The sequence below is a fragment of the Prosopis cineraria genome, unplaced genomic scaffold, assembly GCF_029017545.1.
Source record: "Prosopis cineraria cultivar Desert tree isolate PC_DT_omini unplaced genomic scaffold, ASM2901754v1 PC10, whole genome shotgun sequence".
Lineage (NCBI taxonomy): Eukaryota > Viridiplantae > Streptophyta > Magnoliopsida > Fabales > Fabaceae > Prosopis > Prosopis cineraria.
In genome coordinates this window covers 21448005-21520093 of record NW_026555341.1, presented here as the reverse complement: position 1 = coordinate 21520093, position 72089 = coordinate 21448005, and the positions used below count along the sequence as shown (strand labels likewise).

Sequence of the window (72089 nt, the reverse complement as noted above, 5' to 3'; positions counted from 1 at the left end):
TATATGTATATAACTTAAAGACTAGAGTAAAGAAACGGACAAACAATGAGGAATGACTTGACGAACCTTTCGCGTACTGTGTCCGTAAGCATATGTTCACTATATAAATGTATAAGGCACAGGAGGAGGAAACCGAAAGAGATGGGAGGAAAGACAAAGAAGGGTACCTGCAAGAGCTCCTAAGGAACATGCCGCCTCTAGAGAAGAGTGAATAAAACTCAATGAATATAGAGGTAAGGTTTTCACTAGATATATAGGTTTAAACTTATAATAATTTTTTTATCATTGTTATTATTTAAATACATATATCATTAAAGATAATTTTAAGATGATCTGATATATGATAAAACATAACAAAATTATTTAACTACTATTATTTAAATTACTTTTTTTTAAGTTAGTTTCAAACATTTGTTAAACTTAAATACTTTAATTATTGTCTATATTTATTTTATTATATATACACATATACTTTAACTATTTTAGACCCAAAACTTAATTCTATTCCTTCTAAAGTGCCTAATAACAATATAGGGTCAAATAAAATTCAAGATGTTGCAATTCTCCTATCTTTTAAAAAATATTTTGTCCTCAAAATTTAGCATTTGATACATCATATTATCAAATTTTAACCTCCATATATATACATTAATTTCCTTTAAATCTATAAGTTCCCAAACTCTCTCTCTCTCTCTCTAGTTGTTCTAGTTGTATTACTATAGGTTGTACTTACTCGATACTTATTTATATTGTTCTAAATATTATGGATATTAAATTCTAAATTATCCTGATTCCAAAAGTTCCAACATCCTTAGACAGCATCGTGGTCAATATTTTCTTATTTGAATAAATCTCCCTCTCAAATCCTCTAAATCATGAGAACTATCTACTACTTATCAAATTCAAACTTACCCCATGTACTATCCTGAAAAGGAAACATCAACTTTATAAACCTTTTATACTATTTTAACACCACTTGCTTAGTTGTTAACTTGTCCCTGTTTCTAGACCACATCATTGGTTTAGGAATTTAATATTTATAAATTCAATAATTTCTTTAGTGCCTAAAATTTTATACTTTTCCCAATTGGTTTTTTGCAAAATAATGCACTTCATAAAAATTAACATTCAAGTCACTATTCAATTTATTATAAGATAATCGATAAGTTAATGCAGTAAAATTCATTACCAAATACATACATTGTAAAGCCAGTGCCATTCAAATCCTCAATTTTTTTTTACCAATAACTCTCGCAATTTACTTGCAACGTTTCGCCGCGCTACTCTGATTAATCACGTCTATAAGGATTTCCTATTGCATATCTTGGTTTACACTATAATTTCATATATGGACTATGTATTTTCACTAGCTCAATTTTTCTATAACACTTCTAAATCTATATAATTCTTCCTCCCCCAACTTCTCACACTTATTTTTCTATGACATATTCACCCAACAATTTTGCATACTTTCACCCAACAATCTCAAAATTGTTTTTTTTTTATACACATGCTATCACCATTGAAATCTAAAACTGCTCTCCTTACATCTTATAATTTATAAGATTTGCACAAAACTCAGTTATCACCATATTGTAGTATAAATTTAGTTTATTGTGTCGTAATCTATTTTTATAACAATTTCACTCTACCTTAGAATTCATAAAGGTTATAATTAAGTTTATATTCTCATTCTTCAATTGATATCATAAAAAAATCTACGGCTAGGATTTAACTAATTTGTACCATTATAAAAATTAAAACATCTACTCCAAAAAACAAAACCTGCAGAATTTAAACATCAACTTATTCTTTACTCATAGACTTCGCATACAAATATCTCAGTTCAAAGGAACCATTACTCATAACTTAATCAAATACGCATTGCAATTTCTATGCTTAATAAACCACCGTACCTAAAAATAACTAACCAATATTAATTACCTGATACATTCATCTTCTCATTCATCCTTAAATAAACTAATATAAGTTGTAAATCTCATAACTTTTGAAAATTCCTTTGTGCACAAAAATTTTCATATATAGCTCAAAGTTCTTTACCAAAAGGTTTCTTCTTGTTTTTTATTTTTTTTTAACTTCACGGACAGAAATATTCCATCTTCGTCTTCTTCTTCTACCTCTTCTTCTTTTTTCAAACTTGACCAATCATGAAATAAATTTCTAATAACACCGCAAGTTCATAGAATGTGTGAGAAATTAAATGTACAAGAGAAAGTACTTACCTACATAATAAATTAATATAAATTTGAAAAAAAATCTTCACTTGAAAATGGAATAGATTTCAAATTTAACAGTAGAACCTCATAAAATCTTTATGTTCATATTTATTTTTGCAAAGAAAAAATAAAAACACAAGTTTTGTCTTCATACATTTTTTTTTATTCTAAATATGGTCATTCGCTAAGTTTCATCGTCTTAATTCCCTGAGACAAGCATATTTACTAGATCAATTAATAAATCTATACACTCTTCTAAATGTTGTCATTCCTTGTTAGCCACCAAACATGTTCCTGTATAAAAGTTTCCCCCCTCTTACACCAACCCCGAAAAAATAAAATAAAATAAAAAATTCATGTGCTGCGTCATTTAACTCTTTCTCTCTCCTTATCCATAATTTCATCTCAATCTATTTAGTCAATTTCTTATTCTCTTTTAAAAATTTCAGGTAAACTTCAGTGCATAATCACAACTCGCACTCTATGGTTTCTAACAACATTTCTATTCTATCATGATACCCAGACATTATTCTTAGACTTTGATATCGATACTTGTATGTCATTATCATTCTTATTGTGACAATGCACACTTTCACAAGACAATGATTTTTTTTTTTAAATAATATCATAGTAACTTTAAAAGTTTCCAAAAAGCCATAGATAGCAACCAACAAAAGTCTTTTCGCTTTTAGAAGAGTCAGATTATGCACCCTCTGTTCTCAACTATAAATGAGTCTTCCAACCTAGGAATTCTAAAGTAAATCCTTTTCTTAGAAGGAATTGAAATAGTAAAAAAATTACTATAAAATCCTTCCTCCTCGGTTCTTAGAATCCATTGGCAAAGAAGGTTTAGTTGGAAGTTGAGTTATGCCATCAGGTTTTCTGAACAATTTTCTTTCAATAACTGGAGGAAAGCATTTGAGATATTATTATTTTAAAGTTCGATAACAGTTCCAAATAAAAAGGTATATAATAATATTTTGGATTAAAAAAATTTCACAACCATTAATGAATTTCATATCGCCCACTTTATTATATTTTTAAGAAAAGATCATTGATCCATATAAATATATATATATTATTTACTTTGTTAAAACAAGTATCATTTGAAATAATTTTCTTATAACTCATGCTATAATGATCTATATATATATATAATTTACTAAAGTTTTAGGAAGAAAGAAAACATAATTCATTTTATACAATTCGTATATACTTATAAAGTTATACAAAAATAATTGTCTTATTCTTTTTCCTTTTTTTTTTTTTGGAATCTTCTACCTTGTTCACTACCCCATTAAAAGACTTCCAACCTCACTCTTACCACTATATTCATCATTTATATTCCTTAACTATTTTCTTAACCACACCCTTAAAAGACACAATTTGTTAGAACTTCTTGCCCTTATGAGGTCTCTCTAAGCTGTTCACATAAAAAATCTTATGGTGATCATATAACTTCCCCGTTTTTTTTTTTTTTAAGCAGTAGTTCTGTTTAAATTCTTAAATTGGCCCACATACTATTGAACTTCACATAATCACGATAATTGAAGTTAGATATCGATATGAACTAAAAAAATATAATAATCACAATCTAGAACTTTAATTTTTATATATTCACCATCTTTTCCCCTTCTAGTGATGAAAGTTATCCATTAATATTTAGTCTTATGAAAAAATATCTAAAGTCTACTCTCCAAACAATAAGGGGAACTAGCTTGTGAATGATGTATTGCTAGTATTCTAATGCATGATGCAACCCAACCGTAGTCAAGAAAAACCAGTCTCTGATATCAAATTGTAACACCCCAACTTTACTAACAAAAAACTTAATCAAATATCATGGTAATAAAAAGATTTAAACTAATAAAAATAATTATCATGGTATAAAAATTTAAAGTCAATTCTCATATTTATTTTGAAAAGATGATTACGATAGAAAAGAGTTAATCTATAATTTAAGAAACTACCATGGTTACACAAATTTCATCTACCAAATAGATATTTAAAATCTAGCCTTGGTAAAAATGATTAAACTGTTTAAAAAGGCTATGAAGACTATAAAAGTTTGCACTTACTATTTAAAATCGTAAATAACACTCTACCATAGTAGAAAAGAGTCTACCATGGTAGATCGAAAAGGAACTGAACAAATAAATATTCCATTCAACAAAAAAATATTCAACTGTTTACTTTAATAAATGTCTTGATATTTATAATTTTGTATTACAATATTTACTCTAAATAGATCCATTAAACAACTTCTATGGCCTTAGACCTCAACTAGCAATATCCTTTCTAGTCATCAATAAATAACACATAATTTTAAAACTCAACCCAAATGACAAATGAATCCTATACTGGCAAATGATTATTCTGCCAACTAAAATGGGACTTAAAGCTTACTCAAGCTAAACCCTAAGCTTCCAAACACTTTTCCTTTACTCTGCTAAGCTTACTTAAAGCGTTAAAAAGAGGGGTGAGTACTAACATCTCAGTAATTCAAAGTTTAAGCTTATATGTACAAACTACAACCACACAATTATATAACAAATATATGTGAGTGCAAAATAATTATTTAGTTATAACATAAAAATTTCATAGGATATAGCTCATAACATGTAAATATGCAATATTAATAATCTCCCTGGTTACTCTATCTATCCTTATTCCCTTGATTAGAACCATAGGCTTAAATGTGGTTTGGCCTACATGTTAGACTGGCCAAGCTTATCTAGTGTTCGAGATATACCCAACCAAAGATACAAAACTATAGCCCAAACTATGGCTCCCTTCCTTGAAAAACCCCAACTAGGAGATGTCATTGTCCCATATTGCCCCTTTACAAATCTGGCCAAGCAAGTATTGAGGAATGGCGTTTTGAAAAAGGCAAACCACTGTGCGCATAGTGGAGGCAAACTATATTGTCACTAAATCTTATATACATCAACATCATCATCGCCTTATCAACCTATCCCCCAATGTATATCACACATATACAACATTCACATTATATACAAGCATGCTTGAAAAGAAAGAGAAATATCTTATTAGATTAACTCAATTTACAAGCATGTTGAAAGAAATAAATTACTCTTAAATAATTAATATACAATTTCCTTCAAACAAACATTATTAATCTGCATTCACTAGCATTTTTGAAAAGAAACACCAACAATAATATATAGACAAGCTACAAGCAGGTTTGATAGGATTCAAGTAGTATATGAATTTCTCACAATTAAATTTTATAATTATATGCATTTGTTATCAAGCACAGAGGTTGCACACATATGAAGAGACTCCAAGTTACCTATTCTTCTTAAGCTAATAAGTAGTCCCAGTGTAAAAATCCAAGCAAAAAAGAGTTCTTAGTGAGATTCTACAGAAATCACATACATACATAATATTTAAAGTTACTAAATATTACCCTAAAACTATTATGAGGTGACTCTAAAATTACTCTATGACCTTAAAGCTATCCTAAAGGATTCCAAAATTTCTCCGTTTTTTAAGGCCCATGTCCCTTTATAATTTAATTAATTTGTTAGATTAGACTAAGTTCATGCTAAACTTTAGTTATAGAAGTTTTTCAAATTAGATATTTAAGTGTTAATCTAGATTTTATTATCTAAAGTAGATATAATATTATGAGATGTAGAGCTGTCAATTAGGGTTGAGCCTATAGGGCCAGTCCTTTTAAGCCCAAAAAAAATTGAGGGCCGATTTGCTACTTTGGTCTTCAAAAAGGTAAATCGAGGGCCCTTTTAAGCCTAAAAATAAAAGGCTATCCCTTTAGGGTCACAGCTAGCTCTTTTAAGCCCTAATATATTTTTTTTTGAAAAAAAACAACATAAAAAAGTAAATAAAAAAAGAAGACACCACATGCTTAGCTCAGCACTCGTCTAGACAATAGACACACACGACACGTATGACTAAATGAGTAAGCAAGAAACCCTACTCTCATTCATTTCAATTTCATTCCTTTAATCAACATCTTCGTGCTCGGCTCGATCAGTTTCTTTCATCTTCACCCTCACCTCAACTCAATTTGATCGTGCTTCATCTGCTTAGCTACTGAGTTTAATTCTGAGTTCTCTTTTATACTCAATTCGATCGTGCTTCATCAACTTTCTGCTCTTTACCTCAGTCTGATCATGCTTACTTTGAGCTTCAACATTTGCTCTTTGCCTCTTTAGCTCATCTACTATGCTCTGTTCATCTGCTTAAAAAATAGAGCCTCCTTGATATATTCCTCATCTGCTCAGAAAATAGAATACCTGACTGTCTGTTTATGTATAGGAAATGTGAACTTTTTTGCCAAAATGATAAGGAAACAAAAAATGTGAACTTTCTTTTTTTAAATATTCTGAAAACGTGGTATTATTATTTGTTGCCTTGCTCTATTAAAATGACTTATACCCATAAAATATATCTTTCTGCATAGCTGTTGAAATTAAGGAAGCTTTATGGATTTTACCAACTTGTTTTCTTTAATCTTTTTCAAACATAGACATATAGTATTCCATCGCCATGATTATTAAATTACAATCATTGAAGATATCACACCATATAATAGAATATGTTTAAATTAAATATTGAATTTGTAATAACTAGTCATTGACATATATATATATATATATATTTCTTAATCTGTTGACGCTAATCACTATCAATATGAACTAATTAATATAATATGGCTTTGTGGCAGATCCTCTTTGAACTTTGATATATATGGTTAAACATGAATGTACAAAAATATTTTTAGGGCATATATGCTTGCAGAATTAGTTTGGAATAGAATTTGTTTATGTAGTCCTTATAGTGCTCTATTCATGGATCTTCTTAGGGGAGTGTTCTTGTTGTTATGTGTAGGGATTTGATAGCTTTGTATCATGTTTAATTCTTTTTGCTTGTGTTCTTTCTATCAACACTTCTTTCTTTTTTCATTACACTGCAATATGTCTTTCTCACAAAAGAGTTAGGCGATTGATATTGGTTTTGAAAGTAATGCTAATGCTAGAGGTGGTGGGAGTAGATCAATAGCAACACAATCTAAGGATAAAGAATTATTGCCTCCTCCTAGTGCTGGAAAAAGAAAGGTATATGCTACTTAAAACACCAAGGAGTCCTAAGTTGAAGCTAAAAAGGGTAGAACTTGTACTTCTTATGTGTGGAGGTATTTTACTTGAGTTATTCTTAATGATAAGGTAAAGGCATAGTGTAATGTTTGTCAGGGATTATTTGCTTCAGGTAGGGCTAATAGAACTTCACATCTAAGTCATCATGTTAAGTCATGTAAAGTTTTAGAAAAATTTCATGATGTTCGGGTTATATGTAACATTCTCACTCCACTAAACATAATTAACCAATATAGCATCTGTAATCAAAGACTTAACTCAAAAAAATGATTACCAAGGTTTAATTTAAAAGCAAGTGATCCTAAGTTTTCTAAATAAAAATGAGTTTCAAAATCATGGGATATCTCAGAGGAGTGAAAAAATTTAAAAATGATTGAAAAATAAAACATGTGTTGTGATACAGGGCAATGCACAATGGCTTATGCATACTGCGCGGTGGTGTGTTGCTTTCTGTGCCACTTAGGCAATGATCAACCAACCTTATATCCTCTTCATTTCTTCAGACATAAACTGTAGGCTATAATACTAATTAGGGCTCCGTCCGTGTGACTGGACTACCTAAGCTCACCAATCGTAAGGTGTGACCTGGCCAAAGATCAATAACTCACTCTCAAACCACAGCTTTCCCTATTCTCAAATCCCTGGGGCATCTCATAACCTAGGCTATTCTCCTCATTGAACTGGTGGAGATAGCTAGGTTTTAGTCCCTCAACAAACTATGGGATAGTCCCTCAACAAATTGTGAGATAAGGCTATACCCCCATATATTGAAAGGCAGCCTAAATACCATATAGATTTTTTTCTCTAGTCCCAATCCCTAGGTGAACTCCAACCACTAATCATGCCATAATATACTTACTCATTTTCACATTTTTATTTTCATTTACTCATTAATACAATAATCATGTTGGACTTACAACCATACGCTACCAAGTATGTATTCTCATCATTTTCTCAACATTATTCTCACTTATTTCAAAATCCACTTTTTATTAACATATAATTATCTCTACACATTATCACATTCATTTCCACAAACATAAGCATGTTCATAGTTCAAAAACCCTCTTGACTTCACATTTTGCATTTTTAAACCAAAAATAGCATTACGAGTATACAAATTTTCATACATTTATTGAAACTAATATAGGGTTTTACATTAAAAAAATCAATCCCATGCATGTAACATTCACAATTCACATTTAACAATCAATTAATATATAACTACCTAAAGAAGGGTTTCCCCTGGTTACCTTAAACCTTTTAGAGATTAATGGTTTACCCCTCAATCTACTAGCTTTCAAGCTTGAATTTCCAATCCAATAGGTGATCAAGAGCCAAAACTATAATCAACAAAATTGAATTTTATCAACATTATCAACTCAAGCATTTAAACCCTCAATCTCCACTTTTAAATTGCCCAACATTCACTCTACAAGAATTTGAGCCTACCCTTTGAGTTTAATAATTACCTTTAATCCCCAATAACATTAATGAGCCATTAAATCCCCATTAATGGCATCATAATCTTCCAACCACTCATAATAAATGAGATTTTTGAATATTAATAGTGCCCAAAAACTCAAGACACCAAAACTCATTATACCTAGGTTTAGATACTCTAACTTACTCCCATTAACTCCATTTGAGACAATAAATTTAGACCCATAACTTATATAGACTGAAATTCCACTTTCACTATCAAACCCTAACCATAAACTCATAAATGTGGAAGAATTGGGGAGATTAATGAGTGTGATACTTACCTTGAGTTTTTATAACCTTCAAAATACTCCCAATGTCATCTACTAGCAAACCCTAATAGAGCTTGGCATGCCTCTTCCAATTTCTCTTTTCTTTCTCTCTATTTTTGTCTCATTTTCACATCTGACAAATTGTAGAAAATGGCCATGAGTCGTGGCAGATGCACAATGCACCACAGCATATGGCACAGAGAGGTCCTCCCTCACATTAAAAGTGTCTGTGCACCACAGCATGTGGTGCAGCAATATCACTCTTTATTTTTCTTTAACTTTTGATGCTCGGGTGGTCCGCTTTGATATCAAACCCACAATTATGGCTAAAATATAATCACATATGATTATTAAACTTTCTTGGCCACATGCCACTTCAACTTACTTAATTACCCTAATTAGGTTTAATTAATTAGGGGATTAAAACTGGGATGTTACATTATGTTTATGGATAAAGATGGAAACCTTAGGTCTCGAAAAGTTAATGCTTAGTGCATTTGAGAAATAATTACCATAACCATAATTGTACATGATTTTCCTTATTCATTTATTGAATATACATGGATTAAGGAATTGATTATGACTTTAAATCCTAATGTTAAGCTTATTATTAGAAACATAGCTGTGGCAGATGTTATGAAATTTTATCTTAATAAAAAGGATAATTTGAACAAAAGATTAAGAGAAGTATTGCCAGGATATACTTGACATGTGATTGTTGGACTTCTATGACTTATGAAGGCTTAATTGCTCAGGAGGGCTTAAAAGTCATAAGCTTAGCTTTATATAAGATTAGGGAAAGCATTAAATATGTGAAAGGATCACAAGCAAGTTTGATTTTTTAAAAAAAATTGTTGAACAAGTTAGTGGGATAGACACCTCAATACGCTTGTGGTTAGATATTCCCACTATATAGAACTCTACTTATGCTATGCTTGAGAGTGGAGTTAAATATCATAGTTCTTTTCTACAATTGTCTTTACATGATTTAAATTACAAGCATGGCTTGACAAATGATGAATGGCATAGAGCAAAGGCAATGTGCACACTTTTTAGGCCATTCGAAAAGATTGTAAGATTGATTTTAGGTTTATTATATCCCACTTCAAATATGCATTTTATACAAATATCAAAAATTCAAATGTTGCTTGATGTAAATAAGGTGAATGCTGATCCTGTCATTCAAGAGATGGCCATAAGAATGAAAGAGAAGTTTGATAAGTATTGGATTGATTATAGTATCATCTTTGCACTTGGTGTGATTTTTTATCCACAATGAATATTTAATATGATACGATATTTCTGCTTAAAGATTGACCCTATTACTTGCCATGAGAAGGTTGTTGACATCAAGAGCAAGTTAAATTTCATTTTTTATGAATATTCAAATATAGGGACATTATCCACCAATGTTGGAGGTGAATCAAGTTCTAAAACTTCAACTGTTATAATAACTCGTGCATCTCATACTACAAATGTTTCAACATCATCAGTGACTACTTTGATGATGCATTTGATGCAAGTTTTAAATACTTTGTCAATTAATATTGTTTTACTTTATTAGTATTTAAGTGATATTTTTTTAATTATTTAGAAATTATAATGCAAGATTATCAAGATATTTATACAAGTACAGATGATTTTTCTTTAGACAAGTCTGAATTAGAGAATTATATGGATGAACAAATACTTATAATTGGAAATATTTAAACGTATTAAATTGGTGGAGGAACAACCAACATCAATTTCCAATTCTTTCAAGAACAGTTGCTGATATTCTTAGTGTCCTAATCACTACTATGGCTAGTGAATCAGCTTTTAGTATTAGTTCACGTGTTTTGACAAAGTATTGGAGTTCTCTTCTTCCAGATAATGTTAAGGTTATCATTTGTACTTGTAATTGGTTGCATGGTTTTGAGTTGAAGGGTAACTTATTATTATTTACTTACTTTAAATACCTTAAAATTATGATTTTGATTAATTATTTATTGTAGATAATGAGGATTAAGAAGGAAAATATCAAAAGCTTAACATATTTTCCATTCATGAGGATCCACAAGGAGAAAGACTAAATCATATTGATGTTGATGATGATGAAAATCATCAAGATTTAGCTGATGATGCATGCAGCATGTAATTAATGTCATAGTTGATTTTGGGGTGTTATTTTTTTTATCAAACTTAAAACTTTTGTTATATGAATTGATTTTATTTTATTTTCCTACACTTAATGTGATGTGTAATAACTTTGTTAGCATTTTAAATATATTTTTTAAAATTTTTAAATTGAAAAATTAAAAAAAATAATGAGGGCTGAGGCCTTGAGGCTTAAGGCTAGGCTACTAAAAATAGAGCCTTAATATATAATTGGGCTTAAAAGGGCCAGCCTGTTTAGGCCCTGGCCCTTGAAGGGCCAACCTTAATTGATACATCTAATAAGATGCCTCTCGAATAGTATCACATGACTAGGAATGCCATAAAGGAAGCTAACATTATTATATTATATATGTATATAAGGTGAAAGCTACTCAAAAGAAAAGGACAAACGAGGAAGAAGGACTATTATTATATATGTATATAACTTAAAGGCTAGAGTAAAGAAAAGGACAAACAATGAGGAATGACTTGACAAACCTTTCATGTATTATGTGTGTAAGCATATATTCACTATGTATATGTATAAGGCACAGGAGGAGGAAACCAAAAGAGATGGCATGAAAGACAAAGAAGGGCACTTACAAGAGCTATTGAGGAACAGTAGATGACCGCCTCTGGAGAAGAGTGAATAAAACTAAATGAATATAGAGGAATGGTTTTAACGAGATATATAGGTTTAAACTTACAATAATTTTTTTTATCGTTGTTATTATTTAAATACATATATCTTTAAAGATAATTTTAAGATGATCTGATATATGATAAAACTTAACAAAAATATTTGACTACTATTATTTAAATTACTTTTTTTAAAGTTAGTTTCAAACATTTGTTAAATGTAAATACTTTAATTATTGTCTATATTTATTTTATTGTATATACACATATACTTTAACTATTTTAGGCCTAAAACTTAATTCTGTACCCTCTAAAGTACCTAATAACAATCTAGGGCCAAATAAAATTCAGGATGTTACATAAAGCACTGTTACATCACCTTGTTTTAGAGAATGCTCAAACAACTCAGAAGAAAGAATACAGTATTTCTAGCAACTATATTCATGAGTGTAATAGATCATTTATAAAATCTAACTATAAAGACAAGCATTTATGAAGATAGTGAAAGTTGTGAATGCGTATGAATGAACTCGAGCGATTTATATTTATTGTTTACCAACTTTATGAGTTTATATTCATTACGAGTAAGCTTCATTGGTTACATATCGACTCTAAGAGAGAGTATTTGATAGTAGTAGTTTATTCTTGAACTTATTTTATTTGTATTTGTTTTTCATTATTGGAAGAAAGTATCTTAAACTTAGGGAGTTTAAGTGGGATATATCATTACCTTCATACAGAGAAGTGATTCATACTTTAGTATAAGTTTGGGATTGTACTGAGGTTACCAAGAGCCTAGATTAATCTTGGTAGAGTTAGTAGAGAAAATCTCAAGTGGTGTTTGAAGGCTGGATATAGGCTCAAGTGGTTGGAGTTGAACTAGGATAAATATCTGTGCAAGTTTCTCTTCCTTTCTCTTTATTGTGTTTAGTGATATCATTCTAAACTCATCTCCTTAATTTTATTATTATTAGCTAAATTTTTATAAAGCCTAATTTACCCCCTCTTAAGTGGACTTTCAATTGGTATCAGAGTCTGGTTGCTCATTTTTTATTTAACAATCAAAGCACAAAGATCTTACTAATGGTTTAATTTGTAGACGACAACCTCAAAGAAGGATTGTCCACAATTAGACCACTTGCCTTCAAGGGTGAGGTTATCCCTTTTGAAAAAGCTAGATGATGATGTACTTAAAAGCTCTTAACAATAGAATGCTTGACATAGTCACTAAAGGCCTATGTTCCAATGACAATTGGAGATGATAGGTTAATGAGACAAATGAGAAAAGAAGAATGAAGTAATGATGATAAGCATCTCATCAATCTTAATGGTAAGGCCAAGCTTACTATAGCTTTACGCACTTAATCATGCTTAATATTATCGCATCACCCTTTGCATGATTGCCAAAGAAATGTGGGATACCTTAAAGCAAGCTCATGAAGGAATTATGTAATAAAGGAGAAAGAGCAATTTGATACATGATTATGAGACATTCAAAATAAAGGATGGTGAGACTATCAAGGATAAGCAACTCAGATTCACTCACATTATAAATGATCTCATGAATATGAAAAAGATGTACACTCAAGCAGAGCAGGTAAGGAAGATACTTAATAGTGATATGATGGAATGACAATTAAAGATCACTACCATCATATAAGCTCAAGGAATGTCTATGAGGTATGTTGCAGCTCTCTTTGGAAGCTTAGAAGAACATGAGTCTACACTTCAAGAATACAAGGAAGATATGAATAGGAAGAAAAAGAGAATTGCCTTGAAAGCTATTGAAGAAAAGGAATTAGCTATTGAATTTGCTCAAGATAGGGAGTTTGCCATGATGGTTAAAAGATTTAAAAAGTTCAACAAAGGTAAAAGGAACTTTTGAGGGATCATCTAGCAATAAAAAGGGTTAGAATGAACCTCTCACTTTTTATGAATGCAAAATGCCTATCCACATCAAATGAGACTATCCTTAATAGCAGAAGAAACAAGAAAAGGAAAAGGAGAAGGAGAAACCTCAAAAAAAGAAAGCATTTATAGCTTAGGGTGATAGCTCTTTAGAAGATGAAGATTAAGAAAAAGAAATAGCCAATCTGTGTCTTGTAGCACAAGAAGAGGAAGAAGACAATTTGGTTGAGCCACAATTAGATGAAGTAAACTCTGACTTACTTCATGTTAAATATAATGATTTTTTTCATTATTTTAAGAGAAATGTAGGCAACTTCTACTTGCTAAAATGACTATTTCAAAAGTAAAAGATAAACTATAGACTGATTTTGAAAAGGAGAACTTCATGATAGAGAAAAATGAAATATTTGCTAGTTGCATTGCATTTCAAAATCAGAATGACACCTTGAAAAGGAATTTAGCTATGTTTACTTAGGGTACTAAGATTCTAAATATTCGAATTGGCTCTCAATGTTGCATCTTTGATAGGTTAGGAATTAGGTATAATCCTACAAACTAATACTTCTTAAAAGAAGCCAAAGAAGGTTGCAAAATACTATCATAGTTATTTTAAGACTTCTATTCATTCATCTAGTCCTTCTATCACCTATGCATTCTATATCAAGAAAGGTCCTTGTGTCAAGTCTTGCCTCTATAGGAAAAATAGCATTAGTGACTCTATGAGATTGGTTCCTAAAGGTACTTATGTACCAGGGAGTATGACTAACAAGAAAGGGTGCAAAAAGAAATGGGTACCGAAAGAGAAATGATCTCATATTACAAGTGTGCCTCACTATCTTAAGAAAGAAAAATAAAAAGTAGTATTAAAAATGGGTGTTCGAGACACATGACTAGAGATATTGATAAGTTTATAGAACTTATAGAGCAAGAAGAAGGAAATGTTACCTTTGGCGAAAATAAAAAAGGTCACATAGCTGGCATTTGGAAAGTTAGTAGAGGACAGGAAGCAAGCATTGAAGATATTTTATACATTTAGTACTTTTTTCAAAGAGGTCTAAAATGAGAAAGGTGTATCTATTGTGTCTATCAAGTCCGATCATGGAGGAGAATTTGATAATGGTGATGTTATGGACTTTTGTGAAGAGCATGGAATCAGTCACAATTCGTGAGCATTAAGAACCCTTTAACAAAACGATGTTATAGAAAGGAAAACCAGAGTCCTCACCGAGATGCCAAGAGCTATGCTAAATGATAATGGAGTCTCTCAAGTCTTCTGGGTAGATGCTACGAGCACAGTGTATTACATTAAAGCCTATGTTAGACCAAAGCTCAACAAGACTTTATATTAACTTTATAAAGGAAAGAGGCTGAGCATCTCTCATCTTAATGTATTTAGAAGCATGGTATACATTTGGAACAACAATAAAGAGAACCTTAGAAAGTCTGATGTAAAATCATACTTGAGAATATGTTTAGGCTACTCAAGTAGAAGCAAGTCATTTCAAGTGTTCAATCTCAAAACAAAACTATAGAGGAGTCTATGCATGTTGTCTTCAATGAGAATCTAATAAAGAAGGATAATACTAATGAGGACAAGTAAATAAGATGATGAATAATCTCCAAATTCAAAAATATCTAAAATCTCTAAAAAACAATTGAAAAAGAATAAGCTCTACTTAAGGAAGAAGAAGAATCTCTATGGATAATGACTTAGATGCATAACAAGAATCATCCAATTGATCATGTCATTAGAGAAATAAGTGAACCAGTACGTATAAGGAGTCACTTATAAAATGTAGTTATTCACTTGACCTTCATATAAGAGATTGAGCCTAAGACAATTGAAGAAGCTTTATTCGACTCCTACTAGATTGATGCTATGCAAGAAGAGGCCAATCAATTAAAGTGAAGTTAAGTTTGGGATTTAGCACTAAGACCTAATGATCACCCTATTATTAAAACCAAATGGGCCTTTAATAATAAACTTGATGAAGGAGGAATCATTGTCAAAAATAAAGCAAGATTAGTAGCTAAAGGATACAATCAAGAAGAAGGCATTGACTATAAAGAGACATTTGCCTCTATTGCAAGATTAAAAGTAATTTGTCTTCTCCTTATATATACAGCTATGAAAGATATCAAGCTCTACCAAATAGATGTGAAAGGTGCATTCCTCAATGGCGAAGAAGTGTATATTGAACAATTGCTAGATTTTAAAGATCCTCAAAAGTCTATTATTGTCTTCAAGCTCAATAAAGCATTATACAGACTCAAACAAGCACCCAGAGTGTGGTATGATTGATTGAGCTCCTTTCTTTTAGTTTCTTTTAGAAAAAGGGTTCAATTGAGGTAAAGTAGATACTACCTTGTTCATTATGAACAAGAAAGAACATCTACTTATTGTTGAAATTTATGTAGATAATATAATATTTGATGCTATTGACCATTCCTCGTGTAAGAAATTTTCTGAGTTAATTTAGGGAGAATTTGAAATGTTAATAATAGGTGAGTTAAAATTTTTCTTGGGACTCCAAATTAAATAAATAAAGGATGGTATCTTTATCTATCAAACAAAATATTTGAAGGAGATGCTCAAAAAGTTTGAAATGGATCAAGCAAATGGAATAGAGATTCCCATGAGTTTCTTTATTAAAATGGATAAGGATGAAACTAGAATAGAATATGATTACAAATCATATAGAGGGATGATAAGATCACTTCTATGCCTTATTGTAAGTTATCCTAATAGATCCTTCAATGTATATCTCTATGCTAGATTTTAATATGCTCCAAAGGAATTTCGTGTGACTATCGTAAAGAGAATATTCAGCTATCTCAAGGATACTAACATATTGGCACTTTGATATCCTAAAGGAGGACATGAGTTTTTATTGGATACTCTAATGCGGACTTTGAAGGGCATAAAATAGAGTGGAATAGCACAAGTAGAATTTGTCACTTCTTTAGTAGCTCACTTGTATATTAGATAAGGAAGAAATAAAATACTATCTCTCTATCATCAACTAAATCAAAGTATATTGTTGTTGGGCTATGTTCACAAATATTTTGGATGAAGCAGCAACTTGAAGGCTTTAGGATTAAACTCAAAGAAATTTCAATCAAGTGTGACAACACGAGTAAAATATGCTTGACAAAGAATCCAATACATCATTCTAGAACCAAGCATATTAACATTAGGCATCACTTCATCAAAGATCACATGTAAAAGAAAAATGTGATAGTAGAGTCCATCCATATGGATTTTCAACTTGCAAACATTATATATATAAGGAAAGAATTAGGTTTGTTAAATCATAATGAGTTGTAAGTATTTCTATCCTAATTTATGATTATATCTTTCAAATGAATAATAATCTAACTTAAGCTTCAGAGTGTTTAAGATTTTTTTGCACGATTTTATTTTATAAACAAAATTATTTAGGTATAAAGATCAGTACAAGCTTTGCTATACTAAGATTAATAGTTTTATGAGTGTTTGTAGGATTAAAATGCATATTTCAAATTAACTTGTAAATTTGGGAATAGTGGTGACTATTTTGAAATAAGGAAGTTTATTAGAGAAAAGCTCATGAAGGAACTGGTTGTGAATAGCACAATCCAAGTGGAACAAAATGACCTATTCCAGAATAAGGGTACCTGTTATATAATAAGCTACTTGGGAAGAAGTCAGATCACTTTGGAATGAAGCTTAATTTGAGATACAGAGTCACTTATTCTAAAATAGCTAGCACTATTCCATAATAGTAAGGTATGTTTCAAACTCTGACTTTTTAAATTTCCTAATGGCTAGTTCCTAAATCAACACAGAGGTATTAATATGAAATAGGCTATTCTTGAGTGTGCTCAGTTCATCTTTCCTTCCACTCAAACATCTTCCAAAATAACTCTAACTCTACTCTCTCTCAACTTTCTCAAATCTCATCTGAATCTAAATTCCCTTTGTCTACTTGATCATTTCACCCTCTTGAACCTAAAGGCCACATCAAAATCAAGCTTCAATCCTCTCATTTTACATATTCAATCTTCATGGTTGATACTCTAAAGCATATGGCACAAACAAAGAATACTCTAGAATCTTTGGCTACTTATGGGCTCACTCCATAAAATTTCTTTGATACTAAAAATATTATGGTTAAGAAATAAAGAAGTCATAGTTGTAACATCCTAGTTTTCTAATCTTTAAACTAGTTGCTAATTAAGGATAAATTAGTAAGTAATGAGTTATTAGAATTTTGGATGGCAATTTGATGTTTTGACGCTTTGGGATGTTAAATGAACAGATATAGGTGGAAGAACCACATCTCGTGGAAAAGCATGTATGCACGGTGAGAATTTTCATCAATGTGCCACGTGCTGTGGCACAAGTATAAATACATTGCAGCACATGGCATAGAAAACGAAGTAATAAGTGGGTGTCTAGCTTGTGATTTTAGAAGGGAAGAGGAGAGAAATTGAGTAGAGAAGAGAGAAGAGAACAAGGCTCAGCTAGGGCAAAGGTTCATTCAAACTTGAAAGGCATTTTCAACCTGTAGCTTATCAAGTAAGCTTCGTACAACCCTTAACTTCTATTCTACTACAATATCTCTTGGTATGAGCTATAGAGAAATTGAATAGGGGAAATTTAAAGGGTTAGTTTCTTACCCTTTAGTAACGAAAAGGTTCTCGACCGTTAAACTAAGGCTTGTGACTGGTTTGAGATTGAACAATAAAGTTTTGAAGTTATAAGCTTAAATTAGCCCTAGATCAATGGTAAAAAAGGGGTGGAAATTGAGTAGAAGTGAAATGGGATAAGTAGAAGTAATAAAAAATGACAATTGAGTGGTGATTGACTTAAATTGGCTAAGTGAAAGTGAGTGAGTAGCTAAATGTAGCTTTAAGAGATAATTATGTATTTTTGGTCAATTTGATTAATTGACTAATAGTGCTAATTATATGTAGATTAGCATATTTCATATGTAGAATGAGAAAAGAAACCTATAGAGATGCATTATTAGTGGTTGTTGAAATTCACGGGTAACCTTTCTTATGACTGAAAGATTGAGATAACCGAATAACTTTTATTATTTGATTATTTACCATAACTGTTTAGGAGTATGAATATTATTGTATGAAAATGTTTTAAAGTGTGCATATTTGCTAAGTGAATGTTTAATGCGTGAAATTCTTTCTAAAGATTTGAGTTTATGAAATTGTATGGTTTTGTGATTTTATATGTGTATATTTATGATTTTATATGCAAACATGTGGTTTATACAGAAGCATGATCATTGGGAGTGGGAGTTTACCCACAGGGAGTAGTAGTAAAAGTTTATATGGCATATTCTTCTTAGTTCTTGATAAGGAGCGATATTAGTGAATCATATCTCCTTATTATCTTTTAAGGTTCAGTGTTAGAGATTATTTCCTTAGTGCCTATGTAGGGTGCCATGTTAGAGATTTGAGCTTTTTAGCATCTGGGTGTGATGCAGTGTTGGAGTAACGACACCCCAATCAATGTATGATAGGGTAAACTATAGTTCAGAAGTGGGACAGAATACCTTGGCAAGGACATTCTACCACTAAAGGTGTGCTCAAATTAATGAGTGTGCACTGGCCTATTATGAGCCTATAGTTTTAGTCGAGGTAATTTGGAGGTTTAGATGGCAGAGATCATACTAATATTAGTGGTGATTTGTTGTGAAATGATTTTAAAGTAAAATTTATATTATATGTTATGTTCAAATGTATATTATGTAAACCTGTGATAGTTAATAGTAGCAAGTTATGCTATTACTAAAATTATTATCTTACCCTATGATTATATCTTACAAGTCAAAGTAGTAAACTAGGGAAAAGGAAAGACTCTAAATCGACTTAGTGTTGATAAAGCTGTGCAAATTAGAGTTTATGTAATGGACAATGTCTTTTGTGATATTGTATAATGATTTGAGTGGCCATAAGACTCATATGCATGATAATAGATGTGAATTATAGTGATTGTAGGACTCTTAGCTCTGTAGTTGTGAATGTGTAATGTTTATGAGAAAAATGAGATGATGGGCTAAAAGTCAGTTATGAATATGTATATGCAGTAAATTTTTGTGGAACTTGTAATAGAATGGCCAAGAATACATTAATGAGTTTAATAGTGAAATATAGCCCTTTTGCTTATAAAATGGGCGATTGAATGACCAAACTTTGATTTTGTGTAAATGTATAATATGAATTGTGGTCAATCAGGTGTATAAGGTCCTTTTGGACTTAGTTCTAGGGACAAAACGGTCTAATGAGACAAAGTGTGCAATTTGAACACTTTAGTTCACCAAATGCTTAGAACAAATGACATTTTGCACCCAGGTGTTCAAATTTTGATCGGACCATTGGATTGTATCCAAAATTATTTCATTAGCTAGGTTATGAAATACTAGTGCAAAAAGTATATTTCACGATAGTTAAAAACCACCTTTCACGACTCAAGAAGCGATGTATTGGAAAGGGGTGTAGTTGTAAGTTTACACCTTTCACAACAATCACATGAAGCACTAAGGAGAAAAATATAAACTTTTTGTGATAGTTATAATAATAACTTTTGCTTAAAAAGATATCTGATGAAGGAAATCATCGATAACTTTTCGCAACAGTTATGTATAAAATTGTAGAGAAAAGTTAACTTTTTCGTGACAGTTATGTACACAACTGTCGCTAAAAGTGTTACTTTTCATGACAGTTTTGGTAACAACTGTCGCAAAAAGTTACATTTAACCATAGTTTCACACACAACTGTCATGGTATGTCTCCCTTTTTTTTTAAAAAAAAGGCACATTTTGTATGCTTTAAATCCGTTATTTATAAAAGCCTGCATTTATACATAAACAGTAGCCCCAGAGACAATTACAAACATATCTATTGAAATTTCTACATATCTAATACAAGCATCTATCTAATTGTCTACTTTAATTTATCAATTCTAAAAAGTAAGTAGACCACATATTCCGTATATGTTTTAGCTCTTGTTTGAAAATGGCTTTAAACTGTTAAAATGCTATATATCAATAAAAATATGTGCATGCATATTAATTCAAGTACAGGATAAAGTGTAAAATATGAATTACTTTTAACAAATTATTACTTTCTCAAATGAGTGGGTAATGCATTGAGTGATGATTTCATACATGAAAATCATCACATAATTACCATACTTTATACTTCCTGGTTGTCGAGCACACTATTGAAAAAAATTAAAATCAATTTAATTCATCAAATCAATATTATAATCTTTATTCTAATTTGTGAAAGAATTTAAAATACTTACTTGTATATGAACCCACTTGATTTCATTTTTTTTCTTGCCAACTATATCCCCCATCCTCCAATAATGATGTAAAGATCTATTTTACAACTATAAACACTTAGAATATATTAAAAAGATGATAATAATATTGCAAAATAATTATTTAAAAAACTTACAATTCAAACAATGACTTTATATTGTTGCTCACTTCCCATTGTAATGAATGGAACTTATATATAGTATTTTCACAGGGACAAATGATAGGAAGCATCCAATGATTGTTACAAAATATTAGTTTATATTAATATCACATAATTATGCAAATATTTTATAAATAAAGATATGAATATGATGTTTGATACCTTTTAACAATTGGTGCAAAAAAATACCTCTTCTTTAGCTTATTCATCACACCTCCAATATAAGATGCTTTTTGATTCGGTTTCCCAACCAATGTTAAGAGTGGGGATAAAAATCCATAATAACGACTGACATCAAGTTGGATACACATTTTGTGGAGGAACCTTTGATAATAACAAAAATATTGATAATAAATAAAAATAATAAATATTACATTAGAAATAAAAATAAATACTTACATGATAAAAACTTGTATTATTGATTCGTCCAACAACTTCATAATAATGAGAGAATTAATATCATTTTTAGCAACTTGAAAAGTAATATCCTTCCTAACAATGTCCTCACTTACTTGTATTTCATTAATAAATTCATTCATGTCAAAAATCATGGAAGCCAACTGTTTCAAATCATCTTGAATCAGTTGAAGATTTAAATTCAATGATTCTTTTGATTGTTGAAGTTCCTAATTAATATATAATCAAAATTAGAAATATCTACCATATTAATTAAGAAATATTCAAAATTATAAAGTTTTCATAACTTTTCAGTAACTTATTGAACAAGCCTTCTCAACCAAATAATAAAAGTCTGTTGAGTTTGTCCTGCTATTTACACCTCCTCAATAGGAAATAACACAGAAGCATTAGCATCCATAATCACTTCAACAATGATCTTTACTTGATTATCTTATAACTGTTAGTGGTGGACTATAGTTGAATAGTTATACAATTTTCCATATGCAACTATATGTTTTATAAGATCTTCCAAATAAATTATGCATGGCAATCCTTGATCTGAAAAGTTAGGGTCATACTTTAACTGTGAAACTCCACCATATTTTTGTACTTGTTGAGATTACATATACATGAAACTGATCATTGATTGCATTTCCATCATCAAGCTTGATTTGCATTTCACTATCATCTTTTTCACTTGGTATATCGGCATACTATTAGAGGGTGATGGTCTAAAATATTGTCTTATACCCATACCTTTTGGAACTGTCCTAACACAACCAAGATGCTCTTCACTCCCTAAGGCTATGGTCAATATATCCTTCCTGCCAATAGATGCAAAGGTCCCCTGAGAGGCTAATTTTGTAAGAGAATCTTAGAATATGCAAGCAACCAATGCAATTAATATATTTAAATCTTGTAATCTAGATGTTAACTATTAAAATACTTACAATCTTCACAGCCAATTCTCTAGCTTCAGTAGTAATAAACTCTCCTTTTTTATTCATTCACCCTCTCTTTCATGCTTTAGCACGACTAATAGGAGATGGAAGGGAAATATCTCGAATATCATCAACCCCTACTACTTATTTTTTATCTTCTTACTTCTCCTGAAGCATTATATCGTAAACATGTTTATATCCTCCTTGAGACATAGTATGATTGTATGAGTTTTTCTTGCGACACTCTTGACCTTTTTTACTTTTTTCCTATTAAAAACACAATAAGAAGTATTTATTAAAAATAAGAATTTAATAATAACAATTGAATATCTATTTCTCTTTCACTTACCAAAAATTTGGGATCATATCTACTTTCAACAAATTTTATCTATGTCTCATAATCAATGAAAAGATACTTATCCCATAGTTGTTGTTTATTGGTACTATTGTCACTACCATCTTCATTTTTACTGTTAACCTTGGGAAACATGTAATTTCTAGCAAGTTTGGATTTGAAATCCCTCCATTGGCTCGCAGCATATGAAAGTCACTTGTGCTTGAAAGTGTCAGGTATGTCAGGTATATCATAAGTAATCTGTAAAATAATAAATGCCAATAATGAATTTAGTAACAACTAATAATTCAATACAATACAAAATAGATATGATATGAAAATAATAAATTTAAACTGTAGAGATGAATTTACTAACAATTATAAATGTACCTGTATAGTATCCCAAACTTCATCTCTTTCACTTTCTTTTACATTATCCCATTCATCCTCTTGAATGCTAATCTTTTGATGTGCTACAAGTCCGATATAACTTTTAAAAAGATTTTTTTTTTCCTATCAGTTGGCTCGCCTGTCTCATCAAAATCAAAGTGAATCTTCCCATCAATTTAGGCCAACTTAGTAAGTCATGTAGTTCCTTTTCTACTTTTTTTTGGGCTTGTCTTTATTAGTGCAAGTGCTTGATACATTCTCCATATTAATCCTAAAACAAATAAGATAATAAGTTTAGTATAATATAATAAATTTAATTAAACTATTGTAAAAATAAAAGCATAAAAAAGAAAATATATTCTAATATTATAATATTAATTACCATTATAATTGTATTTTAATTCTCCCATAAACCTTCATCATGATTAGTTCCCACATCATATACATCATCTTCTTCATCTTCAACATCTAACACAAGCTAAACCGGCATAAAAGGTGGAATCTCATCAAAACTAAAACTTGATTCATCATTCTCACCGTGAGTAAGGAGATTTTTTCTCAATAAAACCACAAACAACCTTTAATCTGCTAGATCAATGATATAAAAAACTTGTCTTGCATGAGTAGCCATAGTAAAAAATTCCTCATTATGATCGGCCTTATTAAGCTCAACTAAAGTAAAGCTCAGCTTGTCTATTTGAACATATTTCCTATCAATCCACATACACTTAAAAATGGGCACCTTAAATTTGAAGTAGTCAACTTCCCATATTTCATTAGTGACTCCAAAGTATGACCTGGATGCTAATGTTGGATTTTTATTTTTTGAGCTAGAAAAATATGTTACTTCAGCTATTACTATCACCCCACTATTTTGCATGGTGCTATTGTCATCTTAATCTTTTGTATAGAATGAATACCTATTAATGTCATATCCACTCTAAGTTTTGACATTAAAACCATCTTAATGTATTAGAAACATTAGATTTTCTACGGTCCTCCTTTACCTTTTCCCTAAACCAGAGTGAGAAATATTTGTTGTGCTCACTTAGTAACCATTTCTCAATCTTTTTAGAATTTTGAACATTTAATTCCTCTTGATGTGCAATTAAGTAATCCTAAAATTCGTTGGTATTGTTCAAGATGTACAAATGTGCTTGTTGCACTTCCTCATATGTTATGGGCTTTACTTTCATCCCTTGTGTCCCTTGCTCTTTAATTCTCATACCCTCATGGTAAGTCTTATGAACTCCAATAGATTTTACTTCTGACAAATAATCAATGCAAAACTCAACAACCTCCTCGGCAACATATCTTTTAACAATAAAGGCCTCTGAATGATGGGAATTCTTCATATACCCATTAAGGATTTTCATGTACTGCTTAAACGGATACATCCAATGCAAATTGATGGGGTTGCACAACTTTATTTCTCTCACCAAATGTACAATTAAGTATACCATTATGTCCAAAAATGATGGAACGAAATACATTTCAAGTTGACATAAGGTAATAACAATATCATTTTGCAAGTCATCTAATTTCTTAGGATTAATGACTTTGCTACAAATTGCATTAAAGAAGACACATAACTTGATAATTGACTTTCTCACCTTTTCTCCAATATATCTTGAATTGTAACAATTGTTGCATTAGTATATGGCAATCGTGAGACTTCAACCCAAATAATTTCAAATCTTTCATAAAGACAAGGTTCTTGACATTTGAAGAATATCCTTGTGGCACTTTAATACCATGTAAACACTCACAAAAACTTTTTTTCTCTCTTTTAGACAAAGTGTATGGGGCTGGATTCATGTAAGTCCTCTTTTCTTCTACTCTTGGACCCAAGTTTGTTTGTATTCCTAGGTCAAGCAAGTCCATTCTTGCTTTGACTCCATCCTTGGTCTTTCCCTTTATGTCTAATAGTGTTCCAATTATCAAAAACATTTTTTTCACATGTATCATATCAAGATTGTACCTCAACTCAAGGTTACTCCAATAAGGGAGATCAAAGAATATAAACCTCTTCTTTCATGAATTATTTTGAGATTGTTTCTTCTAGCTCTTACCAAATACCACATTAATATCTTTCACTCATTGATACACCAAGCTTGCAGTTAATGGCTTTGAGGTTCATTATAGTCTTGATGGCCAATGAATTTCTTCTTCTATCTATGATAAGGGTGGTCTCGTCTCAGGAATCTTCAATGACCATAATAGACTGTCTTCTTCCCATGTTTTAGTTGTTGATGGGATGTGTTCTCTTCATAAATAGGGCATGCTTTATGCCCTTTAACACTGTATCCAAACAAATTTCTATATGTAGGGAAATCATTTATCGTGCAAAAAATCGTAGCTCATAGTTTGAAAGACTCATTCTTGTATGAATCTAACACATCCACACCTACCTCCCATATCTTCAAATCTTTAATCAATAGAGCTAAGTAAATATCTATGTCATTTCCTAGTTGTCTGGGGCCTGAAATCATCAAAGACAGCATAACATATTTGCGTTTCATGCACAACAAAGGAGGGAGATTATAAATCACTAGTAGAACAAGCCATGAGTTATATTGACTGCTAAGATTACCATAAGGATTCATCCGATCTGTACAAAGTCCAATCTTAAGATTTCTAGGCTCATTACCAAATTTATGAAATAATTGAGCAATTTTTTTCCATTATAGAGAACCTGTTAGATGCTGAAGCATGCTATCAATTTTCCTCTCATCAACATGCCATCTAAAGTTCTTTGCCTTGTTTTTATTAGAGAATAACCTTTTAAATCTTTGTATTATTAGAAGATACCATAACACCTTTGCTGAAGGCCTCTTAGTAATCAAATCATCACCACTACCATAAATCTCTTTCACTTTGTAGTGTGATGCCCTACAAACTAGACACACATCTAACCCTTCAAAATCATTTATGTACAATATGCAATCATTGGGGCAAGCATGTATCTTTTGATACCCCAAACCCATTAGACATAATTTTTTTTGCCTCATAGTAACTACTTGGAAGTTCATTACCCTCTGAAAGCATTTCTTTCAATAGTCTAAGCAACTTTGTGAAACTTTTAGTACTCAATCCATATTTTGCTTTGAAGTTGAACAACTTCAACACATCTGTAAATCATGTATATTTTGTGCACCCTAGATATAAAGGCTTTTCTGAGTCATTGCACAAGCTATCATATTTGTGTACTTTCTCAACACCTTCAACACCAATATCACTTAGCATATCCTCTATTCGATCAAACAAATCCATATCATAATCATCCTCATCCTGTGGCACTATACCTTCATTTTCTAGATTCTCCATGCAATACCCATTATGTATACACTTTGTAGAAACCAAAACAAATTAGGTGATCCTATATCTCTATAAGACTTCATCTCAATCCATTCAAGCATTTAACAGAAGGATAATAGAATAATATTTTATTATTAGGAACATTATTTTTTGAAAATTCCAAAAATTAGTCTACCCCCTCTCATATTCATCACTTGTCCGCAAAGTATCTATCCAACTACGGTTCATGATTACCTAATTAAAATATAAAAGTTATTTTATATTTTAAAATTTAAAAAAATCGGCAACATAATGACTTACAAATTGACATTGCCTAGGCACAAAATCCTCATTTGACCAATTTCAAGAAATGCCAATAGATAATCAACAATTATAGACTTTAATCCACAACAAATTCAAGCTTTCTCACACATTCAAGCTATCAAATAATTTTCAAATTAAAATATGAATAATTATTTTAAATGGATGACCAATAATCATATATAGAATTCACAACCAATTCAAGCTATCAAATAATTACCTAATTAAAGTATGAATTATGCTTAGAAATTTTATATCAAATTTATATTAAAAAAACTAATAAAACATATAAGAAAAGAGAGCTAAACATGCATAATGAATGCTAAAAATTATGCATGTAAATTTTACATCAAATTTGTATTAAAAATAAATAATTAGTTTGATAAAAAAAATATAGAGAAAAAGGCTGAACATACATAATGGGAGTAAAAAATTATTCCTAAAAATTTTAATATACTAAAAATAAATATTTAATCCCATAAAAAAAATATAAATAAAAAGAGACCAATTACATGCATATGGAGAAAAAATTGAAAAAAAATAAAAAGAATTACAGGGCTAAACATGGAAGAACTTACTTGGATTAATGCACTAAGCTAGAGGCCAAAGAAGGAGTAATGACAATCGTGGGCGAGCTGAAGGTGGATAGGGGAAGCTGAAGGGTAGAGAGGAGGAGCTAAGGGTGGAGAGAAAGTAGCTAAAAGAAGAGGAGGAGCTAAAGGCGAAAGGAGAGGAAGCAACTGGAGGGAGTGCAAGCTACGACAGAGTTGATGATAGAGGGAGAGGAAGGCAAGCTGAAGGCACGAGCTGAAGGAAAGGCGCGAGAGTAGCAAAGCGAGCTGAAGGCGCACAAGCTAAAAGTTTTATGAAAATAATGAGCTGAAGGTTTTATGTGGCGGAGGAATAAAACATTACATATAACAACATTTTTAATGAAAACTGTTGTTATATGTCATCACGGAGTCCAAAATAATATTGACTTCACCCACAGAACCTACCAAAACAATTACAAGCTAAGTGGTTTCAATTTGTATTTATTATTTACATAATATTATTTTGTTAAATACCAAAATAAATAATAATATAAAATAAATTATATACTATAATATTTATCTAAACTTATTATTATTATTAATATTATTTATACTAAAATTAACAAAAAATATTTATATTAAGTATAATTATTATTAATTATATTAACGACAGTTTTCAATATACCTGTTGTTAATATCTTCCATAAATTATATATATTAATATAATTTTAATTAATTATCATAATATATCTAATGATAATATTTATAATAATAATATATAACTATTAATATTATTTATATTAATATAAATAAAAATGTTTTTTATAAATATTTATATTAATATTAAATTTATATATATAAATATTAGTTATGTATGAAAAACAAAACAACTTAATGACAAGTCTTAATATACCTGTCATTAATATATATAATATTAATGTTAAATTTATATAAGTATAACTTATTAAATAAAAAATAAAATATATTAATGACACGCAGTAGATGACCTGTCGTTAAATGGACAACAACGACAGTTCATTAACGAACTGTTGTTAATATGTCCCAAATACCATTTAATAGGTGAATTAATAATTGAACATCATGATAGTTTAGTAGTAAACTGTCGTTAACATGTCCCCAATTATCATTTAATAATTCCAATTAATAATTTAGTTATATGATTTTAATTAATAATAAATACACATTAATAATATTATATACACTACATGTATAATCACAACAGTCAATAAATGACCTGTCATTAATTAACCACATAACAACAATAAAATTGCAAAAAAAGATAGCTATATGAATTACAATATATTAATTATTGTTCTTCCTTGAGCTAAAAGGAAAAGGAGACAAATTTAATAACACTAATGACAAATTGTCATTCAACCTGTTATAATATATGTTTCAATATATTAATTAATTTTTTTCTCAAACTGAAAGTTAAAAGAGGCAAATTTAATAACACAATAGCTTTTCATTAAACCCATTGATAATCTATTATTTATTAATTACATAATATTATTTAATATAAATATTATTCCAAATATGAATAAAATTAATTAGTATTCATCTTATTTATATTAATATTAGTATAAATATTATTGATATTATCTTTATTTTCTTTACAACAACATTAAATAATATTAATAATAAAATTGTCATTATTTATTTTTTATTATACTATTTTTTATTACATATATTATATTTACATTATTTATATTAATATTAGTTATTAGTTTTGTTATTAATATTAATATTATATGAACTAGACAATTAATTAACGATGTTGAATTTAGGACTGTCGACACATTACATTGAATTAACGACAGGTTAGATAATGACTGTCGTGATAGATATATTAATTTTAACATTTTATTAATTAATTGTAAACATTAAAATAATTAATATTTTTTAGTTTATCTCTAAATTTTATTTAATGCTTTTTAATTAGCTAAAAACATTAACAACAACAGTTTATTAAAGCCCTGTTATTATAAGGTCACAATTTTTACTTGGAATTACTAGCCTTGCCACTGAATTAATTATAATGATAGTTAAATATGTAATTTTGGAAAAAATATTGTGGTTAAAACTGTAATTTGTACTAGTGAAATAAACTTCATGTGGGCATTTGAATCACTTCAATCGAGCATCATATGTGAAAATGGCACACACCAAAAGTTTACTTCTACAAATTGTCATATGACAGTAGAAATATTTGTCATGTGCAAAAATTAAGTTAACCCCTCCTAATGTCAAGTGGATATTAAGGGAGGTTAGAGTTAGTGTTTATGTTAGAAATCAGCATGAGGATGTTCTTGAACAAGGTAGAGCGGCTTGCTAAATCAAGAAAGTAGAAGGATATGAGTAAGAGGGTTTAAATTTAAGAAGCTCCTCAGTTTGTTCTTGAATCACAAAGAACTCAAAGGAATAAGCAAGGTAATTCTCATTCCTATGCTACTATTCCTAAATCTATAAGCTCTGCTTCCTTAGAAAGAAGACCTGAGAATGTAATATCTCAAAACCTGAGTTCCAGCAATGTTAATCCTAATGAAACTAGCATTCAGAGTAAGAGAAAAAGAAAGAGAGAAGCAATGGATAATGAAAATTAGACAAACTGGGATGGATAAAATTGTGATAAATTAAATGAGGGAGTGGTGTAAGTTCAATATGCTAAGATGGAAGAGAAGAATATGGGTCTAAGATGATCTGTAGATTTCAAGGTGTTAGAAGAGAATAGTTTAAATGTTAGAAAATTTAGGAAGCCATATATGAAGTTGATGGAGCTTAAGATCCTTTTTGTGAAGTTGTTAGAGCTTTCTATAGCTCAATTTAGTTATTTGAAGATGGTAGATTATTTAGGCCCAAGATAAGAAATCAAGAATTTGATATAACATAGAAGTATCTCATCAAGCTATTAGTACTACCCTCTAATGGCTCTATGCTAAAATTGTCTAACTTTAGTTTCACCAAGCCTTTAATGCATAAGACTTTAGTGCCTAACTAGGATCCCATTAATCCTCCTACCCAAACTAGCTACCATGCATTTTATTCACAAGATTCTTCATTATATTCTAACCAGAATGATTTTAGGTAAGCAAATAGGATTTAATGCATTGACTTAAGAAGATTTTATCTACTTGACTACCATGATTAAAGAAATGAAGATCAATGTAGTTGCTATCATTATGGAGAAGATGAGGATTTTGGTTTCTCAAGACCACATAAGAGCTAGAAAATATTTGCCATATGGTTCTCTCATTTCCAAGATTCTTGATGATAAAAAAAAAAATCAAGTATCCTGAGGATGATATGAGAATTACTCATGGAGATGTTCTAGGAATCACTATCTTAAAGAAAATGCAGCTGATTGCAACCAAGGAAGGACAAGGTGAAGCATATTTGTTTATTGCTTCCACTGCTCCCACATCACTTGCTCAATCCTCAACTAACAAGAGAAGAAGAGTTGATCCAAGAACTTCAATATCAAGTGCTTCTATGCATAATCCTTTAATTCTTGGTACTTCCATGCCTATTTAAAAAGATGGCAATCCACCAAATATGGATATGTATAATGTAAATTGTCTAGAGCAAAGGTTCAGAACTGTTTCAGAAGTATTGATCATGTGTCTAGAAAGACAAATTGAGGTGTACAAGACTCATATAAATGGATTTAGAGTTGAGATTGATGTACTTAAGGCACAAGTGAGCAATGGGGTGAATCACAGGAAGAAATCAAAAAAGATGCTTAGAGGAAGCTACACTCAAGTTCCAACCCCTAAACATATTTCTATGCACACTATCAAGACCTTCTCTCAAGACTCTAGAAAGAAAGATCTTAATAAATATATGAAGGCCACATAGATTTTGGGATAAATGTAGAAGTGGAATAGCCAACTAATGAGTAGAATGTTCTCATAAAAGAAGCAATAGCAAGCTCTCTAGGTCAAAAATTTCAAAAGCAAGTACAAGCTAAATTTGAGCAAGAAACTTTTACACCTAAGGCCCCTGTATTAATCAAAACTCCTATCCATCCCTTTAAAATGCCTTACCAACAATTATTCAATGAGTTGATGGATCAAAAACACAATTTTTTTAGAATCCAAATCCATTAACTGCTCTTCTTGCTTATAGGAAACTTGTACATTTATCTTCTTAATTCAATCTAAAGCCTTCTTGGGAAGAGCTTCAAACAAAACTAAAGGAAGTTGGGCCTTTAGCTCCCCTTACTCTCCCCTCTCACTTGTTTAAACATTATGGATCTCACTCCTAAGCCTTTTGTTGATAACAAAAGTGGGGAGAAAGATATTGGTAAATTCTTGGCTTTAGAGTTTGATATGGCTAATTATACTTAGGAAGAAAAGAAAACAAAGAAAGTAGATCTTACAGAGAAGAAGAACTCCAAAAGGTTTAGGTCCAAGGTTATCAAAGATGGTGATTTTAAATCCATGGCAATGTCAACCACTTTTCCTAAATCTATCTAGCCTTCGGTCTCATCTATAATGCCTTCCATTGATATCATCATAGATGATGGGGTGAAAAGATTTGTTGCCAAAGTTGATATTGTGAAAATCAGAAATGGTCTAGTCATTAGCCAACCTAAACCAACCAACCCTTAACCTTTCCTGAGACTTGAATTGAGCTTTGTTATTGCTTTCTCTCATCTTCTGACATTTTCTTTATATTACTATATTTGAAGTTATCATTCAATACAAAGTGCATTATCCTATATTTATTTTGTGTATTCTGGTTATTATCTGTTTGAGGGGGACTCAAACTCTCTCTAAGACTAATAAAGTGCATTAAGTTTTGTCATTATCAAAAAGGGCAAGAAATGTTAAACCCTAGCTTTGACGATTACAAACTAAGAGAAGTTTGTGTTTTATAGGTTTAAAAATTAAGAATTAATGGCTTTTAAAGGAATTGGTTATCTTTGCTTTGAAATTCTGACTCTCGAATCTTATTCCCATATAGATATCCTTATTCCTAAATATGTGTCATATTCTCAAATAGCCAAGAAACACTTAATCAATTCTAATTTCTATTCATGTTGTGTTTCTCTCTAAAGATTAAGCATTTGACTTGATCTTAATTCCTTAAGGACCTTTTGTGTTGTTTGAAAGGTATCTCAATTAATCTCAGGATAAAAAATCTAAAATATAAGAGCCTTTGTAACTTTTCTATGTTAGGGTTCTTATTTTGGAATAGCTTATTCCTTAGTGAATTCTTTATTCCTGAGTATCAACTCTCTTGCCTATTTAGAAATAGTTTATTTAGGAATAGCTATCCTTGTTCTAAAATAGTGGTTATCTTCTTCTTAAGCTATTCTCATTATGTCTTTCACAATATTTTATTTAGAAATAGCTATCTTTTTTCAAGAATAGTGTTCATTTCTTCAAAGCTATTTCACGATGCATCACTTCAAAGTCTCTTATTTAGAAATAGTCTATTCATGAATAGCTTATTTGAAAATAAAGAATTTCAGACCAACGCTTACACAATTCTCTTGCGATATAAATTTCACACTTCAAAATAAGCCTAGTCTACCTCTCAATATTATCTTCTTTATTGGATATGGCTGGCACCTAAGAGGGGGATGAATTGGGTGACAATCAAATTTTCTAGTTTTATGTGCCTAAGTAGATGTAACTAAGGAGAGTAGAAGTAAAAAACAAGATATTTAAGGAAGAAAAGCTTTGACACAAAAGAGTTATCCTAGTTCAGCCTAACAATTTTGCCTACATCTAATCCTTAAGATCACCTTTGAGATTTTCAACTATTATCAAAAGCTTCAATGGGTGCTTGTAACCTTAGTTCAACTCACAAAACTTGACTAGTCTTGATTCAATAACAATACTTGCTACAACCAGCAAGTTGTTATAACTTACTTGAAAAATCTCTTTCCAAGATTTTAACTTAGTTGTAAAGAAAATCTCTTAAGAAGTAACTCTTTGAAAAGAGTAAATGAAATACAATGAAAGTTTAAAACTAATGAGAGTTTTTTCATAAATTTGTTAAAGAGTTGTTATATGAATGAATGCAAGATTTTTGATCCATAAAAGAATGTTTTCAAGAATGTTTAGACTTAAAATAGCTTACTGAATAGATGAATTTTGCACTCTAAACTTGAATTGAGTCATATATATATAGTTTGGTAAAGTTTAGACTATTGGAATAGTAAAAATAGCTGTTGGTGACATTTTAAGTGTGGAACTAGGATGATTCACATGTGAAATGGAGCATTATTTCCAATCTTGCTTATATGACAATTTAAGTGTGGACACAGGATGATTCACACATGATTTGTAAGGTGTAAAGTTCAGACCATTCTATGTGACAAACCTAGCATGGATCTCTCTACTTCTCATATGTTAAATGGCTAGTAAAAGGATCAAGCCATTCTAAATGAAAAATCATGTCATGGATCTCTCTTCCTTTCACTCGTGAAATGGCTAACAGAAAGCCTAAGCCATTCTGAATGACAAATCATGCTTGAGTCCTCAAGCCTTTCAAGTGTAGATTGTCAAATGAAATTCTTACTCTTCAACCATGTGACAAATCATGCACAAAACCATAGTGCATTCAAGCATGGATTATATGATAGAAACACTTAGTTTCTTCAGGTGATAAATCATGCTTGAGTATATGATAGAACACATTTGTTACCCACTTTTATTTGTCAATAAAGACCATTTTATTAATGATTTATCACCTTCAAGTGCACACATTGCATTAGATTTGGAACTTTGCCTAAGTTTCTAGGTTCAGTGCACTAGGGGCATTTTGGTCCAAAAAATGAACTTTTGAGAAAATGTACAAGAAAAATTGACAAAGTGCATTTTATGTCCAGTTGATGAATGGTGAAATTATATTTTTAAAATTTATTTTAGTTTGGGAGTAATTAAATAAAAAAGTCAACACTTTCTTAAGTGTCTTAGTTTGTCCTAGTTTTTGGTTTGCCTTTGTGTGGAAATTTTTATATAATTTTGTGCAGCCTGAAACTTGGTTAATTTAATAAATTCTCCCTTCTAATTATGAATTTAATTCTGGACATGAATTAGATTTTATTATATCATATGCTATTTAATTGAATTATGTGATTTATGTGACATAGGTGGCATATAACTTGTGCATCAATTGGGCAATTGAGGTCAACACTCCTTGAGGTCAATGGCTGATGGTTTGCATGTGAATTATGATTATTTTGAGGGATTAGATCAGCTAAAATGATGTGGATGGCACATGGGAAATTAGGCACACATTGGAATTATCTACAAAACAATAGGAAGTTGCCACCTTGCAAGTGTGACAAGGCTCCCATTTACATTTTAATTTCTTTTTTCTTATTTTAATTAAGCTTCAGCTGATGGGAGACACCAAGGAGCACGCCATTTTAAGCCCCAAATGGGATCCAACACATATCTCATTCATCTTCCACATTCTCTCTCTCTTGTTCATAGTGTTCTTCATTTTCTCTCTTTTGTTCTTCATTTTCCAGCACCCTAACCTCCATTTTCAGCCACCAAACCTCCACAAAACTCATGCCATTCTTCTCCTCTCTTCATTTTCGTTCCATCCCTTCCATTTTCACAAGGATTGAAGCTCATTTCCATCATTCAAGAGCTATGGAGTTTGGCCTTCACAAGCAATCACTAAGGTTCTTGAAGATGAAGATTGGTTAAGTTTCTTTGTGGAATCCTAGAGAGATGAAGATGGAGGATGAGTCTTGAGCTTCAAATTGGCTAAGTTCTTTTGTTTCCTATCCTCTTCTCTTTTTACTAGATGGTTAGATTCCTTAATCTAGGGTTTAATCATCTTAGGTTATGAATTTTAATTTGAATTTGATGTTGATGTAAAGAGAGAGGATTGTTTCATTTAATTTCTTCCTTGGATAGCCATGACTGAATTTTGCCACTCTTTGTTTGGCACATAATCTTGTGTTTTTCAATTAGTGAATTTCTTGTGTTAATATTGCATAATCTTGTGGTGTTAATGCTTGTGTTGTTGAGTAGCTTGACATAATCTTGTGGTTGCTCAATTTATGTGTTTGACCATGGCTGTTGAGAGAGGATTTTGAGTGAATCACTTGGCTAATGTCTTCACTAATTAGTTAATTGAACTAGGGACTTTAATCTAAGACCTAGGGAGGTTAACTAATTAGGTTAATTGGCTTAGGATAATTTTCTTAAGTCATGACAGCTTTAGTCAAGAGGAAAGGGAAGCTAAACTTAGCCTAATCATGAGAAGATAATGAGTCCAAAATCAACTAATCTCTAGGGTTTCATTATTGTGAAAAGGGAAGTTCATTTCACTCACTTTCACTAGCATTTTAATTACTTGCACATTAGGTAATTAGTTTAGATAATTAGCTAGGTAACTAAATTCCTACAAACTTTAGTTGATTTATTTTACTAGATAACTTTCAATTAGATTTAAAACCATTCCTTGGGAGATGACCTAGGGTTGGCCCTATATTGCATTAGGGTTAGCTTTAGTGTAATTTTAAGGATAAGCGACTAATTTTCTATCAGTATATTAAAAATCAAGCTTGAATTAGCTTGATTGGTTTTAGGCTCTTTTATATCAGATTTAGGATCAAGTGATCATGTGACGAATAAAGTGTGGAAATTTTCCTTCCAAGCATGAATCATCACTTCTTCTAAATGCAATTTGATATTATGTGACAAATCAAGCATATGAGTAATCAGTATTCAAGCATGAATTAGAGCACAAAGGCTTCACCAAGGCATCTCACATGCAAATGTGACAAATCAAGTATTGATCATTTTTTTTATTTAGGCTTGAAATGTTATGCAGTGTGCCCAATGTGACAAATTAAGTGTGGATCAATTCTGATTTAAGCTTGAAATGTCATATAGTGTAAAACTTAACTTTTACGGTCTAATTCAAGCATGACTCACTTTTCCTTCAAGCTTGAATTGATTAAGACAAGTCCTAATATGCACAACAATGATCATTTTAAGTATGGATCAAGATTGAAATGGACAATTAAACACAAGTTCATTGTAAATGTATGACATTTAAGATCAAAGGACTTATAAGCCTAAAGTTAATTTTAAAATTATACATTCACATTAAATCAATGACATGTGATTAAACTCTCAATTTTTATATTGAATCTAAGAAAAATAAATGATTAAACCTATAGAACTTCTTCTTCTCTTAATTCTTTATGTTCTTGAAAGTTTTGTCACTTCAATAAATCTTGATATTAGCACAACTAACAAACACATCTTCTCTTAGTTTTGTAATCATCAAAACATATGGCTCTACATTCTTCACTATTTTTAAATATATCCACTTATTTCAAAATAATCCTAAAGTTACTCACTCTATTTCTCTTGTTAAAAATAGAGATTATTTGAAACTCTCTCAATTCCTTTTCTTTTCATCTTCTAAGGCTTATGTGAATTACATAATCTTTCTAAAAACATTATTGGGATAAATTGATCTTACTTTGATCTTATTCATAAATTCCTTATTCTTAAATAGTATTGTTATTCTAAAAGACCCTCTCACCTACCTTGTCAAAAACATTTAATGCAAAGAGCCTTTACTTTCCTTACTTGTCATGTGAGAGAAAGCTCCACTGTAGAGCACTGTTACATTGCCTCATTTCAAAGAATGCTCAGAAAACTCAGAAGAAAGAATACAGTAACTCTAATGACTATATTCATGAGTGTAACATATCATTTATGAAGCCTAACTATAAATATAAGCATTTATGAAGATGGTGAAAGTAGTGAATGCATATAAACAAATTCTAGCTATTCATATTTATTGTTTACCAACTTTATGAGTTTATATTCATTACAAGTGGGCTTCATTGATTATATATCAATACTAAGAAAGAGTATTTAATAGTAGTAGTTCATTCTTGAACTTACTATATTCATCTCTATTTTTCCTTATTAGAACAGAGTATCTTAAACTTTGGAAGTTTAAGTGGGATATATCATTACTTTTATAAGAGGGAGTGATTCAAACTTTAGTATAAGTTTGGAATTATACTGACACTACCAAGAATCCAGACTAGGCGCAGGCTCAAGTGGTTGAAGCTAAACTAAGATAAATACTTGTGCAAGCTTCTCTTCCTTTCTTTTATGTTTGGTAATATTGTCCTAAACTCATTTAATTTTTTTGTTATTAGCTAAATTTTTATAAAGCCCAATTCACTTCCTTTAAGTGGACTTTCAAATATGGGTGCTGTGACACTTGCCCAAAGTGTTAACAAGAAACACACCATAACTAAATAATCTAAGTATGGTTAAGAGGTTGATCTTAAAACTAACATAGGAAATAAATCATTTAAATTGCTAAACAATCTATACAATAGAAAAAAAATATTTAAAACCTCTTAGAAAATTTTAAAGGACTACTATATAGTGCATGAAAGCAAATTAGGCAAACAGGGATAATTAATTGCTATCATGACAGCACTAATTTTGCTGTCATGACAGCCCTTCGAGGCAAACTTCCAAGAGGTGATGATTCATCATTTGACCTTTGATTAAAGTAATTTTAAAGCTCACATGTCACTTTTAATGAGTACTAGTAGTGTTTTAAATTTCACAAAGATCCAATAGATGGATTAAAATTTGGACATGTTACAAGTTTGACATTTTTGCTATCATGACAGCATATTCAAACTAACCCTCTAGAGTGCACCATTTCATCATCTGAATTTTGATCAGAGCGATTCTAGAATTCACACATCAAATTCAAAGAGTACTACAAGTGTATTAAATTTTAAAAAGATTCAACAATCGAATCAAAAATCATGCGCATCCCAACCTCAATAATTGTTGTTGTTATGACAGCACCTTTGGACCAATTTCCAAAGCGCATTGTTTCTCCATTTGATATTCGATCAAGGTGATTCCAAAAGCCATACAAATATTATAATATTTTTTTCTTATAATCTAAATTTCAAGAAAATCCAATAATTAGATTGAAATTTAGACACTCAGATGCCAAAGTATAGTTTTTTGGTAAAAATTATTTTTAAAATTATTCAAATCTCATCTTAATGGTCACAAACCTATAGAAAATTTTGGACATGTCAAATAGGATTAGGAGTACCTGATAGAACCTTTAAATGATGAAAATATCTCTTATATCAAAATTTCACCACTTAGATGTCATTTTCAAAATAGATCTTAAGCCCTCAAAATTCATAAATCACACAAGAGTGGTCAAATATCATTTCAAACACCATACAAACACATAAATGTACATGCTAAATATTTTTACTTGGCTTATAGATCCCTGTAGGGCCCATGCACCTACTCTCATTATCCAAGGTGTATGTTTGCCCACAGCACACAATTTACAATGCAACCACTTTGTATTGGCTTATAAAATCACATATATTCATGTACATATCAAAGTAAACATTTGCTTATAGTGAAAACTTGATCTATCAAATGAATCCATCAATACCATAGAACATAACTAAGTTTCATAGTTACAAGTCTATAAGTAGACAAAAATTCATATAAAGGCATACAATCCACACATATTCACACGCACATATATAATCACATCTTACTAGCACCCTGACATGAATACATTACAATGTACTTGCTTAAAAGAAAGGGATTGCAATTCTTTACAAATTATAAGCAAACCCTTAGCTTACCTCTTTTCCCCGTCCACCATTAGATCCTTTGCCTGGACCTGTAAATATTGTAAATAAAGGCATGAGACAACCACAATCTTAATGACAGAGAAATTAATATTCCTCATTACAAGAAAAGCCATAGTCAAGTAAATAAATAATAGATTCAAATAATATATAATTAACTAAGTAAAATGCCTAAATGCATAAGATAGGCTGATATAGCCTTTCCTGACTAACAGAATGTCCCTTAGCACTCTTTAGCTTGTAACTAAACCTTATACCTACTGTTCCTCCACAGGCACAAAATATGAACCAAGGTATGATCTAATCCACCGAACCGCCTGTACCCCTTTGACGTGCATCCTGAGCAGTCAAAGTTAATTTGCCCCCAAAGCCAACCCGGCTTACTCTCCATATAGGAGCTACCTTGGCCTAGGCACTGAACCTCATACTTCATATGCAAGATTCCCTCCTCCACTAAGAGGTCTAGAACACTCAATCCATTAACCACTTTAATATATTGGGCCCAAAATATGAAAAGTAATACTGAGTACTGACAATGAGTCATAGAATATGACAAGACCACATATCCCTATTAGTGAACTCCCACTAAGATCACGCCTCCTACTCTTTTCTACTTTTCTCAAGTATTGATCAATTCAACATTCTAAAGTAGTATAATACTTATAATTCATCCTTTAAACGGTTCCTTAGCCTATCTAAGGTACCAAATCTAGTTGCACTCCCTAAGTACAACTCCTCTTTTTATGACCACAATGCATACTAATAATCTTATTTTCACAAATAACATCATTATTAAATAGATAGTAAATATAGATGTATTATGATTAAAGTAATACCCTATAAACATGCATTCAAATAATATTATCTACTCAAAGATAGCTAAATAAAGCAATAAGAAATATAAATTCCCTTATTACCTCAACCCTTTTGTACCAAAAGTGTCTTCCTTGTATAAAAATAAGACTTGGTTCATCCTTTAACTTCCAAATAAATTCCATCAATAATCCCTACAATATATAAGTAATCCACATCACTTATCATGGCAAGTAACATCAAAGAAGACTATAATTCATACCACACAACTTGGATCAATGAGCTATAATCCATTCTAATGGTTCATATCTTAAACCAATCATTCACACAGTACTATTTAACCATTAAAACTATTTATTAGCCACCACTAGACCAATTTTCAAACCATACAATTTTTAATCAACCAAAAACCTTCACTTAGTGTTACAAACTTTTATAATTAGCCCTTATAATGAAAACCAAAGCTTAATTTAAATCTTATTGGATTTAAGTAGCATAATTATAAGTAAATCAATAGACTTAAGCCATTAAAGAGAAAAACCCAATCCCCTAGGGTTTAATATTTGCCTTAAAACTCCCCTTTTCATCCAAGTACCCACTCAAAACATTAAAGCACTATATAAAAACTCAAAACAACCTCCCAAGGACCCAAAGAAACTAAAACTTATAAGAACAAAGCTTTTGGAATCAAAATCTAAAAATTTACCTCTTTTAAAAACTCAAAAAAACTAAGAGGAAAGGAAGATGATTTAAGGGAGCTTACCTAATGTGTGCCCGAGCTCACAACCACCACAAAACTTTTCAAATTCGAGCTCTAGCTCCCTCTCTTCCTCTTCTCTTCTCTTCTCTCTCTCTCTCCTCTCACTCTCTCATTTCTTGCTCTCTGCTTCTTGCTTCACTTCTTTCCTTCCTTTTTAATTTCTATTTCTACGTTCATTTTCCCTTAAAAAAAAATTATCTAAACACATGGGAAAAATTACAAGAAAGGGCCCAAATTTTTTTATTATAGCACAAAAGCCCAAGGCAACTTTAGTAATTTTTTTCATAATTAAAAATTAAATAAAACTAAAATTTTTCTTAGTAAAATTCAAATTTTAGATCTCTATCAAATTATTATTAATTTTAATTTAATTATAGATATTTTATTTTAAAATTAAATTTAGGTCTTAAAATTTTCGGGATATTACAGGTGTGATGTTGGAGATTTGTGCTCTTGAGCATTTGTGTGATGCAGTATTGGAGTAACAATATCTCAATTATGTGTGATAGGGGAAAACCATAGTTTGAAATTAGGATAGAACACCTTTTGGTTGGGTCATTCTACCACTAGAGGTGTGCTTAGGGCAATGAATGTGTGATTGACCCAATGGAACCTATGATTTCAATCAAGGTGATATGGAGGTTCTGATGGTAGATGATCATACTAGTAAAAAATGATTTTATGTAAAAATGATTCTAGTGAAAGTAGAACATGTTTATGTGGATATACTTATGTAACTATATAAAAGCTTTATGTATTCACAATTATGCATGTTAATTAATAGTAATGAGTTATTCTATTACTAAGATTATTATCTCACCCTATAGTTATATTTTTTTTTACAGGTTCTAATAGTGAACAGTGCATAGGAAAAGACTAAGGATCATCATAATAGTGCTACTGCCATGCGACTAAAGAGCTTGTATAATAAATTTGTTTTGTTGTAAAAAATTAAAGGAATTAAGCTATAGGATGCACACACACACATATATATATATATATATATGTTTTGATATGATGTGTTATGATTTTAGTTAATCTTAGCCTATTGTGTGAGATAAAGTGGTGAAATGCAATTTGTGCACTAAGATTGTGTGGTATGTGAATGTGTGTATGTAAGAGTGGTAAATGTGCGGAGAATTTGACCAAGAATGTTGTGAAAATGAATTTGTCAAAAATGGGCCCTATTATATGTGATAAGGGATGATATATTGGCTAATTGTGAATATATGTGAGATTTTGATGATGTTACTATTCAATCAGGTGTAATTGATCCTTTTGGACTTAGTTCTAGGTTCAAAATGATCTAATGAGATTAAGTTTGAGATTTGAACACTTTGGGTACAAAAAGTGACTTTTGGCTCCCGAGTGTCTAATTTAAGAATGGACTATTAGATTATGTCTAAATTTATCTCATTAGAAAAGGTATTTTATAAGTTTTGTATGGACACTTAAATCACTTTGATTAGATATCATATGTGAAAATGACTTATTTCAAAAGTTCACATTTGTGAACTATCAGGATAGCAGAATTTGTCATGTGAGTAGCGGCACATGACATAGAGAGAAAAATTGTGACTCTGTATCACATACTGTGGCACACAGTCCCTTTCCTAAAATTGATTGTTTGGCTTTGTTTCATGCTGAGGGCTAAATATGCAGCACATTGACTTTCGTGCATTATATTGTGTATTTGAACGATTTTAAATGGTTTTTAGAAGAGATTTGGATCCCATACATTTTTAGATATTTATTTACCTTATTATGTAATTATTGGTGATGATTTAAAAGAGCTTTGAGAGACATTTGATATTGATTGTGTGTGATAACTGTGACAAATTGGGTGATGTCAGGTGGACATTATCAGAGGGTTACAGTAGATACTTGAAAGGAGGACATTTTAAGTGTACACCAGGTTCATCTTGCACCAGCTTTGTCTCGTCACTTTGCCTTTTGGTACCATCATGCGGAAACATCTGATTTGCTTCCTTACAAGTGAATGTCGTTTCAACAGTAACAATGGTTGTTATATGGCTCTCACATGAGTAATGATTATTAGTATTAATTCCAGTGTTGAACTCAGCATTATTATGTCCATCAGACGGTCTTTAATTTGCATCATTTCCTTTCGCCGAAATACAACCAAACGTCCTCATAATTGAAACAAGTCAATGGTTATAGTCAAAAATTGGTCATCACAATTTTTAATTTTGCATCTTTTTTCTTCTTCTTGAAAGTATATGGAGTACGTTTCACCAACAATAGAGAATATCTTTTCTAAGGTACTGAGAGGAATGGGTTGACCTCTCCCAACTAATTGCTACATACATAAGGGTTGAAATTCAAACTTTTAACTATTTGTTTAAACAACGAGAGCATCTTATTTTTAAATTGTTTATTTGCGAAGGACCGCTCAAACTGTATCCCTTCACCGTAATGCTAGGCATGAGAATGTTCACACCCCATCTCACAGGTTTAAATTAATTGACTTAATATCATGCTATTCATGATACAGTCTCAACAATAATAGATACCATGAAGATTGTAGAAGAAAGAGAAACCCAAATCCATGTCAGAAGGTTTAGCCCAAAAAAAAAAAACAAATCAACATCAGACGCGGGAATTCAGAAATACAAGGTGCAATATATTCATATACATGCATACATACATGTGTGTGTGTGTGTGTGTGTGTGTAGACAGGGCCTGTGTGAAGATATTTTGGGTCCAGGGTAAAATTATTCAAGGGGGTTAAGGTATTGTCATTTATCTATGTATCCTAAAATCACTTTTCTAGCTTTTTAATTAAGTTGCAAAATCATATATTTAAATTTTGTAATCAAATAATTCTATCATTTCACTCTTAATAAATAATAAAAATATTTAATTTAATTTATTTTGTAACATGATTGATCTTAAATTAAATTTAAACAATTTTAATTTTGAAAAATTTCTTTCAATAATATTAATTATTAGTGGTATTATCAATAATAATAATACACACTCTAAGCAATATATGTATTTGATAATATTTTAATATAATATATGCATGTTATTACCATTCTAATCAAAGAATGATTAATTGTTATTCAGAATTAATGACACTAATAGGTGCAATGACATATGGGGCATACAATAAATTTTTAATGAGAATAGATGTAATTAACATTTATTGACTGGTTATATATGATATGAGCAAGAAATAAATTATTAATGAAAAAATTTAATTAATATCAATACTTGATAGAAAAAATAATGATCAGTCATATAAAGTATAAGTGAAATTTTTTTTAGGCCTACGGCTATGGCCTTGAAGTATACACAGCCCTGTTCCTGCTTGAAAATTGTTCCTAAATGCTAAATGTAAAAGTATAATACAAATATATGTTAATATATATGCATGATGGGGATGAGGGAATATTATTCAAGGAAATTGGAAATTCCCTCCAGTGTTGTTGCTGCTAGCAGGTGGTGAAACAGCAAGCCATAAAAGTGAAAGTGTAATGGCAATAAGACCTGACCATACATACACAATGGTTGGTGTCTTCCTTCTCCTTCCCATTAAACCTTTTGCAAAAGGGTAGAGATGAACCAAAACCCACAAGCTAAAGAAAGCTCCTCCAATGAACTTATTCCACTGAGGGATGGCTGCAAAAATAGTCCTCATGAAGGCAACCACAATGGCAAGAATATTGACCATGCCAATGATAATTGGAGGAAGCATCAATGAAGTCCACTTCACCAAATACAATTCTGCATAAATGTCATCATTATCTTCAGTGGCTGCTTTTGAAGTCAAAGTGAAAGATATCTCAATCCCTGCAATCACCTTAAGAAGGCCTTGTACTACCGCAGCCAAATGAGCACTAGTTCCAGCTATAACCCAAAACTGTTCATTTCTCCACCACTCTTCTAATCCAACATTAGCCCATCTCACCTCGAGAATCGCGAGCATGATAAGACAAAGAGTAATGGCAAGAAGGTAGACCAAGAAAGCGACACTGAGATTCTTCACAATGAAGAATCCTGATAAGAGTGAGAGTGCTGGAAGGAAGCAGTAAACTAGAAGGAAGATGGATGTGAATGGGTAGATTCCTACGTTGAGGTATCCTAGACGTTGTAAAAACTTGAGCTTTTTACCAGCGAGGAAGGCGTTGTTTTTAGAGAAGAAAATCTCAACAGAACCTGTGGCCCAGCGTAGCACTTGGTGTAACCGGTCTGTCAGGTTGATCGGAGCCGTGCCGCGAAATGCGTCTCGTTTAGTTATGCAATACACCGACCGCCATCCACGGTTGTGCATCCGATAGCCAGTCACTACGTCTTCAGTCACGGAGCCATAGATCCATCCCACTCTGTCTCCCCATTCTGTCTTGTCCTCGTACCTATACATTATGCACACGCATGTATAGTCTCTTGATCATTTTATGTTATTTAATTAACATTTTTTTATAATGGCCTTTATAATTACCTGCCTTTTCTACTTTTTTTTTTTTAGATCATTAGCTTCTATATAAGAGATATTTTGACATTTTTAAATTTTTCTATTTCAAGACTTCAATATATTAAAATGTCTCTTATTTTATATAAAAGTCAATGATTTAAAAGAAAAAAAAACGCAAACTTGAAAGGTGCAAAACATTGCAAAGGATATTAGTTAACAAATTTTTATTAGAGACCTCTATAGTCCAATGAATATCAAATATTAAAAAAAAAAATGAAAGAAATGAGTTATGCCAAGACATTGTCCCAAGGGCCTATAACATGTTTTTCTGCTTTTTATAATGCCACGCCTTTTCAACTTCACCTTTTATCTTTGGATTATTAGCTTTTATATAAAATAAGAGGCATTTTAACATATTAAAATTAGGGTTTTGCGTTTTTTATTAATTTTTTACAGAAAAATATTGAAATTACACACTTTTCTATTTGAAAAATCATAAAAATTACAAAACTTTTTCAATCTAGGACTTCAAGATATCAATATATATATATATATATATCTTATTTTATATAGAATTCTATATAATTTAAAGAAAGAAGTAGCACAAAGTTGAGAAGGCGTGGGGTATTGCAAAGGACGTTAAATAAAAGCATATTAGAAACCCCTATAGTTCAATGAATATCAAATATTAAAAAAAATGAAAGAAATGAGTTATGCCCAAACATTGGGATGGGTGCTTTTAATGTGCTTTTTATCTAATGCTCTTTGTAATACCACACCTTATCAACTGTGTTTTTTTTTCTTTTTAAATTATTAGCTTTTATATAAAAATAAGAGACATGATAATATCTGGAAATTTTGAAATGGTAGAGTTTTATATCTCTTTTACGATTTTCAAAGATAAAATTGTATGATTTTTATATTTTTCTTTAGAAAATTATTAAAAAATAAAAAATTATACTGTTTTGAGATTTTAAAATATCAAAATGTCTTTTGTTTTGTATAGAAATCAGTGTTTAAAGAAAAAAAGAAAAAACAAAATTGGGTGTTCTGTGGCAGTAAAGAAAGGCACAATAGTGACACAGTCCACGTAGAGACTAGCAAAAATACATACCAGCAAGAGATTACTGAGACAGCTTCGGCAACAGTAAGGGCATCAAGTGGCTCACGAGGAGCCCTAAGAGCACCAGGAGGGCGGCCATACTTGACCGCCGGATGATCTGCAAGAGGGCGGCCTTGGTACTCAGCGACCGCGATGCTTTCGGCGAGCATGGTTGAATTGCCAAAACGCTTTGGTAAGTTATTAACATTCAAGTTCGGATCAAAGTCAGTGGGATTCAAAGGTTGCATTTCAGCAGCGTTATTATAATTACTAGTATTTGAGTTCTGAGATTTACTATTAATCTTCTCAACCATTGGTGGATCAAAACCGTACAGTGCAAAACGCCTGAACATGCAACCAGTTCCGACATAAAATGGACCTTGAACACCATCAAGAGCTCGCATGTTGCCATCAAAGAACACCGTATTGTGATTAGCATAGCGGTCAGATGGATCAATTCCTTCAAATCTTTGTGGGAATTGAATATAACAAATATCCTCACCACCTCTATCCATCATGAAACACATTCCTTCTCGTATGGCTTTGCAATTGTTGAAGTAATGATCACAGTCCAAGTTAAGAATAAATGGTCCGTTTGATAGAATTGCTGATGATCGAACCAAGGCATTCATGGCTCCAGCTTTTTTGTTGTGATCATAACCTGGTCGCTTCTCTCTTGACATGTACACAAACATTGGTAACCTTGTTTCCACTTCTGAGAAATCTATAATCTTGTCGTCTCTACTTCCCATCAATGGATCAGGACTTGGTGGTTTCAACATCACCTGTAGGTCTAAGCATATTAATTTCTTACACATTTAGTTACAAGTTATTATATATTAAAATTAGGGATAACTTAAATATTGGTCCTTATAGTTTTACTGTATTTTTGTTTAAGTTCCTATAGTATTTTTCTCGCTACTCTAGATCCCTCTAGTTTATTTAGTATATAATGTTAGTTCCTTTATTTTTTTTAGTATGATCAAAAAGACAGTGAGATGACACTAACGATATGATAAATGTATTGACCTATGACTAACACCATTAATATATGCTAAAATGGAGTTATAATTAAGCATATTAACCACGTTGTCCATTTCATGCTTCATGTTTCAATCTAACGAATCATAATTCCATTTCAGCACAAAGTTTAACATCCTTATCATATCATAGGACAACATATTTAACATTGTTAGGATCACCTCATCGTTCTTTTGTGTGTATTAAAAAATAGTGACTAATGTTATAAATAGGACAACCTGCAAGTCTAAGCATGTTAATTCCTTACACATTTAGTTATAAGTTATACTCCCTCTGTTTCAAATTATAGGGCACTTTTGAGAGAATTTTTCCATTCAAAATATAAAAAACTCTGAGTGGATTAAGATTTCATTAAATGCATCAATTTCAATATCACCTTTTCTCTTGTTATAATTAATTTTTATCTCTTCTCTTTTCAATATATTTAAATGATGAGTATTTTTAAAAGTTTATATTTTTTATTTTAAAAAGATAAGGTTGTTAAGTTTAAATAATGAGGTTTATTGGTATGTGAGATTTTATCTAAAAGTATCTTACAATTTGGGACGAAGGGAGTATAATAAAATAAGGGTAAAATAGCAAATTGTCTCTAAACTATAAGTTTAGGAATATCAGGACCCTAAATTCATTTTTGGTATAGTGTTCTCCTTCAATGTTTCAAGAAAATATAATCTGACCTTTGCCGTTAACAATTTGATATTTAGTTAATTAGAAAATGATAAAAAAGGACATAAAAAATTACAAAAAAAAAAGGACTAATAAAATTTTATTGGCCTTTTTTTTTGTAATTTTTTGGGGTCAATGTTTGTATTTTTTGGAGCCTTTGCTATAATTTTTTTGTCCTTTTATGAAATTTTTGAGATATTTTTCTATGATTTTTCAGTCAACTAATGGTGAAAGTTAACTATTGTTAATGATAGGGGTCAGATTTACACCATTATTAAAAGTTAAAAAGAAATATTGTACTAAAAAAATTTAGAGTGCTAGAAGCTCCTGAACCCATAATTTAGGAATCAATTTGATTTAACCCTCACAATAATTATAACCATATACCTAAAGAATTGATAATCACGATAAACTAATGAAACTAAATCTATAAAAATTAAATTTAAGAGATCAAATATCTATGAGTGAAACAACCATATACCTGTAGAATCCCTGTGTGGTCACCTTTGGCGTGTTGACTTGAAGGAGCAGCCCAAGTTCCGGGCCAATGGGTCCCATCAGCCATCCATGTAGCCTTCACAACTTTCACAGGTTCTGAAGGGTCAGCCCCAGTTTCCTTCATGTGCTTAATCATCTTCATTTCTTCTCTGGCATTGAAAGCATCAGATCTTCTTCTGATAGAATCTGAGAGACCATTTATGCGAACCTTGAATTCATCATACTCTCTCTTAACCCTCCTCCTATCCTTGACAAAATCTAATCTACTTTTGTTCTTGGTTGGATCAATTTTCAAGCTAAAGTATGTCTCTGGATTTCGCGGCTCGATATCGTGCTTTCGACAAAAAGGAACCCATAAATCTGCAAAACTTGCAGCTTCAGCCATGGCTTCAAAGGTAAGCAAAGCACCTCCATCATCAGAAATATAACAGCAAAGTTTCTCCACGGGGTAATCAACTGCTAGAATGGAAAGGATTGTATTGGCAGTGACTAAAACTGGTTCTTTCTCAGGATCGGCAGTGGACACGTAAACGTCACAGCCGGGAAGATCCGAACGTCCGGTGGGATTCGACGGCGACGGCGTGTCGAATTTGTCATGAAGAGCTTGAAGGTCAGTGGATCGATTACATGGCATGAGCTTTGGGATTTGGTCAAGCAACCATGAGAAGGCAAACCATATCTCACAAATTACAGACATTAGCCACAACCATATTGCATCTTCATTTGGATGCATTATTCTCCAATGCAAAAAGAAGCCCAATACAACAAACCGAATCGCAATGATCAACCTGAATCATCAATCATTACCAAGTAAATTTGCAAAATTTATATCCATTTATCTTAAATATTTTGATCATGTAATAACCAAATGGAGTGGTTTTTAACTAGCTTCTCTATAAATTCCAGTTATCAATTTGATCTCACAATATGTAACTAATAAATAATAATAATTTCAACATCCCCACATGCATATTTCTCATTCATGACATTCGAATTCGAGATTTTGTTTGAAAGTTATTGAATTTTATTCAATTACGTACGACTGTTTAATTGCCAGAAAAGATAGAAATATAATGAAATAACAAAATAAGAATAAAAAATGAATTAAATCACTTTTTTACTTATGATAAATATAATAAAGCCTAATACCACGTATTGCAAATATGGGAAATCACAACTTCAACAAATCTCATAAATCATAATTTATAATTTCAAATTAAATTACACTTTTTTCATATGAATTATGATTGACTAATCTCTTCTCTAAATGGGACACATCAAGAAATTGACACATGCAGGGCCATAAGTGAAACATTACAAGAAAGCGAGGGGGTAATTTTTGTTTTTTAAAGGAAAGTTTGTACTACAGGGGCGTGCACACCTGCATGCCCTCTTGTATTTACATTTTGATCAATCTATTTTAATTTTAATTTTTTTAATATACTCTATTTTACTCCTTTCCAAGAAAATTTCTCAATACAAGATTAAAATCCATTCCATCTCAAAAGATGATAAAATTAATTAGAATTGAATAATTAAGCACCTGTAAGGACTGATGATGGAATTTGCAATGGGCGTTTTCCGACTTAGGGGTTTCCAAGGCTTTTCTGCTAAATCCATGAGTCCGCCACCGTGACCGTCACCGTCGTCGGCGTACATGTCATCTTGTGGCCAATAAGCATTGCCAACGCCGTACGTTCCCTTGGTCTCGAACAACCACCTGTTGTGGTCGAATTCTCCATTGTGATTCCTTTTCATTACTGACATACTATTCGGATCCCTTTCTGACCCGTTTGGTGCTGGCAAAGATTGTAATGCTCCACTTGAATAATTTGGCGAGTCATCTTCGTATTCCCCTATTTTGTATGGCTCTCTACACCCAGGGCATAGTCCTGTCTCTTTTTGGGCATCTAGAAAGCAGTCCCTGCAAATCTTGAATCTAAATGCGCCATGCATTGATATATTCATTATTAGTTCAGGCAATTCATATCAAAATTAATAATTTTTAATTTCAAGTAAATTAGTGCTTTTATCTTGAAATATAAAATCCTTCGAAATTCGATCATCCAAAATGTTAATCCCTCAATCAATTTTGTTCATCAACATTTTCATTGGAGGCACACTCCAATTTGCCACTATACCCATTAAAATTATATAACGGAATTGAAAAATAAATAAAATAAGCAGTTTTATGGATATGAAACGCCTTTTATGCTCTTAGTTTAAAACAAGAACAATAATAGTAAAAATAATAACTAAATAATAATATATTATTAAATATTAAATATCTCCATTGTGTGCAATAGAAATGAGATCTCTATTTGTTTGAATAAAAAAAATGTTACAAAAGACTAGATTATGAGACTTACAATTTGCAGTATCAAATAAAAAAAAACTAATTTTTTACTAAATTATTTTTACTCTAAAAGATACGATTAACTTTTGAATTCATTCCTCTAGAATGTAGATGCTTTTCAACTCTGGATAGTTTTTCGTTTAATTTCTTTTGGCACAGAAAAATTTTAGAAGTTAAAAATTACTCAAGAACTATATTAAATAAGTGCCTATACTTTCTCTTGTTTGTCTCTGTATCAGACAGATGTTTGTAATATATATCTGTAGTGTCTATAATTTAAATCACTCGATGAAGAATTTTTTTAAGAGATTAGAAACTATAATTTACTCAAATTTTAAGTTGTTTTTATCTATATATACATACCTGCACTCACATGGAATCACGTCATTCCCTCTCTCATCCTTCATGATTTTGCCATCACAAGAAGGAACGGCGCAAGCAGACCCTTTAGCTCCAGCCATTTGAGGATGACTAACTTCAGAATCAATGACTTTGTCCATCAAATGAGCTCGCGTCACGCTGTTGAATCCGCCTGTAAATAAAGAATTCGAAACGTATTGTTCTTCGGCTTTCATGGCCACTGATGTGTCCATCGGTTGATTATCCGGCGTCGGCGGAATATGGACTGTGTAGTTCATGTAATCGCCGGACGACGAGTCGGCCGACATGTCGATGTCTTCCTTCGATAAATTCACATATCTTCCACTCGATGTTCGTCTCGCAAACTTGACAGTTTGGCCAGTCGAGCTTCGTGACGATCCTTGATTTGACGATCCTCCTGAATTACGTAAAGCAGTCTTCTTTGGAGGTTGATTATTATTCGTCGACGCCATACCTTTAATTTCTTCTCTGATGTGTTATCAGTGAAATTAATGTTGCCAGTTTATCGATCGAAATGCTGATAATCATTTACGTGAAATAATCATGTACAACACAAGCAGGCAAATTGGGAAAACGATAATTTGCTGAAACAATATTGAAGAATAGAAAAACCAAAGTGAGTGACTATGATGAAGTTAAGGATCTAACAATGGTGGGAAAACCCAAGCCAGTGCTATTTTTAGAGTCCCCATTCTCGGGTTTTTAGGCGTGTGTTTGTGGAGGAATTATGTATGCTTAAGAATATCGGTTTTTCATTTTATTATCCACTTACTTCAATGTATCAGACGTGTATACACCCGAATTATAAGGTGCTACTCTTGTATGATGCTACAAAAATTTGTAAGTATAAATTTTCGTTGGATTTGGGAGTAGTTCTCTTATTGACTGCAGATCATAAGCTAATTAAATTTGGTTTGTAAATGTAAAATTTGTGGTAATAATTTTACGCTAAACTCGATTATAAAGTATAATGGCATTGAGGATCCTTAGAAGCTAGATGACAGCATGTTGGACCCGTAGAATTTGTGATTGTGTGTCGGATTAATAGGAATTTAGATTTGATCCAAATCTCTCATTTTGAATACATAAAAATTTATGGGTTTGGATTTGATTCAAATTCAAATCCATTTTCAATTATAATCCTTTTGTACTCTTAAATTCCTTCTGTACCTTAATTTTTTAAAATTTCAATCACTTCAAATATCATGTTCTTTTTATTTTTTTACTGTTGATACAATTTAGTATATTTTCTCATCTATTTTTTATTAAAAAAATAGAAACAAACTGGTTATTTTTATTTTTTTATTTTTTTATTTCAAATATCAATTAATCTCTCTTCTAAATTTTTTAACTGCCCAAATAAATAATTTTAAATATATAAATTTTAAATATGATATATTTGAAATACAAGATTTTAAATCTAAAACTCAAATTCAAATCTATCAATCCCAAAGCTATCGAAGTGAAATTATGTTTATGAGGTAATTACCTTTATAAAAAGTTACAAATACCGTTGATTTTAAAAGGCAAACATATCATAAGAAAGGCTTCAAAATAATGTGTGTCATAAGCTTGATTAATAACTAGATTTCGTGATGTGAAAATTTTAAGATTGTGTTTGTAGATTTTCAAAGTATAATTGCCAAGTTAAAAAATATTGATTGGAACGGTGGAAGTCTCTCCCCAAGGATAATTAAATTTTATGTCGTAAAACTATGAATATTGATGCCTTGTGTTAGTGTTGGATGTACATTCATAGTGTTTATAATTTCTTTACATAGAAATGAAAATGGATTAAATTTACAAAGATAATTGCCTCATATACTTTATAAATGCACATCTTATGATTTTTAAATCAAGAGTATTTTCAGTTTTTTTATCTCAATATAATTTCTCATTGAGAAATTTCAGAATTCTATGGAGCCAAGATAGAATACAAAATCCCCCCAGTGTTATTCTCCCTAAATTAAAAGTACTAACGTTGACTATCAATACTGGCCATATATAATTGGGAGAATTACAACTATATTCCACACAAAGAAATTAATTGTTACAAAATTTATTAACAACTAAACTAAACATCATTGACAATTGATCATGTTGTCAATGACATTTAGTTTAATTATCAATAAACTTTATAGTAATTAAATATCTTGCATGAAACTTTAATATAATTCTCCCTCTATAATTCTAGTGTAAAAAAGGGGCAAGCAAGGTGTCAAGGATCAAGAGTCAAGAGTCAAGAGTCAAATTCTTTTGACATAATGAAAGACGGACCGTGTATTAAATCCATCTCGTCTTTATTAGAAGATATTTTTGACCATTGCACTAGAATCAAATATGGTTAAGTTATTAATTTTGTAGACAAATATAATAAACTTTCAATTTTACCCATATTTAATGAAACATTTTAAAATTTGTATTACATTATATTTTCTGTCACAGTCAATGACTTTAAATAAGGATAATATTGAAAAAGTGTAATTAATACCACACTAAGTGCCTTATAACAAGGAAAATATTAGTTGAAGACCTTTGGAGATATTTTATATTAGTTGAGAACCTTAAAATTCTAATATTGCACTACACCCTCATAATACTTATTTGACATACAAGTTTTTACAAGAACGAATTACCCCATGTAATGAAAAGGTCAAATGGGTTATTGTTAATTATAATTACGTTATTGTTAAAATCTGAATAGATATTTTTTTAACTAGTACTAACACTTGCCTAACTCAACATGTCTTATCAATTTTCTCACTTGTTCATTTCTAAATGGGTAGTTATCAAAACTCAAATAGATACTTGTTTATGCATGATTAACACTTGTCAAATTCAATATATTTTTTATCACACTATTATAAAAATGTAAATATAAGACGTCATGAAAAATGACGGTTAAATAAAAATACGTCATGTATGAGATAGGTGAGTGACGGTAAGAAAATAAATGACGGGTGTTAAAACAACCTTCGTATATTGTTAGATTTAAATGACGGGTATTAAATAAACTTGTCATTTATTTCAGCCCAACGTTTCATTTACTGGAAGGAAAAAAATAAAAAATAAATTTCAACTTTAAATGACGGGTATTTCAACTACCTGTCATATAAAGTTTAAACACTATATGACAATTATACAAAAAACCATCATATATCGGTGCCTGGCATTTTAGATTCTTTGACGGGTGTTTTAAACACCCGTCATTTAAAGTCTAGAACAATATATGACGTGTTTTTTAAACATCCATCATATATTAGGGGGAAAAGTTTCATTTTCTTGAATTAAAAAAATAAAAAATTTTAAGCTTTAAATGATGATGTGACAGTTGTTTCAAACAACCGTCATTTAAAGCCTCAGTTATATATGAAACACCCATCGTATATTCTTGAATAAATGAAGGGTATTATAATACCCATCATTTATTCTCATTTTTATTCAGTTTTCAGACTTACTTTTTCATTTGTTTTCTCTCTTCTCCACTTCTACATGAAATTGATAGAAATCTCTCAATCTACCCCCATTGTTGCCGTCGACCACCTTAGTCCCTCTCTAATGTGAAAATGCTCCTCCTATGCCATCCGTTGCCTCTCTCATTTGCTTCCTCTTTGAGTTTCATCCTCTCTTCTTCAAGTTATATGGGTTTATGATTTCTATAATTTTTCTTCATTTTCTTCTAATATGCTTAGATTTCTAGATTATGGAATTGATTTATTTCATATTATGGATTGTTTTATTAGTTGATTTTTTTTGTTTAAATTTCTCCTCATTTGTTGCCCATTTTAATATTGTGGGGTGTTGAAAATTGCTAATGTTTGATGCTTTATTAACTTGAAAATGATTGTAGATAATATGCTTAGACTTAGGATGATTATTAAGATGAAAATTAGCAATCAAAATGGGATATTTATGATGACTATATTTTTCTATAAATTTTGATTGATTTATTTCAATAATTTTTAATTTAAATTTTATGCATTGTTTGATCAAAGTAGTTTTATTGTTCAAAACTACATATTGAAATGTACTAGTGTATCAATTTTTATTGCAATTGGAGTTTATTTTAGTGACGAAAATTGACGTGTGGATTTTGTAAAAATCATTACTATTTTATTAATATTTTTACATTTGGTAAAGAATGGTTTGGTCTTGGCTTGAGATTGCTAATATAGGATATATGTAACCTTAGAATGATCAATGAGACAGAAAACATTAATTCAAAATGATGTTTATAGTGTTTTTCTTCTTTCTATGATTTTTGAGCGAATTTTATATATAATTTTATAATAATTAGAGTTAATTTGAAAATGCTATTTTATGAAAATTTCGTTGGTTTTGTAATTGTATATGGTTGAAATTAGTTTGTTCAATGAGATGCCAAGATTGAAAAGAGGGTTAGCCTGAGAAATACTTTCTTTATGCGTTATGCTGATGAATTTTTATCGATGGTTGAAGGAGTATGTGAATACTCATGCATTGTGACTCATGATTCATTAATTACTCTATATTATATGTAGAGTAGTCAATTTCTTTATTGATAATCTTTCAATCATTCCTTTCCTCTCCATATTCATGAGTCACTAATTAATAGATATTGCAATACTATGATAATTCTTATGTTGAAGAATTCAAGGACGCAAAAATAAATGAGGTCATTAAAGAATAGTGTCAATACATTTTTTAAGTATGGACCTCATACAAAGAAGATTAATAGAACTATCTTGAAAAAGTAGCTAGGAAGTTTTTTTTTTAGTAGGTAGTTTATTTTTAGAAATAGATTACTTTATGTAATTACATTTGTTTATTGATTAGTTTTGAAATTGAATACAATAAATTTTGTCGATATTTAAATCTAAAATGGTTGGTTGCTGCTGTTTTAATTTGTTTTTGCAGGGTGCTAGTATAAAAACAGCTCACGTATAAAAAAAACCACATAAAAAATGACAGTTATATAAATAACTGTCATTTATATTGAAGTAAATGACGGGTAAGTAATATACCCGTCATTTATATTGAAACAAGTGATAGGTAAGTATTTACCTGTCATTTAAAGTATGGTCTGAATTATTACCATATTTTAAATGACGAGTAAATAAGATACCTGTCATTTAGAGGTAGTATAAATGATGGGTAAGACTTTAAATGATAGGTAAGTAATTTACCCGTCATTTATACTTACTTTAAATGATGGGTAACTTATTTACCTGTCATTTATATTCTCATTTTGCTTTTCTTTTTGTAAAAATTTTATTTTAAATGATAGTTTTATAACTATCATTTATTGGTGGTCTTTAAATATTAGCCGAATCAATGATGTGTATTAACCATCATTTATGGACTAAAATAACCGTCATGTATTCCTTTTTTTGTAGTAGTGTCAGTTTTTCTAACTTGTTCATTTCTAAACGGGTTGTTGTTATTTACGAATATAATGAATTGTTGTTAAAACCAAAATGAGTTCTTATATATTTTAAACTTTAGGAGTAATTAGGTCTTTTCTTATAAAAAATTATTTTTAGATAAGTACCATGGAGGTGTAGTGTAATATCAAAATCTTAAGATCCTTAGCTGATATAAAATTTCTTCAGCAGTCCTCAATTGATATTTTTCCCTTATAATAAGGACTAAAGAAATTTTCTAGAAGACATGTTATTATAAAGATTGCTAGAGGGAGTATGTGAGCAATCAAATGATCCCACAAAAAATTTTTCATTTACAAACATCCAAACAAAGTAAATATAAATTATATATAGTATTCTAAATTTAACTTATCTGAAAGTCCCTACTATTAGAAATTTCCACCCAAAAAGAAATTCATTTACCCTAAAAACAAAAATTCACTTCTCTCTAGCCCTACAAAATTATTTGTTAGGAACAAAGTAAGTAATGATTTAGGATCTTGCTCATTTCACTTATCTAAATTTCACTTCTCCTCTAGCCTTACAAAATTATTCATATAGTATTTCTAAACTCCACTTATCTAAAAGTCTTTGCTATTATCACTACTACAAAAATGATTTTTTACAATGGTTAAAAATGACTTTTTACAGCGGTTAAATAGGTGATATTGTTATAGCGGATGTAGAAAGTCGGTTATATGATTGCTGTAAAAAATACATATTCTACATTGACTAACCATAACCGATGTAGAAAATGGATCAGTGATTTAAAAATTAAAAATTGGAGCACTTTTTACAGCGGTTGGAACACAATCGCTATAGAAAGTTTAATATTTCACATCGATGTTTACATTAACCAATGTAGAATAGTAATTTCTATACTGATTATGGTAATAACCATTGTAAAAAGTGTATTTTGTTTTTAAAATAAACATCCATATTTTTAAATTTACCTTAATCTGTACACAAAAATTACCACAGCCAAATCAGACAGCACAATTTTTTTACAATTTTTAATATAAAATTAAATTAAAAACTATCCAAAACTAAAAGTTATCTATAAACTATCTAAAAACTATTGAGCTATCCAAAATATTGTGTCAACAAATATTTTCAAAGTTGTCTGCAACTAACAAACTTCTTAAATTGCATAAAACTTTCTACAAAACTCAAATTCTCCCCAACATGAGTTGCCCAATATATGCGGATGCCTTCAATTTCAACTTTGGGGAATGGATCTAAATTGTCAAACATCTAAAATATAATTTGTAAAAGAGGCTTATTATGTACTCTCAAATAACAAAATAAAATAAAACTTTTAAAAATATATTTACGTCTTTTGTAAATTCAGTCATGCCCAATATGATAATGTTGAGCATATGTCTGATCACATATAGGTCGTATAAGTTTGTTTTCACTAGTTGTCTATGGCTCTATATAAGAACAAATCATAAGAAATCAATAAAAATCATAGTAATTGAACATATTCATAAAGTATAGCATCACCTTTGGCTCGATTTATGTAGGATCCTTGAGCTCATGTCTGTGCTTTTGCAAGACCACATTTTGATATGTTTTCATTGCTCTATGATCAAGATTACCAAGTTAGTAACTAAAATATTCAGTGTAAATTATATTAAATATTGCACAAATGTACTTACGAGTCTATCGTCTTCTTAATTTCCTTCCCCAAGTTTGTAATGGAGGGAATATAAGAAGACAATAGTGTTGCTCTTCATTAAAAGAACAAACAACTGCTAATGGTCCTGCAAAATATGATTAGTTAAAGTAAATCTACATCAAAAAACTATTAATTACAAATTAATCCTTACGAGTGTACGTATGGAGCCATAAAAACATCTTTTTTAACTTCACATATTCTTTGCTGGAGATATTGGGCCCTTAACTTTCGAGTATTCCCTTTCTTTGTCATGTGATGCAGGTAAAGGAATCTGAACTTATCACCTTTGCCTAATACGATGCACAAATAATGAAAGTACCTACACCAATGCAATTGTGTTAGATCACTAGACTTGATAATTAAGTTAATTACATTAAAGAAACACAAACTTACATCATAAATAGTTTAATGTGTGGTGTGGTAAGCTAAGTATTTGACAAAAGTTGAAACAAATCTTCCCGTTCAATTATCACTATCATGTATTTCTTACCCACAACCTCTGGATCCATTTTTAAATTTTTGTGTTTGAATGATGGATCATACACTATTAAGATCATTTATTGGTATAGAGTTAGTAAGGGTTTTGGAAGTTTCAAGAGATTCGGCGAGGGAAGCTATTATACATAATAAAAATGAAAGAAATAGTTAGTAAGAAAATATTTTAGGAAAGCTACCACATAATAAAATTGCTACTACTACAAAATAGACTTTTCACATCGCATTTTTAGGCCTTTTCATGTCACAACTATAGGGCACATCATACTGGGCGACTTAAAATAATGGCTTATCTACGTCACAAATAATGGAGACGTGGAAAAGAATAAACCACATCCCTTTTAATATTAAGGGAGGTAGTTTCTACATAATTCACGTCCCTATTTTATTAGAAAGAGATGTGATTTTCATATAAACCATATCCCCCTAAATAAGGGGGACGTGGTTACTCATGTTGTCAGAGAAACCACATCCCCCCCAAGTAAGAGGGACGTGGTTTCTAGGAGGAACCACCTCCCTCATTCATGAGGGGGAAGTGATTTCTTTGAGAAACCACGTCCCCCTCTATAATAGGGGACGTGGTTTGTTCTGAACACATTTCTTGTTACATCCCTCCTTTTAATAATGTGACGTGGTTTTTGTAATTCTTTTTTAATATAAAATTTGTATTTGCTTGATAACCAAAATAGAATCTGTGAAAGTATGCTACAGAAATAGTCGAATTCATACAACAAAAGTTCAGCAAATAGCAACTCATTTACAGCCATTCATAAACTATCACAACAAAATATACTAAGTGCATTGGGACGACAAAACTATTGTCACCCATTCAAGTGTCAATATTTACAGCCAAATTCCAACAAACTACTCGAAACACATTAGGGTTTATATCCTTCTATCTAACTATATGGATAAACTATAAAATCACACTATGTAAATAGCTCTTAAAGAAGATAACCTGCTAAATTGTTTAGAATGTCAGTTATGTCTTCACTGGTATTAGGGGTACTCACTGTCAAATAGTGGTAAATTTTTATCGAATGTTCATTATATATCCAAATTCTAAAGCCTTGCGAAACTAATATTATTAAAATAAATAATAATGTAACTTACCATGTATAAATTTTTGTTAGTTTCGGATTGAATAATCCCATACATATAACGAATAATATAATATCCATACTTTATACTCCCTATCTGGTAATGGCACTGAAAGTTAAGAATCAGATAATAAGTATAAACAAAATATATATAAAAAGTTGTGAATAAAAAGTATTGAATTGAAATTACTTACGTTTGGAAAAATCCAAGTTGGTGAGGGATTTTTTTGAGATGTATTTTTTGCTGGGCGTCACTTTCCCCCGGTCATATAATATATCTTTAATGCTCTATCATGATATTTAAATAAAGTATAAGGTATTAAAACAAAATAAATATCTAACATTTATAAAAATAATATTAACTTACGTGTTGAATATATTTTTAGTTTCAGCACTCAGTTGCTTGCCCATAGAACAAAACTAATAGATCTCTTACAAATACGGGCATATAACATAAAGGGACCAATGGTAACTACAAAGAGACAAAAGAAATCAATACATGAAAGCATAAAAAAGATTATCAAAATAAATAAATATATATATATATATATATAAATGAATATAAAAGAACTTACCCTTCAAGAATTGGAGCCAGATAACAGGGCAATTTTGTTTCTAAAATAGTATTGCCCACGTATCTCATCCTATCATTGATATCATTGTAGGCCGATGTCAAAGAAGCTAGACACAAAAATCCAAATTGATCTTTCTGTGATCCAGTACAAAGACTACTAAGAAACCTATTAATAGAATGACACAAAAATTATTGCATATAAATTAAAATAAATATAAATGAGATAGAATAGAGGTAATAAAATTACAAGATAGATAGCATAGCCCATGAGATATCCAACTCCCTCAGCAACAAGAATTCCAAGATGTCTTTCTTGTTCATTGTAAAAGAATATGACTTATCTATACCCACAATTCCTTTAGGCATTGTCAAATTGATAGGCTTTGTCATTGCCTTAAAAAATTCATGTAATTGTAACAAAGCAAAACAGTCCTCAACCTCATCAAAATCCTAATAAAATATGAAATGAATAAAAGTTATATAAGTAATCAAAAGAGAGAATCAAAGAATAATGAAGAGTTTTTCTACCATTGAAATTGTCATCTCTGTGTCAACAAGTCTTTTATGCCATACAATGAATTATCCCAATGCTTCAAGTAAATTTTCAACCTCATCAGTAGGGAATGGCACATTCACGTTTGGCTCAAGAACAACCTCAACCGTCACCTTCACTTAATCATCCAAAATACTCATGTTATGGATTATTTTTATGAGCATATATAGCCATGCTGAACCAACAATCCTCTTCCAAGGATTATCCAAATAAAGAAAACAAACTTGTTCCTCTTTTACTAAGGGACTACAGGTATGTAGTGCCATCTCTGGTGGATTATAGCTATCTTTAGTACTTTGAAGCACAGGAGAAGTCTGGAAAAATAAGTAAACACAATGAAAGAAAATAAAATAAACTAAAAAAATTGAATAATTAAACTAATTAAAAGTAATGAATACCTAGGGTTCCTACTGCCCAATTCCCTGTCCACTGTCTTGTGTGGTTCCCATGCTGGTGACCATAGATATAACCTCTTGAAGAATCTACTCACGAAGTAGCAAATTATCCAACTCATACTTTCGAGCACATTCATCTCTAACCTTTACTAGAAGGTCATCAAGCTCAGCTCTTGATACAACTCCTGATAAGCCTCGTGAAATTGGTCCGAAATACTCCTTTAGACTAACTCCTTTTCCTACCCTCTAACACGACCAGAATAATTTGGCATTCTAATTACTGATGCCAAGATATCCATTCTTCTAGTAGATTGAAATGATCCTTGGGAAGCTTGTTTCTCAAGTGAATCCTGCAATATTTAGTTAATGAACTTTATCTTAAAAGATACGAAATCTAAAATTGAATCTAGTTAGTATAATTACTTACAATCCGTTGAGCAACTTCAGTAGCCTCCAGAGTAATATATTGGCCGTTCTTGATTCTAGCTTCTTTCTATTTTCTTTGCTGAGTTGGAGGAGTTGGGGGATGAGCAACAATACTGGGGTCAGATCTTGCAGCTTTCTCTAATTGCTTTAAATCAACTTCCCTAACTTTCTAGTCCAGCTTCCTATATCCCTCTCGAGAAAAGTAATGCTGATATTTATTTTTGGACTGTCTCTCTTTATTTGCAGCATTTAATTCCTATAATAAAATAAAAATAAAATTAGTTGTAAACTAAAAAAAATAAACTAAGTTATTAATTATATCAAAATTTACCTAAAATTTAGGATCATCTCGTGACCTCACAAATTCTCTCCAAGTGTCTTCATCAATGAAATTATATTCCAAACATGGATTGTTCTTCTTCTTTTCTCCTCGAATGTATTCCCTAGAAAGTGATGACTTGAAATCTTTCCACTGATCACGAACTTGCTGAAGCCAGTACCTCTTCATCTCATCGGTAGGAGGGATATCATAAGTAAGCTGCAATATGTCATAATTATAAAGTAAGATAATGGTATCTAATATAATTAAAACAATAGAAAAATAGAAAAATATGCATACCAAAATATCACTCCAAATCATGTCCTTCATAGCTTCTGGTACTTCTTGCCAATTATGATACAAGATCCTAACTTTACTCTGAGGTATGAGACTTATGTAACTTACAAACTTGTCCCCTTCTAGACCAAGTGGTCTTTAACCACCACCAAACTATAAATGCACTCTCTCTGTAGTGCCCTGACGTAGTGCCAGCTCCTTCAATTTTATACTTCCTCTACCTCTTTTCTTGTAAGTTGCACTGGATATGTCAACTACATCTTCATTAGAACCCTCCATGTGCTGTTAAGATTAAAAAATAATACAAGTGAGTAACTTGCATTATAATTAAATATATAAAATAAATAAATGAAACAAATATATGAATATAAAGAGTCAATTAATTCAATGTTTTATTAAGTAATTCTTACTTTATTCATTCTCCTAAATTCCTTCACAATGATCTTCTCTAATTGCATATTCATCTTCAACCAAATCTACTTCAGTTGCTCTAGGTAGATTTGTAGTGAAAGGCGGGGTTTCATTAAGGTTAAAAGTTGAGTCATCATCCTCTACATTAATAATTTGTTTTTTGCCTAGTAGTACAATAGAACGCTGTTTATTCACTGGATCAATGACGTAAAAAACTTGTTTTGCCTGACTTGCTAAAATGAAGGGCTCCTCTTTAAAACCAAGCCTCTTGAGATCAACTGAAATAAACCTAAATTCCTCATCTACTTCAATAGCATTAAAGTGAACCCGCCTGTATTTGAAAACAGGTCCTTTGAATTTAGTGTAATTTACCTCCCATATCTCATCAACCACTCCATAATAGTCCGTGCGAGCCAATAATGGGTTATTATCTTTTAAACTAGAAAAATGCTGGGCTTCTACTTCTACCATTACCCCACTATTTTGCATGGTGCTTTTATCATTTTGGGCTTTTGTATAGAAAGAATATCCATTTATATCAAACCCACCCCAAAACACGACCTCAAAACGAGGTCCCTCAGCTAACCACATTATTGTATCAAACACACTAGTCTCATTCATAACTTTTTCCTTGAACCATTTTTTGAATGTCTTGTTATGCTCATTAGCCAGTTGCATTTCATTCTTTCTTAGGTATTTATCTTTCAACAACTTTTTATAAGCATCTAAATAATGTTGAACTTCTTCCATGTTATTCAAGATGTACAAATGTGCTTGCAAGACTTCTTCATGAGACATACACTTCACTCTGACCCCCGTGTTCCCTTACCAGCAAGTCTTGTCCCCTCATACGGAGTTTGAGGGACCCCAACAGCCTTCAATCCTTTTAGATATGTAGTACAAAATTCAATAGCCTCTTCCGCCACATATCTTTCAACAATTGATGCCTCAGGCTTGTATGGGTTTTTAAAATACCCTTTTAGAATTTTCATGTATCGCTCGAATGGGTACATCCATCTAAGATAAACAGGACCGCAAAGTCTTACTTCTCTAACCAAATGAACTATTAAATGCACCATAATGTCAAAAAATGCTGGAGCAAAGTGCATTTCTAATTGACATAAAATAATATAACCCTCATTTTCTAATTCATCCAACTTGTTAGGATCTATAACTTTGCTGCATATAGCGTTGAAGAACATATACAATCTAGTTATCATGTGTCTCACATCATCTTTCATAATCCCTCAAATAGCCACTAGTAAAAGTTGCTGCATTAATACATGGCAATCATGAGACTTCATGCCTAGTAACTTCAAATCACTTATTGAAACAAGTTTTCTAACATTAGAAGAATACCCTTGTGGCACTTTTTTAGCATGCAAACATCCACATAAACTTCTTTTCTCTTCTTTAGATAATGTGTGCGCTGCTGGGGGTAAATAAGCTTTCTTCCCCTCTTTTTGTTGTGCATGTAAGCGTTTTCTTAGCAAACAAACATTGAAATCGTGGTATTATTGGAAGATACCATATCACCTTCACAGGAGGCCCTTTAATTATGATCTCATCACTATGATCAATATCATTAGTCTTCTTTACTTTGTACCGTAAAGTCCCACATTTGGGACACTTGTGTAGCCCTTCATACTCATTTCTATATAGTATGCAGTCATTAGGACACATGTATCCTCCTATAATCCATACCTATTGGACACAGGATTTTCTTTGCCTCATACATACGTTTTGGAAGTAAATTATAGGCTAGAAGCATTTTACTCAAAAATTCAAGTAACACCATAAAACTCGAATTGATCTACCTACTTCTTGACTTTAAATTCACCAATCCCAACACAGCTATCAAGAGCATAAAATTAGTACACCCTAGGTATAAGGGTTTCTCTGCATCACTACGCAAGTTGTCATATGCATGTGATTGTGCAAATGATGTCATCCCAACATCACAAATCATATCATCTATTCTATCATCCCAGTCATTCATAATTTGGTCATTTTGGGACATAGAAGTTGTTCCTGCCTCCCCATGCCATACCCATCTTGTATACCTCAAATTTATCCCATCACAAATTAAATGCTCTTTTATTTCATCAATACCCAATTCAATCTTATTCATGCAGTTGACACAAGAACAACAATACTTTCCATTTTTGCTAGGAACATTTTTCCTAGCAAATTCAAGAAATTGGTTCACACCATTCTCATACTCCTCAGTCATTCTACTAGCATTCATCCAACTATGATCCATTCTTTTTTTACCTAATAAATCATCACAAAGTCTATCAAATTAACAATTCACTATCTACTTGCATGAAGATATAAATCTTTGTGTGTAAAATGAACTTCTAATAAAACGACATGAATTATGACAAAATATGCATGGATTGACATTAATTTGGACTAGAGTTGTGTAATAGTCTGATAGATGTGTTAGTTATTTAATGTAATTTTTTTAATTAATTAAGGAAGATAGGACAAATTAAATTAAAAACAATATTGAGTATTGGAGAGTAGTATATAAAATATTAAGGGTCTGATTTGCACTAATTTTATGATTGTATAACTAACTAAAACTTGGTTTTTGTACATTGCACAAAAATTAACAAATTAGTGGTATCATTCATAATTTCTCCTATAGAATATTTTATAAAGATTTTTTTTCTTATACTTTTATAGGTTGATATTAATATTGATACTCACGATTTTTTTTTGAATTATAGTTAAGAATAAGAGTTAGTAAAATTTACAAAAATAATTAAATAAGAGTCTCATTATTATCATACACCACCTTTAAATAAAAAGGTACGGGTTAATCAAAAGATAAATACTCTCCTACTTTGTCCTGAGCAAATTTAACCAGAAAATGAGCACAAAAATTTACTTTCCTAAATATAAGATTCACAAATGAGATTGTATTAAGAATTTCAAGCTTCAAGAAGCTTAATTAATTTGGAGCTATTTACTCGACAGCTTATGAGTGACCAAATGAAGCTCATCAAGTGCCAATGAATGCTGGTCCACACAAGCTAAGGACCGATCTCATATTCCATAAGGGCGTGGGTTCAGATCTTGCTCCTAATGAAAAAGAACAATAATTTATGAGTATATTTAGAAGTGCTTTTTAAACCTTGAAGTCTACCCTAGTCCTTATGAATCTTACGGTTCCAACAACTAAATTATTGTACTAGACAATTAGTTCAAAGGTCAGTATTTTCAGTATTTTTCATAAGCTTAAAATCTTCTTGTATCAAGGTCAGTATTTTTTAGTATTTTTCAATGAAGCTTTCACAATTTGGAGCTATGAATTTCACTTTTTCAACTAGGCTTTCAAATTTTCAAATCTTTTACCAGTCTACAATTGATTTGTAATTAATCTTCTGATTTTTACAACTAAGATTCTAGGATTTATAAATAAATTTTGTAATTTATAGAGTTTTCAAAATTTAGTATCTACAACTAATTTTTTGATTTTTACAACTGAAATTCTAGGATTTATGATTAAGTTTCCAAAATTTACTACAAAGTTATGGAATAGGATATTTTTGTCCATTTACTTTTTAAACCTTGGTCCTTCCAAGTCATATCAATTAATTGGATTAGATGGTATTGTTGGGTCCAATCTAACCATATACAAAGCTTGTTGGTATATATTTTTTATTTCCTTTGCTTAGTGTTTCGTTGGGGCAACTCCAAATAGAAAGTTTATTCAGAAGCAACAATTAATTCTCATTATGCATCTTTAGGTCCTGTTTTTACTTTCAACTAGGAGCTGAGTTTTAAATAATCTTGTTAGACATGATTAAAACAAGATTAAAATCATATGAAGTCCAACCATGTTACCCAATAATCCAAGAAAGCATAGAACAGAGCAACTCAATAACAAAGCTATGAGTTTACAAGTCACCCAGCTTGTAAGAACTATTATATATACATGAGATAGGAATAGGATTTGTCTTTAACAGCCACTGACCACATCAATAAAACCACAATCAGATAGATTATATGCAACAGTCTGAACCCAGATGACTATTTCAGAGAATGCAGTCTTAATGCCAAGCTTTTCAATAAGTAAACAAGTAAAGACCATTTATATAACATGTTCAACATGAATGTAGGCATAATAATGTCCAAGTTAAGCTTGAATAATAATATCTATACAGGGATGAAATTCTATTGATACTCACGATTTAAAAGTAAATGAAGGAAATCTAAAAAATCTGATTGTCCTACAGACTTCCTTTTTTAACAAAACAGAACAAAATGGTAGGTTAGCTGGAAAATTCATGTTTTTCATCATTCACGATTCCCCCGAGTTCAGACTTTATTCTTGCCTTTTGAGTAAAAGCATTGTGGTAATCGAACTAACTCCTCAACATAACTATAATTCAGGAAAGTACCATGAATAAAAACACTAACTTTGGTGAGAAATGAGAAGCATTGAGAAGCAGAGCAACTGTTCCTGCTAGCTGAGAAGCACTGAGAGGCTAAGAAGCTGAGAAAGGTGATCACAGAAAGGGCAGCAAAAAGATGAGACCGAGAAGCTTGGCTGGGTAGTAGAAAGAGTAGATGAAGAAGCTTGGCTGAGACCAAGAAGCAGAAAGACGATACTCTGATTGGAGATGAGGGCAGGCATAGTAGACTTTGAGTGTTCTTTTAAAAAGCTTAACTGGCACAGGGCTCAAAAATTTAGTGGGGAAGGAGGATACATGTCCCCCAGAGAGGAGAGGGACGTGGATTTGAGAATCTATGTCCCTCTCCTCTCTAGGGGACGTGGCTTCCTAAGAAGCTATGTCCCCTAGAGAGGAGAGGGACATGGCTTCTACTATGAAGCTACGTCCCCCTCTACAAGGGGACGTGGCTTTTGCAGAAACCACTTCCCTCTGGAGAAGGGGACGTGGCTTCTACAGAAGCCAACTAGCTCTGTTAAAAGCCATGTCCCCCTCTCCAAGGGGGACATGGCTTCTTCATAAGCCACGTCCCTCTCCTCAAGGGGGGATGTGGATTCTGAAGAAGCTACTTCCCTCATGAGTGGGGGACTTGGATTCTGATAAAGCCACGTCCTCTCAAGAATTAATGAGATGTGGCTTATTAAAATTTTTTTATTAAAATAAATTTTTTTCAATCTACGTCCTCTTTTTACTTAGGTGACATGGATTGTGTTCTTTCTAAGTCTAACTTGTAAAATGGGACGTAAATTAAGGCAGTAAAAATTCCTTTTTGTAGTGTGCATACCACAAGTTAAACCATATTCACAAGTCTCTTGGGCCACAGGATAAAATTTCCAACTGCTTCTACTACAGTCTCCACCTCATTAGTAGAGAATGGAACCAATGCGTTTGGCACTTTTAGAACTTAACCACCACTTTTTCTTAATAATCTTGAATTTGCTTATGGTGGACGGTTGATCCCAAGTTGTAAACACTACCAAGAGCAACCTACTGTCTATTAGGATCTTCTAGAAACATCTCACATGATTTACTAATGTTGTCACCAGAAGGACCCTCTGACACACGGTCAAGAACATTACTCCCTTTTGTGCTATGAAATCTAAGAGACATATGAGCTAGTTTAGTAGGCGTCTCCTGTCATGAGCTCATCATGCTCATCATGCTCATCATCTCTTCCTTCATCTACTCCTTTATTTGTAAAAGTCAGGCCGTAGATGAAGCTTTAAACTCTTCTTTATTTTGCTCCCTCATAGTGGATATCACTGTTTCAAGCTCTTCTTTAGTCACTACACCTCCTGAGTTGGGGCATAAAGGTGTTCTAAAGTAGTCTCTTATGCTCACACCATGTCCAACACCCCTTACACAACTTGGATGCTCTGGTTTTCCTATTACAACTGTCAAGATATAATTTCTATCTTCTGGAATAAAACTTCATTGGGCTTGTTGCTCCTTAAGAGCATCTTATAATAAAAATAATAATATTAATTAATATTATATACAAGTGTATATAAATTTAAAGGGACAAGAAATAATAATATTACTTACAATACTCATAGCAATCTCGCACGCCATCTTGCTTGTATAGCCTTTTTTACCTCCTTTTTTATATTGGTGTCCATATCTCCATTTCTCCTCTCGAGAGACGGGGGATGGTAGAGAAAGGAGTATAGAAGGATTGGACTTAGTTTTTTCTTCTCTCTTCTTCTATTTCTCCACCATCAATATATTATCAACCCTAGCATAACCCTCATAAGACAGCGTGTGAGGCATTGATTTTATCGAGCAATTTCCTACCCTTTAGCTCATTTTTCCTATTAAAAAAATGAATTTTTAATTTTATAGTTGAAGTAAAACTAAACAAAACTTAAATCAATTAGAAATCAATAGATCAAAGCTTTTTTAGAAATTCAAATCCTAATAAATTCTTGCCAAGTATCTTCATTAAGGAACTAGTATGTGTCAAGAGGATTAAGACGAGCCTGACCCTCTGACACCTTAATATGGATATATCTCTTAACAAGATTAGTCTTGAAATTTCTCCAACATGTTCCATAGTAGGAAATCAACCTATGTTGGCAATTTTAATTAGAAGGAACAACGTACGTGAGCTGCAATTGAAACATAAGATGATAATCAGTAATTTAATAATGATATATAACTACATGTATAAATTAATTACGTACCTAAATACTTTCCCATATCTGGTCCTTGACACGTTTTGGCACATCAGGCCAGTCCTCAAATATAATAGGGGGCTTGGTACGAGATAGGAGGCTAAGAAAACTAACAAACTTGGCCTTGTGTTCCCCTATCGGATTCCATCTCCGATCAAATTAGATTGGTAACCTGTGTCCAGTACTCCTACTTAATGTCAGATCTCTCAATCATGTGCCATGTCTACCTCTCCTCACAGACTAGCTCTCATTAAGGGTGCCCTGACTCAACTCATCGCCAAGTGGCTGGCCAATAATGGGTTGGCTCTGAAGGTCATCACCATGTTCACTCTAATTCTCCATGTTCCTATTAATTCATATAAATTAAATTAATTACAAAAAAATATATGATAATTAGAAAACATAATATAAATTTAATTGAACTTAGAAAACATACTTTAATTTAAAAAATAAATTTATATAGGGATATTCTCCCATATCCATTCATGGTGATCACTTATTGTGACAGTTCATCGTCTACTTCATCTACTACATTCAAAATTGTAGCCCTAATGAGAAAGTAAGATTTTTAGAAATATCAAAGCTTGATTCTTCCATATATTGAGATGTGTTACTATAATTTTCTAATCATTCACCATGCCAAATCCATACCATATAATTCTTTCAAATCCCATCACAAATCAAGTGCTCTCTTATTTTAACAACACCTAATCTCTTCTCATTCAAGCAATTACAAGGACAATAGAACCTTGCACTATTGTTAACAGTATTTTTCTTAGCAAATTCTAAAAATTCCTTCACCCCATTATTATACTCATCACTCGTTCGTCTAACATTCATCCAAGTATGATCCATATGTCAATTCCTAAAGAATATAACTAATGTTATTACCTTCAAACTTTTAAAAATCTAAATTCTGAAATAAATGACCACATGCAAATAACCTGATGAGGCCTTCTTAAAAACTAAATTTAAGTAGTTTAGGGGAAAGAATGAATTTTAAAAAATTTCAGCAGAGTCTCGCCTAAAAATTAGACCTCCCAAGACTTTTAGAAAATTTAGTTAGAGAAAATTTATAATTTTAAACCAAATAAATGATCACATGTAACAATTTAAGGCTTTATGAAGCCACTAATAGCACTTCTAACAACAATCAATATCAATAACAATTAAATTTAAACAATTTAAGGGAAAGAATGAATTTTAAAAAATTTTGGCAGAGTCTTTGCTAAAAATTGGACCTCTTAAGACTTTTAAAAAATTTTAATATAGAAAATTAACAATTTTAAACAAAATTAATGATCACATGCAACAACTTAAGGCTTTATAAAGCCACTAACAGTACTCCCAATAATAATCAATATCAATATCATTATATATATACACACACACACACATACATATCAGCCTAATAAATTAAAAAAATTGACAAAAAAATACAATCAAATAAAAAATTATATTTACAAAAATTAAGAGGCATACATGATCAATCAAGGGTGGTGGCAGCAACAAGAGGAGGAGTAGACGGCAAGAGGAGGAGGAAGAGGAGGAGGAAGAGGCTATAGAGGTAGGGGGAGGGGAATATGAAGGGAATGGTAGTAAAGGGGAGAGGGGTGGAGCGGCAAAGAAGGAAGGGGAGGGGAGAGGCAGCACGATAAGGGGAGGGGGCCGCGGGAAGGGGAGGGGGACAGGGGAAAGGGCACGGTAGGGGGAGGGGGCTTTGGAAAGGGAGGCAGAGGGGTGCACAGGGGGACAGGGTATGGTAGGGGGAAGGGGAGGGGGCACGGGAATGGGAGGGGGAGGGGGAAGGGATAGCTCGTCGGAGAGGAGGAAGGAGAGGGGCGTCGGTCAAGCTCAAAGGAGAGGGGGAAGGAAAGCACTACTGAAGGCAAAAAGCGAAGGAAATGAGGGAGGAGACATAGATGAAGCAAAAATGAGTGGGAGGAAAAAAATTTAAACTCTTTTCTACAACAGGTGCTCTTCACTCGTTGTAGAAAGTCATTTTTCTATAGTGGGTGACTATTTACCTACTGTAGAAAGTATTTTCTATAGCGGTTCCCTTTTCACCTGGTGTAAAAACTATAATACGTCTTGTCAAAATTACAAAAACTGCCACCGCCTTACTTTATGCATCGTTTGCCTTCCAACTGATATAGAAAGTACCCCTTAAATTTTCTATTTTTTACTAGTGTATGATAATGTTTATGATATGTTAGATCTTGTTTGTTTTCATATTATTTTCAACTTTTCATCATTTCATTTAACCCCTACACATCATAAATTAATTGTAAATTATTTAAACTTTGATTTTATTATAGTCTTTATGGATTTTTTTTGGAAGCTCCTATAAATTTCTTCGTTAATTCAAGAAATAGATGTTGAAACATTACAATATATATATATATACGGAATATTGATTAAATTTTTGATAAAAATATGTGATGAAAAAAATTGAAATATGCTATATTCATGCTTCGAAAAAAAGTTAAATTGAATATGTTATTAATGAGTAATGAGAATGTATATTTATGTGTGTACGTATA

The 72089-nt window shown here is 31.3% G+C and overlaps 1 protein-coding gene across 2 annotated transcripts; it reads right to left on the bottom strand.

The window, feature by feature from the left end:
• Window positions 1-44041: 44041 nt before the first annotated feature.
• LOC129284408 (cellulose synthase-like protein D4) lies at window positions 44042-51752 on the bottom strand. Of its 2 annotated transcripts, none has more exons than XM_054919883.1 (5): window positions 51239-51752; window positions 50063-50458; window positions 48509-49307; window positions 46327-47105; window positions 44042-45153 (listed from the first exon to the last, which is right to left on the bottom strand). In XM_054919883.1, exons 1-5 carry the CDS (start codon window positions 51706-51708, stop codon window positions 44196-44198), a joined length of 3402 nt encoding a protein of 1133 aa, XP_054775858.1. In that variant the 5' UTR covers window positions 51709-51752; the 3' UTR covers window positions 44042-44195. The 2 variants fall into 2 exon arrangements, with proteins under 2 accessions (XP_054775858.1, XP_054775859.1); XM_054919884.1 differs by having other exon boundaries at window positions 50063-50443.
• Between the last annotated feature and the right edge of the window lie 20337 nt (window positions 51753-72089).

Excerpts from the sequence above, each read along its gene's own strand:
- LOC129284408 (XM_054919883.1), bottom strand. The coding sequence starts at position 51,708 with ATGGCGTCGACGAATAATAATCAACCTCCAAAGAAGACTGCTTTACGT. Across the intron at positions 47,106-48,508 it reads AAGGTGACCACACAGGGATT|CTACAGGTGATGTTGAAACC; the intron begins CTACAGGTATAT and ends ATATGCTTAGAC. Across the intron at positions 45,154-46,326 it reads GTCTCAGTAATCTCTTGCTG|GTACGAGGACAAGACAGAAT; the intron begins GTATGTATTTTT and ends CATAATGTATAG.